The sequence below is a fragment of the Gobio gobio genome (genome assembly GCF_949357685.1).
Source record: "Gobio gobio genome assembly, chromosome: 14".
Lineage (NCBI taxonomy): Eukaryota > Metazoa > Chordata > Actinopteri > Cypriniformes > Gobionidae > Gobio > Gobio gobio.
Window position 1 is genome coordinate 28619788 of NC_137107.1, and position 61980 is coordinate 28681767.

General features: G+C 40.2%; 4 protein-coding genes across 15 annotated transcripts in view; 2 read left to right on the forward strand and 2 right to left on the reverse strand.

The window, feature by feature from the left end:
- Positions 1-15107, reverse strand: part of birc2 (baculoviral IAP repeat containing 2) — a 20231-nt gene extending 5124 nt beyond the window's left edge. The window contains exons 1-2 of one of the 7 annotated variants that reach the window (XM_079835404.1): positions 15008-15107; positions 1-1116 (exon numbers count right to left, since the gene is read on the reverse strand). The exon at positions 1-1116 is cut by the window's left edge and continues 466 nt beyond it. In XM_079835404.1, the coding sequence (XP_079691530.1) occupies positions 1-633 (633 nt within the window). In that variant the 5' untranslated portion in view covers positions 634-1116; positions 15008-15107. Of the gene's footprint in view, positions 1117-5226; positions 5491-15007 lie in introns of those variants that run through there. The other 6 variants (XM_079835406.1, XM_079835407.1, XM_079835405.1 and 3 more) reach the window with 6 other exon arrangements.
- Positions 15108-19421: 4314 nt separating this feature from the next.
- Positions 19422-33405, reverse strand: cfap300 (cilia and flagella associated protein 300). 6 transcript variants are annotated; one of them, XM_079835029.1, is made up of 9 exons: positions 33043-33270; positions 32024-32043; positions 31742-31919; positions 21473-21554; positions 21279-21351; positions 20986-21143; positions 20707-20879; positions 20539-20605; positions 19422-20459 (listed from the first exon to the last, which is right to left on the reverse strand). In XM_079835029.1, the coding sequence occupies exons 3-9, from the start codon at positions 31849-31851 to the stop codon at positions 20325-20327; spliced, it is 798 nt and encodes a 265-aa protein (XP_079691155.1). In that variant the 5' UTR covers positions 31852-31919; positions 32024-32043; positions 33043-33270; the 3' UTR covers positions 19422-20324. The 6 variants fall into 6 exon arrangements, with proteins under 6 accessions (XP_079691155.1, XP_079691151.1, XP_079691154.1 ...); XM_079835025.1 differs by having other exon boundaries at positions 32024-33405; XM_079835028.1 differs by lacking the exon at positions 32024-32043 and having other exon boundaries at positions 32765-33311.
- Positions 33406-34859: 1454 nt separating this feature from the next.
- On the forward strand, positions 34860-39038 carry angptl5 (angiopoietin-like 5). Its single transcript, XM_079835451.1, has 8 exons — positions 34860-35113; positions 35836-36004; positions 36154-36257; positions 36330-36423; positions 36509-36610; positions 36739-36861; positions 36932-37117; positions 38352-39038. Exons 1-8 carry the CDS (start codon positions 35066-35068, stop codon positions 38669-38671), a joined length of 1146 nt encoding a protein of 381 aa, XP_079691577.1. The 5' UTR covers positions 34860-35065; the 3' UTR covers positions 38672-39038.
- Positions 39039-43739: 4701 nt separating this feature from the next.
- trpc6a (transient receptor potential cation channel, subfamily C, member 6a) lies at positions 43740-51597 on the forward strand. The gene is made up of 13 exons (XM_079835215.1): positions 43740-44530; positions 44942-45689; positions 46992-47171; positions 47267-47431; positions 47744-47960; positions 48110-48337; positions 48420-48684; positions 49254-49449; positions 49755-49955; positions 50079-50135; positions 50221-50296; positions 50651-50742; positions 50834-51597. The coding sequence occupies exons 1-13, from the start codon at positions 44388-44390 to the stop codon at positions 50945-50947; spliced, it is 2682 nt and encodes an 893-aa protein (XP_079691341.1). The 5' UTR covers positions 43740-44387; the 3' UTR covers positions 50948-51597.
- Positions 51598-61980: the final 10383 nt, after the last annotated feature.

The window sequence follows — 61980 nt, forward strand, 5'->3', positions numbered from 1 at the left end:
TCCCATGTTTAAGTAACCCACCTGCTCCTCCGTTTGGCCTGAAACAGATGCCGTGGTGGTCGACGTTACTGCGGTCGCAGGGGCGGACAACTGTAGGATGGCTACATTGCGAAGCGGGGAAAAGGCAGAGTGAGAGGACGACAGGAGGTTTGCGGTGGCTGGTAAACTCTGGATGAAGCTGCAGTTGGGAGACAGCTGTTTGTGGCGCTCGGCAGGGCAGTCGCCGGACTGCCAGTTGTCAGCCGTCACATTGCAGCGGAAACACTGGACACGATCGCCCACTCCGGTGTAATAAAACCCTGCTCGCGCAAGACTCCTCTCTGTCACTGCCGCAGTGGTGGGGAACTTGGCATACGTTGATATACGAAAGAGTTCAGAGGAATTATCATACTGTAAATCCGCAGGGGCGCTATTGCGACACAAACCGCGCAGGAAAGCACTATTTTGTAGAATTTCCATTTGAAAAAGAAGAGGAGGAAGGGATGTCCAGCAGAGAGAAAGGCTTGATTGTAATACCCTGTGTGTGTGAACTGTGAAAATGAACTGTGTGAGCAAGACAAACAAGATTGCACAAACATCTAACCCCTTACGAAATATAAAAAATCCAAATTCCCCCTTATCAATCACGTCCATACAAAATGACTGTATTACACCACATGGTCAAAACCTTTTTTTCTTCACAAAACTGGTGACACATGCCTTGAACTAAAGCTCCATGAGCATAACACGATGCATAACACAAGTCAGCGTATCAAACAAACAGCTTGGTTAGATGAACAAGATGAGGTCCCTCCACGACAAGATCCCTCCACGGCAGCTCTTGAAACTCATCCTGGATCACTAGGAAATATACCAAAGCTACACTGAACAAAACACATTTTTAAATGAAAAATTCTGGTTTCTTTGGACCGTAACATATGGTTAATAAAAAATCGAACTTAAAAATGTGACCACAGGGTATGCCCATTCAAGCCTTTCTCTCTGCTGGATATCCCATGACTGGTGTCTAGTCGTCCATGACAGAACACAATCTTATTTAAAAAATGTAATGAACAACTGAACAAATAAAAGGTTGATGTAGAAAGTATGTGCTTCCTCCCTCTATGATGCAGGAACCTGAAAATAACACAGAACAGGTCTAAATTAATGTCTTAAATTTCCCAAAAGGCATGAAAGGTAGAGTCAAACTTTTGTATCAGGGGTTTTCAGCAGGACTCCACAAATCATGAATGAAAATGTAATAATAAACGAGTTCAGTCAGAATGAAACATACAATTAACATTAACATTATTTTAATATTGAACTTATAACGTAAAAAATAATTAACAATTATTATAAATAAACAAACAAACATGACATTGTATTTATTTTATTAATAGCTTGGCAATTAAAGCTTCATAATGTAAATGTAAAAATATATGTAATTGAATGATTATACACATATTAAATGCAATTCTCAGTTTTATACAATGCCAGAGACTCCCTACTCTCTCTCTTTGAATCTATCAAGGTTGAAGTCCCCTGTGGCCAGATGCATAAACTGCTAAGACTAGTCTTACAAGTTAGGCCCGGTCCACACGAAGCCAGAGCTTTCCCTATCCAATCTTTTTTTCCCCTCGTTTCAAGAAATATCATTGTACACACGAGAGCATTGAAAACGGCACAAAACGATGTAGTATACACGCCAGACCAATAGGTGGCGCTGTAATTCTGCCACAGAAATACACTAAAAACTGAGAAGAGTTGTGGCTAGAAGAGGTACAGCAATGGCCAGAAGTGAGGCAAAATGTCACAATAAAATAACAATAAATACATTTGCTACTTACCAGATGTGTTTTATTAACTCCTACACCTACCCCAACCCTAAACCTACCCTTACAATAATGCAAATACAGTAATTAAATGACGAAATATTGATGTGCGCATGCCCAGTGCCTGTAGTTGTATCCCTTCTAGTCTCGCCCCGCGCAGGACGTGGTGTGATGACATCACCGTTTCACAAAATATACGGATCATGCTCCCAAAACGCCGGATCCGTGTGGACGAAACGCTGATACGGTACAAAATTTTAATGTATACAGCTTTAATGTATTTTAATGTATACCGTGTGGACTAAGTCTTTCCTAATTTTTTTACCTTTTTTTTTTTAAAGCTACATAAAAGGTACATTGGTCTAATTTAAATCCTTAAAGTAAGAAGGATTAGCCCTAACTAATTGCTAATTGGCCAGACTATTTCTTAAGACACAGTCTTAGGGTATGTTTACACGAAAACAACAAACTAAAAACAGACAACAACATTGTCAAAACCATCCTCATTTACACTGATCTGCGAAAATGTATTATGCATGCCAGGCCAGTAGTTGGCAATATCACTTTGTCAAGAAACAAAGTACATGTAACACACATGCGCATGTCACCGTTTTCACAAATTCATCTTTTTGTATTTACACGGAGATGGTAAAGGCATTGTTTTCAAAACCTTGCGTTTTCAGGCCCCCAAAACACAAAAACTTTTCAGTTGAATACGGTGTTGTGTAAACATACCCTTTACTTCATGGCTATGTGTATGCAACTGGCCCCTGCTGGATTTATCATTGCAGTAAATGGCAGAGAATCTCCAAGTGTGTCCGACTGCATTCTGCAGTACTACAGACCCCGCCACTACAAGTTACGCCCTCTATAATGAAACAACCATTTGTGGTGTCAGAGCCCCTCCCTCTGAATTCACTGATGTCATCACTAGTACTTCACTATCACCACCTAGTGATAAGGCATACAGATCATATAACATTTCACAAGGTGCCATAAATATAGTGCAAGACGTACAAATCGTCATCGGAGGGTGTACGCAGAGGATCTTTGCATACAGCCGCATGCCTCCCATTTTTTGTGACCGCATGGACAAATACGTGCGGTCACTAGGTTACAAAAGCATGTGCTGGAAAAACTACTCCGATTTCAAATTTGAAGAGAGCCTTTGTGAAGATGTCCGTCACTATCCGCACCTCTACAATCCGTCAGCCAGATGTGCAATAATTTGTGGATCCACTGCACATGTGTGGAACACGTCGTCCGCCGAGCTTACCCCAGCATACACTTTCAGTGGTATAAATACAAGAGGACAGCGTCTGTGCTGTCCGTGTATGCGTCCAGATTGGAGTATAACTGAGGCTTAAAGGAACACTCCACTTTTTTTGAAAATAGGCTCATTTTACAAGTCCCCTAGAGTTAAATAGTTGAGTTTTACCGTTTTTGAATCCATTCAGCCGATCTTTGTATCTGGCGGTAGCACTTTTAGCATAGCTTAGCATACATCATTGATTCTGATCAGTCCAGTAGCATCTCATTCAAAAAATGACCAAAGACTCTTTCAACATTTTCCTATTTAAAACTTGACTCTTCTACAGTTACATCGTGTGCTAAGACCAACTGAAAATGAAAATTTGCGATTTTCTACACCTATATGGCCAGGAACTACTTTCTCATTCCTGCGTAATAGTCGCGGATCTTCGCGGCCGTACCATGGCTGCATTTTATTTTATGGAAGGGTAGGTTTAGGGTAAGGTTTGGGGGTAGGGGTAGGTTTTAAGCTATAGCATTGATGTCACTTTCTTGCCGGAACACGCCCCCTCAGCCGAGACTGAGTGGCAGAAGAGCTGCTGCATGACTGGATTTAATAGGGGGAAACGCAAGTAAAACAAATCGGTTATCAGCTAAAGGTTGGACTCGATATAGTATTCCTTACAACTTACCAAAGATCCAGTGATCAATAGATATCGACATGCATCCAGGAATCGTTTTCCTGACATTTATATGAGCCTGATTTCGACACACAAATATTAATCACTGTCAGTCATCACAATTTCAAAAGGGAAAGTTCAAAAGTTTTTTTTACTTTTTACAAAAGTCTTATTCAAATTCTCCCTTTATAATCACTAAAAGCTGTCACTCATTCAGTGAACGCAATTTCACAAAGTTCCGTTATATTAATCAGTGAAGCTGACAACACAATTAATCTCTTATTTAGATGTCTACACTTTGTTAGAGAGGATTTGTGCGCATGCAGAACTCAGCACTGGACGAAAAAACTGAGAGGTGGGTGGATTCTAACTTTAACACCTGTGATTGGCCATTGCATTCAAAAAAATCAACAAAAATGTCTGTGATTGGCTACATTACTCACCGAAGCGAAAACACGTTGGAAATTAAAACATCTGACGAGCGCAAATAGATACCCATTGGATATTTTGCCAACTCTTTTTCGCTAATAATATGCTATTATTACGAAGAAAACAGATTCTAGACCAGCAGTTATGGGCAGCTTTTCTGTCTAAAAGTAATCAGTAGCAGAAGCAGCAGTGGTCCTTCTCCCTCGGTCCAGAGGGGGGCACAGGGATGCCCCACCTCCCTCTCTATAATTACTATGAGTCAATTAATCTGATTGTATAATTCATTTTATGTTTTGCTAATGGTTGATATTTCATACTTCATTAGATTAATACTTCATTTGATAAAAGCAAAATTAGTTAGTCTTACAAACATTTCATGCATAAAACAAAATAATTTACTTCTAAAAAATTGTTTGTCAATGACGCCACGCTTGTTTCGTCACGTTTCTTCACGTGGAACAAGGCGTGTTTTTTTTTTTTTTTTTTAGAATTTTCTGCAACTGTCACTCCCTGGTTCCTCCAACGAATTATTAACAGATTACAAGTAGACTTTACTCTCAGTAAAGTTGAGTCCTTTACATTTTTCATTCTCTGAATTCAACTTTTAAAACCATCATCATTTCATGAAGACTTTAAGGTTTTATCTTAATGCAAACAAAACAAAACCAGACTTCGTTATGTGAAGCATTTCCATTGGATGATGATGATTCAGACAATCGTCATTTCGTTGGTAATCGAGTTTCCACCCTTTGTTCTGATATTTATGGTCTTTTGACTCAAAACGAACTTGTGACTCGTTGTGATGCGACTCATTCCACCTACAAAAAGATCACTTGTTTCTGACCCATACGTGGTAAACACGGTGAAATCCTGTGCATGCTTTCACGGAAGCAAGTCGTCTCTTTCCGTAACGCAGCCATTTCCCCCCACAGAGTTGGGTTGTAATACCATACCAGTTTTTCTATTTATAGGACAAAAACAACACCTACAACACGACTATGGTAATCCGATCTTGATTTTGGCAAACGGAGAGTTAAAAAAAAATACCGACTCACCTATGCTAAGAACAAAAATGGGATTTTGTTCAACACCACAAAATGTCCTTTCTTCTGTTCTGTACAGCGGGCGAAAGCCGGAAATTACGTCACACGGCAACCGTCACGAATTTAAAGTGTTTACAGATGTCATTATAAATATTTCTTAAACTGGTACTTTATGTTATTGTGGTGTGGAAGTGATCTTCAGGTTTCTACATAATGGGATGTTCTGTTGTAATTTTTGTCAGTAGCAGTGTGTGTGTGTGTGTGTGTATGTGTGTGAGAGAGAGAGCGAGAGAGAGAGAGAGAGAGAGAGAGAGAGAGAGAGAGAGAGAGAGAGAGAGAGAGAGAGAGAGAGAGAGAGAGAGAGAGAGGGGGGGGGGGGCTGTCTCAGTTTGAATGATGCTTGTAAAAAAAAAAGTCAGCTGCATTTGTGTGTTTTATTTCAGAAAGACAGCTATTAGATTCCAATAAAAGAAAGAAATTACAGTAACGTCTCTGGGCACTGCCCCCCAGACCAGAGCCAATGATTTTGTCTGAGCTATGAATAAAAACAATTATATAATTTATATTTTATCATTTTATTTGTCTTATCATTTCAGTGAAGAATGAGTAAAGCTGATTATTTTTAGTAAGACAACACATTTAAAAAATTTAGGCTGATTAAAGGTGCACTGTGTAAAAAAAAAATCAGTAAAATATCCAAAAACCACTAGGCCAGTGTTATACATTCACTTTCGAAAGGGAACTCTCGCTGCGTCTTGCTGACGCTATGGGGAACACCCTCAGCCTGACTGGTGTCTGAAGCTACTATCGAATCACGGCAAAGTCTTTGACCGACGTCAGCCCATGACGTCATCATCATGCGACCCGGAAGTATATAAGGGCGCTGTGCCAACGCAGATACATTTCGTCTTTTTACAACACTTTTTCGTCTTCAGGGACTGTCTGTTTGAAGCGGTATCTGTGGATCTGGTCAAAAAAGAGAAAATAGAGAGAATGAAACGCACAGAGAAGACAAAGCAGTGCTTTAGGAAGTGTGCCGACCCGTGTCAGAGGTTTCTGACACCGGAAGACACACACACGCTCCGTTCTCGTCTGGCCCTTTTCCCGAGGGAAGAGGGCACAACATCTGGGGCTGCCGATGTGAGTCCCGCTTGCGCTGAGGCGGAGCGGCGGCGCACGTCGTGGGGCTCCCAGATGGAACTTGCTGATCGTCTGGAGAAGGGTGTGGTTCTCTCAGACGATCTGGCGGCTGACGAGAGCGACCTGCAGGTCGACGTGGAGAACGAGAGTTCTCCGCCGAGCTCTGCAGCGGGTGCTCTTCGGGACGGGCAGGAGATGGCTGAGGAGGATGGTAACAGCGACCAGGACCAGCCTGGACCCTCTCAGCCACCCTGTCCCGCGTACGCCGAGCTGCTGGACGCTATGGAGCGCGCCACGGACAGGCTGAGGCTGCCCTGGCGGCGCGCTGGGGGAGAAGTCGCTCGTGGAAGGCTCGACGATCGATTTCTCCCCGGTCATAGGCCAGCACCCCAGACGAGCCTTCCATTCCTCCCAGACCTGCATACTGAGGTCCGGGCGGCATGGAAGAACCCGTTGTCTGCCCGCATTCACCGACATCAGCGGGCAAGCTTCGCTGATGTCGAGGGAATGGGTAAGCACGGGTATGAGTCGATGCCTCCCATAGACGAGACGTTCGCGAACTATCTCGTTTCTGGGCAGGCATCGACTCTGAGAGCTCCATCTCTGCCATCCAAACCGCTGAAAACAATCTTGCGGTTAAAAGGCAGTGCGCACGCGGCAGCAGGTCAGGCTGGTGCGACCCTGCACACGATGGCGGTGTTGCAGGCGTACCAGGCGGACCTGCTGGAGGATCTCGACCAGGGGGCCGGGCTGTCCCCTGAGGCGGTTGCTGAGCTGCGCCGCACCACAGACCTGGCTCTCCGGGCCACCAAGCAGACTGCTGCTGCTATCGGCCGCTCAATGGCGGCTATGGTGGTTACGGAGAGGCACCTGTGGCTGAGCCTGGCCGATATTGGGGAGAAAGAGAAGGGCTTTCTCCTCGATTCGCCGTTTTTGCAGACTGAACTTTTCGGCACCTCCGTAGAGGCGGTGGTTGGAAAGTTCAGGGAGGCGAAGGCGCGCTCAGCGGCATTTAGAACGTGCATACCGCTGAGATCCGCGCCCCCACCCAGGCAGACGGGACCTGGTCCTTCATGGTCTGAGGGCCGTAGGCAGGACCAGAGGGTTAGCGTCTCCTCTCGTGCCCCCCCCCACCCCCCCCCCCCCGGTGGAGGAGTAGGGCACAGAGGAGACGGGAGTTCCGCGGGAAAAAGGACCTGAGGGAGGTGATCCAGGACAAACGCACTCTGCGTTGGTGATGGATCACTTCCCTTGAGGGCGGTTATATCCTAGCCCTCTCCTTTTTTCTTTTTAATGTCTTTTAATGACTTTTTCCCAGGCGCTTCTTACATCAGGCCTGAGGCGGGCCCATGATGAGTAGAACTATGTTCTGACGGCCCGCCCGGACTTGCTCAGTGAGAACGCCGCTTTCAGGCATGCAAGGGCGGTAGAACATGGCGGTGAGAACTGCACAGTGAGTCTTCGCTCGACGTGCCGCAGGTGAGAGTGGTCATTTTTTGTGTATAACACTAAAATATGTATTTCTTACAGACCCCCGGTACCTGTATAGAGTTTGGGTATTTATGCCAGAGAGAACTGTAGTTCCCCTGTAGTAAGTGGCTTAGCACAGCGGCAGGCTCTGGGCTGTGTAGGTGAGCGTGTGTTGGCTTTCCCTGGGCGGTCAAGATGGCGCTAGGTAGGCCACCGCGCATGGTTATCAGAGGAGGGCCTCCTCTCATATTGAGAGTGGTGTGTAGGCCGCCGCTCTTTTCTTTGAAATGTCGGTTATCAGCCTTCTGGGAGAATGGAGTGTTTGTCTACCGCTTAGGGTTACTATGTGTCTTTGGTGTCCCTAAGCCACTGCAGGTTGGATTAGTTTGTCTCTGTTAGAGTTTTTAGAGAGACTGAGCGCTGTGGCGTCAGTTGGGATGTGGATGACGGAGGCGCGTTGCTGAGGCACCGTCACCTTTGGCTGTTCACTACGTGAATCTGAGCCTGTTGTACCATCCCTGCATATGTTAGCCTCCTCTCATTGAGAGTCGTTGGTTTAAGTAGCAGCCAGCTTTTCTTTCTGGCAGTTACTTCTCGTCTATTGCAAGACTCGTACAGCTTGTAGGCTTTACATGCCTCCCTGGGAACGGGTCCCCATAGCAGGGCAATGGGTAGCTATTAGTCAGCCTGTGGTCTAACTGTCAAGGTTTTCGTAGCAGTCAGGATGAGCTTGCTACCAGGTGGTAGGCCTCACCAGGCCTCCCTGGAAACGCGTTCCTGAATCAGGTACTCAGGGAGCTAGCGGGGCTTGCTATCAGGTAGTAGGCCTCATTAGGCCTCCTTGAGGGCCAGGGCCGATGGGTGGCATCGGTATGGCTAGCCTGACGGGCTATCAGGTGGTAGGCCTCAGCAGGCCTCCATGGAGACGAGCCCTAGGGTCTAATGTTACTCTCACATTGTGCAAATGTTTGTTCCCAGTTGGCAGGCCTCTAAAGTAAGGGCTCGCTGGAGGAGTGCTCTGAGTCTCAGTCGCTTGACGGTTAGCACAGTTGAGTTAGTGCTAGCAGGTGGTAGGCCTCATTAGGCCTCCCTAGTAGGCTTGCGATCAGATAGAAGGCCTCATCAGGCTTCTTTTTGAGAGTGAGCTTCCGGAGGAGGTTTCCCGGGCAGCTAGCATGACTTGCTATCAGGTAGGCCTCACCAGGCCTCCTGGGAGGGCAAGTTTCGATGCGGGGCATCGGGCAGAAATAGCCCGGCTGGCTATCAGGGTATAGGCCACGAACTAAGCCTCCCTAACGGTCAGCTATCAGGTGGTAGGCCTTATCAGGCCTCCCTGAAGGCAGGTGCCGATGCTTTGGCATCAAGGTAGTGCTAGCCTAGCTGGCTATCAGGTTAAAAAGGGCCATTACGCTCTCCTGAAGGTCGGCTGTCAATTGTAAGGCCTCAGTAGGCCTCTTGAACAAGGCGCATTATCAGTTGGAAGGCCTCGACCAGGCCTCACTGGAGGTAAGTACCGATGTTCACATCGGAACAGCTAGCCTGCCGGCTATCAGGTTGTAGGCCTCATCAGGCCTCCCTGAAGGCCTGCTGTTAGTTGTAAGGCCTTACTAGGCCTCCCTGAGGGTGAGCTCCCAGGTTGTGGTCACTCCCAGAGGCAGGTAGTAGGCCTCATCAGGCCTCCCTAAGGCATTCCTGGGACCCAGTCACTTGAAGAAACAGTTAGCACGAGGCGCAAACAGGTAGCAGGCCTCTCCAGGCCTCCCTAAAGGCTGGTTATCAGGTAGTAGGCCTCAATAGGCCTCCCTTGAGGGCGAGTTCCTGAATCAGGATGCTCGGCTAGCCTGCGTAGCTTGACTGTCAAGTAGTAGGCCTCCATTAGGCCTCCTTGAGAAAACAAGACGTAACCTCAGCAGTTAGCATGCTTCGCTGGCAGGTGGTAGGCCTCTCTAGGCCTCCATCGAGGTGAGCTTGAACGCTCTGAAAATTGGCATATATTGCTGTCAAGTAGTAGGGATCACTAGGCCTCCCTGAGGGTGGATTCCCGAGCCAGGATGCTCGGGTTGCAAGCAGGGCGTGCTGTTAGGTAGTAGGCCTCTATAGGCCTCCCTGGAAAACCCGCTATCAGGTAGTAGGCCCACGGGGCCTCCTTGAAGGCGAAGTTCCCAAGTTAGGCACTTCTTGGTTACCAGTTCTCTGTGTTAGAACTTGTGGTAGTTGGGCCTACAGCTGGAGGTTACCCGCCAGGCAGGTTCAGCTGCTCCCCTCAATGAGGGTCGTCGATGAGCACTCAGCCGCCTGAGCCTGGTCAGATGGTCGTAGGCCTCTCATGAGGCCTCCCTGTTAGATCAGACCGTAGGCCTTTCCGGCCTCCCTACTGCTTTGAAACACAAGCACCTGGTAGATCATTGATTTGAGCAGGCAGACTCCCCTCGCTAGCAAGGGTTGTAAAGCGCTACGCTGAGTATTGCTCTCTAGGATAACCCGTCTCTGAGTTCCGGGCTAAGTAGGACTGCCAGTTTTCAGTCCCTTAGTTTGGATGCCCCCTGGGCACCATCCAGAGGCTCTGTTTCTGAACAGACAGGGTTGGCTAAACCGAAGTGTCCATACACTTAGGGCACCAGGTCAAGCCTCCCTGGTGGCACTCGGGATAATTGATTGGTTCCGTTTAGTTGCATAGCTTGGGCTATGACCGTAGGGAGTGCTGTCGCTGTCAGCCCAGTGTGACCTGAGGGGGAGTCGCTCAGGTTTTTCAGTGGAATTACTTGTGTTGACAGTTGTCACTGACAATAGGCAGACACTCCCCTCAGCATGGCGGCGTTGGTATATCGTTCCCCATAGCGTCAGCTAGACGCAGCGAGAGTTCCCTTTCGAAAGGGAACGTCTCAGGTTACGTATGTAACCTCTGTTCCCTGAGAACAGGGAACGAGCACTGCGTCACGTTGCCATACTTCAGGGCCTATCTGCCATACAGTCCCTTCAGACGAAAGAGATGTATCTGTGTTGGCACAGCGCCCTTATATACTTCCGGGTCGCATGATGATTACGTCATGGGCTGACGTCGGTCAAAGACTTTGCCGTGATTCGATAGTAGCTTCAGACACCAGTCACGCTGAGGGCGTTCCCCATAGCGTCAGCTAGACGCAGCGCTCGTTCCCTGTTCTCATTCCTCGTTCCCTGACAATATCCCAAACAATATCCCAAATATTACAATATCCCAAATGTTTCCAACTATTTGTAAATCGTGAGAAATTGCTATTTTAACCAGGGCTCTGAACCGGTTCAAGGAACGAAACCGAAAACCGGAAACAAACAAAATTTTAAGAGGAACAAAAACGAAAACGAAATCAAAATCAATTTGAATCGTTCTGAACAGAAACGTTAATTTGAAATGACCAATAACCGGTTAATAACGTTATTTTATCGTTCTCTTTAATATTTTTATTTGGCAGTGACCAATCATGAATAGAGTAGCTACAGCATGTGACGTTAACGGATCAAGCGTGAGTGAAATGCCCGCGCACCAGTCATCTATGAATCTACCCTCAGTGCAGAGCGCACATTTTCATGCCTCAAGTACATTTCTTTCCCCGCTGAGGTCTACTATGAATGTGCAGAGTATTGGAGGACATTCTTTTCGAACGTTTAAATAAGCAGTACGGACTTTAAGCTCAAATAGTCGGATTTAGGCTAGTTTGTGGATTTCGTTTAAGCCTATCCAAGTAGGTTACTAGCATCTATCAAACACTTTTCCTATAGTCTTTCAGATTGCCAATACAGGTCAATGTTTTCTATATAGACGGCTGATGCTTCGTATTAAATGGTATATTGCATTAAATGATCAAGCTTTATTAGCTGACTGAATTTGATTATGTGATGCAAGGACGTGTTGCGCAGTGTTTGCTTTGAAATTACCAGTTGACGGTGCATTAATGGTTACCCAGTTTATTTATTCTTTATTTATACATTTTTTAAAACAAGTCGTGTTGAAAAAAAGTTATGTAACCTTACAAAGAATGTTATCACTCTTCTGAAAAGAATTAGGCATAAGAGGGCCACTTTCGATTGTCTAACGCTCCAAAACAGGTCCGCTGTTTATGCTTTGTAATTAATGCATGTATTTCTGTTGTGGTTTTAAAAATGTTATGAAATAAATATTCAAGTTTAATTACCATGCGTTATATTATTATTGAGTGAAAATAAGTCTATAATACATATTTGTTTAAAGTATAGGCTAAATTAAAATAACGTTATTAACCGGTATTTTTTCAAATCAAACCGTTTTCGGAACAGTCATTTTTAATGAGGAACGCAAAAACGGAAACGCTATAATATCGATTCTGCTCGGAGTGAACCGATTGATATTTTTTTCCGTTTTTAAGCCCTGATTTTAACCAAGGAAACGAGACGTGTGAGGGAGTCGCCTGTCAATGGCGTCATATCAGTGTTACCCTCGGTTTCCGGTTTTGTTTTGCAGAAACGCTTTACTCTGAATGCAGTGTGAACAAGTGTCATAGCAGCCGCTGAGAGAACGCATAGAGTAACGTCATAACATCATTTTCAACACACTCAGATGTATCTGATATGATAAACAGAGCTGCGTTACCTCATACTCATGACCGGAAAAGCAGAAATGGCGTCGGCCACTGTGTCATAATAAAGGCCCCGCTGCTCACGAGGCTTGTGTTGCGCTCTTCTATTTAACAATCGCTCCTGCTTCTGCTTCATACTACCGTAACATTAATAATCACATCCATGATTTCTGCCCGAGTCCTATCCCGATTCTTTTCTACTGGCTGTGAGGTGGAGACCACGGCTGCGTCCGAAACCTGGAAAATGCTGCCTTCGGAGGACACATTTCAAGGCAGGAAAGGCACCAAGGCACGTCCGAATCTAATGTTAGCTTCACTTCCTGTGTCCAGAGATACCTTCATCTGATTGATTTTTGAAGGCAGCATATTTGTATCCTTCGCTGCCTTTGATATCCCACAATCCTGTGCTTTCCTTCTGTGACAGTTGAGCTGCAAAAAAGATGGCGTCCGAAAGTTGCGTTTGCTGGTCAGTTTGTGTAAACGTACCTTTTTTACCAACATTTTCTACTTCTGATGTCATTTCTAGCAAGAAATTACTAATGTAGTAATTAAATATTTGTTTAGTTCCTACCAAAGCTCTCTCTATTTGGCTGTAGATCATTAAACTGTTACACTGCCTTAGAAGTCTGTCCGAAATCAGTTTCGTGAGGTGCCTTCATGCACAAACGCTGCCTTACAAGACATTGTCTGATAAGGCAGCGAGGTTACGAGTCACTGCCTAGGTTTTCAGACGCAGCCCACGTCCCAAGATTCTGCGCTCAAACTTGGCGTCATCAAACTATGCCTTTGTTTTGAATAGGCGACCTCTAGTGGACGGAAAAGTTACATAGTGCAGCTTTAATGTTTTAAGGCCTGTTCACACCGGGACGTTTTTCGCGCGCGTTTATCGCCGACGTTTAACGCCTCGTGACTAAACAATGGGTGCCAATGTGGGTGTGCACACCGACGTGTAAAACGCCAGGCGTAAAAGCGTCATTTTAAAAAAAACGCCTCGGGTTCGTTTTTTTATTTTGACGCGGCGCGTTAAAAACTGGCCGACCAATGAGATCAGCGCTTTTGTTCACATGCCTGGAGCTGCTGAAGTGACAGTAAAACACGACTTGGTGGCGCTCAAGCACAAAATCGGTCTTGCCGAGCACACATTGATACGAAGAAGAAGTAGTAAGTAGACAAAGAAGAAGATGGGCTGCTAATGCTGCTTGCCAGTTAGCAACAAGTGTGTGAATGGTTTTGCCATAGACATAATATATCTGTGGTTTTGGCAAGCACGTAAATACTCTCTCTCCTTTTCTTCTGTGTGACAAGCGAGTGTCAGAAGCTTAAAGTGCCACAGCACCATCTTGTGTACCGGGAGCGCATCTACTGAATGTGCACGTTCACTCGGCGCATCGCCAGTGGAAATCGCTTGGGTGTGAACACTCAAGACGCGCCGAAAAACGTCACGAAAAACGCTGGCGATAAGCGTGTGCGATATTCGTCCCGGTGTGTACAGGCCTTTAGGCTGCTATACCTCAGTGGTCTAACAGCACCCGGTCAATATTATCGAGATGGCCAATCAAATCAAAGAAGGCAGATCTTACCGTCATACTGTCACAACAGTGACTTTTTTTTATTTTTTTTAACAGTCTAGGTCACAACGCAATGAGAGTTTGTGAAAAGATTTAAGTAGATACAGAAGTCAGAGAAGTATTAGATAGAAATGTTTCAGCCATAGAATGTAATAGACTAGATTCGATCTAGAGATGCAAATACTCTAATACTCTAAAAATTAATGAATGTGATGAGGCAAAAAAAGTTGCATTTTCTACATATTAGACATACGAATAAGAGTGAATTTGTGCACATTTTTAAAATAAAATATTATTTGCAATTAGTTTAAATTGATTAGGCCTACTTCTACACAATTGATTACACCTACTACAATTAGACCTATAACTTATTTTACCATTCTTATTTATTTATTCCTTTTTAATCCTTTAATTATTCAATTCCTTTCAATTTCCAGCACAAAAGTGAAACTCCGCCTATACCCAAGAGACCTGCTTTCTTCAGTGGAACAAAAAAGTTTTGCAGAATGGCTGATGGTGCTATTTTTCTTTCATATGACGCATAAAATGCGTTCTAAGGGTCAAATGAAAGTACTAAAGCACCAAAAATATGTGGTCCCTATACCATTTGTGTGCTATGTTTCAAGTGTGAATAACAGACCAATGTATAAGCTTCTGTGGTGGAGGAGAACATTTTGAACAACTTGAAATGTTTTGTTCTTTTGGAGCTTAAAATTTGATCACTATAATGTAGTAAATCTAATGTCAACTCAATGTCAAACTAAATTATTTTTTAAAATAATCACAACCCAGTTTCATAAAGAATCAGAAAGAAATAAGAACATTTACTTCAATAAGATTGACAATAAATGAATAAAACATAAAATGTGAAATATTTTCCCCTAACTGTGATATTTCTTGCTTAATTTGTAATAGACTCATTCCATACGATCCTATTTCCAACTGCAATAACCATAATCAGAATGGTCTGTCTTTTGAGCGCATAACATCACTAAACAGTGCCTCAGTCAGTAGTACCGTACTTACCGGAAAACGAAGGCAGAAGAATCAACAGCGAAGTCTTGCTCTAAGTTAGTCAGAAGTCATGAATTGAGGATTCAACAAGTAGGCCTATAGAAGTTGAAGCGAACAAAAAGGAAGTGAGTGTGGTTATGAGTGTGGGTGGGCGTGGTACCAATGAAATGCTCGGAAAATATGGTACTTTCCAAAGGCAACCCACGGTCTTTCTTGAAACCTGAAACCGCCAGAAACCTTGAAATGCCTTGCCTGTCATTTTTTTTTGTAAGTTTTTTTTTTCTTATGCTGTTGTCTCCACGAGAGGTTGTAATAAAAAATTTTTTTAAAAAAGAAACCAACACGGAAGTGACTTAAACTGGCTGCAAGAGACAGACTATAAAATGGACTCCAGGGAGTCAAATCTGTATCTAGCCCATGTTAAAATAACCTACTTTACAGCAGAAAAAATATGTTTACAGCCTGGTACAAAAAATGGTTTTGGTCAATACAGCTAATTTTTCGGTAACACTTACAATAACAGTACATGAATAATCATGTATTAATACATGAATTAATGATTAATTCAACATGAACTCATGATTAGTGAAGATATGAACTAATCATGAACAAATGAGGAGCTATCATGAACTAAAACAGGAGTCATGATTCATGCATGAATAACAGCAGCATTAATACATGTTAGTACATGTTTAATTAATGCATTAATTAACATGTATGGGTAAACTAAATCAAACAGGCTTTCTAAGAATGAATAACAAATATTTTGACTTTGAAATACATTTTAAAATGTATTATTGTAATAATTTAAACAATTTTTATCAGAAGCTTCATCATAAATATTACTGAAAGCCACAGGAATAGTTTTTCATTACTTTCACTGATCACCCTTATCAAACATAGAAAATACTAAATCTGCTATATTTTATCTCAAAAGGTCTCTGTTTTGTGATATTCTCTTTCCCATCAAACTAAACCTGCCGTGACTTATAACAGTTTCTGAGAAAATCAGTTCCCAAAAAAACAAAAACAAACAGGAAACATGCAGTAAAGTCAGGAAGTGAGGAATCGTCTGCTGGGATCCGTACAGTTCTCTCTCCACCCTGACACAGGCCGTGATGATACTGTTCCTCCATTCTCTTAACTGGGCTGAATACTATAGGGGGTGCAGAATTATTAGGCACGTTGATTTTCTGATCATATTTTTTTTCCAGGCACGTTTTACCAATTCCAAACCACAGTAATCCTAATAACTACTATTGATTTAGTATTTAATAATGTATAAGTGATATATAATTCTTCATGAAGGGCGGAAATGAAAATCACCTTATATTCAGGTGTGCAGAATTATTAGGCATGTTTTCTTTTACAGATAAATTGAGCCAAAAAAGAGATTTAACTCAGACTGAAAAGTCAAAAAGTATTAAATGCCCATGAGAAGGATGCAATACTAATGCAATACTAGACATTGCAGTTAAGGCGTGACCATTGGACAGTGAAATGCTCGTTGGGTCAGCAGGGTCAGACAAAAACATGTGGCGGAGAAATGACACCTGTTAACTGCAAAAGAATTAAGAATTAAGGTGAAGAATTAAGGGTGAAACCATCAGGAACCCTTTAGTCTCCAGCACCACCATTTTCCAAAGCTGCAACCTACCTGGAGTCTCCAGAAGTGCAAGGTGTCAGGATCTCAGAGACTTCAGTTAGGTAAAGAATCCTAAAAAATTACCCCCACTAGATAAGAATCACAAGCTGAAGTGTTGTAAAATACATGAAGAAGGTTTTTTTATAGGCTTTATGGACAGATAGGTTGAGAGTGACTCTTGAAGGACCAGCACCACATCCTCTAGTACCACTGTTTGAAGAATTCATCTTCCAGAATCTGGCAGTACGTTTTGGGAGTTCATTTTAGTCCATCTCTGCAAAACGGACTTCAGGATGGACTAAAATGAACTCCCAAAACGTACTGCCAGATTCTGGAAGATGAATTCTTCAAACAGTGGTACTAGAGGGTGTGGTGCTGGTCCTTCAAGAGTCACTCTCAACCTATCTGTCCATAAAGCCTATAAAAAAACCTTCTTCATGTATTTTACAACACTTCAGCTTGTGATTCTTATCTAGTGGGGGTCATTTTTTAGGATTCTTTACCTAACTGAAGTCTCTGAGATCCTGACACCTTGCACTTCTGGAGACTCCAGGTAGGTTGCAGCTTTGGAAAATGGTGGTGCTGGAGACTAAAGGGTTCCTGATGGTTTCACCCTTAATTCTTCACCTTAATTCTTAATTCTTTTGCAGTTAACAGGTGTCTTTTCTTCACCACCTGTTTTTGTCTGACCCTGCTGACCCAACGAGCATTTCACTGTCCAATGGTCACGCCTTAACTGCAATGTCTAGTATTGCATTAGTATTGCATCCTTCTCATGGGCATTTAATACTTTTTGACTTTTCAGTCTGAGTTAAATCTCTTTTTTGGCTCAATTTATCTGTAAAAGAAAACATGCCTAATAATTCTGCACACCTGAATATAAGGTGATTTTCATTTCCAGCCTTCATGAACAATTATATATCACTTATACATTATTAAATACTAAATCAATAGTAGTTATTAGGATTACTGTGGTTTGGAATTGGTCAAATGTGCCTGGAAAAAAAATATGATCAGAAAATCAACGTGCCTAATAATTCTGCACTCCCTGTAGTTACATGTGTATTTGATAGTAAGTTTATGATAAAGCATGAGCTGAATTTGGTAAGTAGTTAACAGTGAATTAATCATGATGTGCCCCCTCAAGTAAAGTCATGACACAATGATGCATTAACAAGCCATGAGTTGATGTTAGTGTATGGTTAGTTAATAATGAATTAATCATGATGTGCCCCCTCAAGTAAAGTCATGACATAGTCATACATTAACAAGCCATTAGTTGATGTTAGTGTACGGTTAGTTAATAATGAATTAATCATGATGTGCCCCCTCAAGTAAAGTCATGACACAATGATGCATTAACAAGCCATGAGTTGATGTTAGTGTATGGTTAGTTAATAATGAATTAATCATGATGTGCCCCCTCAAGTAAAGTCATGACATAGTCATACATTAACAAGCCATTAGTTGATGTTAGTGTACGGTTAGTTAATAATGAATTAATCATGATGTGCCCCCTCAAGTAAAGTCATGACATAGTCATACATTAACAAGCCATTAGTTGATGTTAGTGTATGGTTAGTTAACCATGAGATAGTAATGCCGAGCCCCCTGAAGTAAAGTCATGACACAATGATGGACTAACAATTCATTCATTACAAAATGAATAAACATATACACTAAGAATCCTTATTCCTTTACACCCTTGGTACAAAAAAAAACAAAGATAAAAAGTATTTGTAGGCTAGTTATTTTATTTATATTTATATAATTAAACATATATGGACTTGAAAGCCCAAACATACCTGTAAAGACACACATAAGGCATGTTTACATGTAAAACAGGGCGCATCCACCGGCTAATGCTAACCGAAGCATATACGTTACATTTAAACAATTAAAAGATACAGTTAATTAAAGTACACACCTCCAGAAATATCCCAATACAACAATCATACAAACATGTCTTAAATTATTATTTCGGGTAACCAAAGCAGTCGACATTATTTGATGAAAATGCCAGCAATACCAAAGGAACACAACTAACGCGTTAGGAGCACCGAGAGCGCCACTAATGAGTATTCCACCAGAAACAAACCCTACATACTGTAGTTCCGGGAAGAAAACTAGCTGTGACTAAACGTAGCCTAATTGAACTATAAAAATCTAAAAACGGTTTATATCAAATTAAAATGATTAGTGATTGTTATTAGTCTATTTTCCACGTTTGATTAGACAAATTTGTGTAATTAATGGCTCACAAAAATGGCTAAAAATCACAAAGCTGCAGATGGCAGATTATAATAGGCTATTACAGTTTAAATTATGACAGTATTAAATCACATGTTTAATTCAAAGTCAGAGTACTTCTTATTTATTCTTAAGGAGCCTGTTTGATTTAGTTTACCCATACATGTTAATTAATGCATTAATTATCAAACATGTATTAATGCTGCTGTTATTCATGCATGAATCCTTATGACTCCTGTCTTAGTTCATGATAGCTCCTCATTTGTTCATGATTAGTTCATATCTTCACTAATCATAAGTTAATGTTTAATTAACTATTAATTCATGTATTAATACATGATTATTCATGTACTGTTATTGTAAAGTGTTACCAATTTTTCCCTTCATTGACAACTGTGAGGGGAGTATTTTTTTTAAATAGCTCATCCGTTTAAATTACATTTCTGCATAATTAAAGGTGTGCTAACAAACAATAATAAAAAAAAAAAAATTATGAAGTAACCCTTATATTGAAAACAATTTTTTTTTTTTACTTGATGGGGCGTTCCAGTTAAAAGTTTCTACCATAAACTAGAAATTTGCCAGTTCCAAGGGCAACTGGAATTTACACAGTTGCAAATTGTGGGTAATGTATTTGGTCACCCAAGTGTGTCTTCTCATGAACCAGGATAAAATGAGTAGTGACTAGTCTCTGGCCACACTTTAATCATCGTTTTCTATCATGTGTCCTCAAAATGTGTACAAGCAAACATCAGCATTCACAATTACAACTTATTATGACAATAACAATTTGCTTCAGTTATAAATCTGTAAGGATTAACACACAGACTAGGAATAACTTGGATGTTGGTGTTCTAATGACTAAAATAAACCAGTGAAAGAACCAGCCTAATGCCTAAATACATATTATATAGGCAGGGAGAACGAGTACGGTGACACTTTTAATGTTGCTTTTGGTGAAATAAGAATATGAAATGATAAGAAATCATTTTACTTATAACTCAAATACCACATAGATATGCCTCAACGATGCATCACATCTGTTTTTTTTGTTTTTTTTCTGCTGATAAGGAAATTCCAGGGTAAATGTATCGTGTAGGGTGGGGACAACACCATTACTCAGAGTTAAACATATAAAGGAAAGAGGAGTTTTTATGCCGTATATATCACGGCAGCCTTTAAAAAAAATAAAATTAAAAAAAATCACTTAAAATAAATTCAACACTTCCCATGTTTCAAACTAAAAACTGCACTCAAAATGTCTTTACATATATGCTGAATTATTTTCTTGCTTTTGGAACAATATGAGAGTTATGGCAAAATGTTAATTTAATTAATGTTCATACACCCCTAATAAAATAAGGGCTATAGATGAAAAGGTGTATTTGTTAAAAAATAATATCTTGTTTTTATGTAGACCTAGATGGAGAGCACTTAGTGTCCTGTAAAGTCCCCTATACCAAATGAATGATATAGAACATACAAATGTCTTTTAAATGGATCAATACAGAGGTAAGCAAATGTCTGCTCATTTTCGGTTGCAGATGGGTAGTATAGTCCACCATGATCCTAATAAAAAAATAGCAATGTTAACATTAATAAGGAATTTAAAGATAATGGTGCACAAGAAATAAGTTAATGTACATACATGAGCAGAAACTTTCAAGATTGTTGAGACCACACTGATCTCTTTTGTATCTGGATCCTTCTGAACGCTGTAGAAGACACATGAATCAGGTGTTTATCATATGACTACCTTACAATTGCATGGTGAAATAGTGTAATGTTAAGATATATATATATATATAATTCTCACCTGACCAAGTCTTTGTACATCATTTTTGCTGTTTCAGTGTAAGGATCAATGACATCCTCATATTGGCAAAGTTCCCCACCTACGACCATATGCTTGAACAGTCTGAACAAAAACTCCTGCCGATCACTTGGACTGATTATATGATAATTGTCAGAGTCTTCTTCAAGCAAAAGCTGTCAGAAAGCATGTCAAACAACAGAGTGATCAAAGTTCAAACAAACATTTACATATACAATTCAGCTATGTTTCAGAGCATCTAAATGATAAAATAATCCATACCATCCTTAACTCATCAAAGTCAGGAAATATTTCATGGTAACATTTGACAATGTGGCCAGTGGAACGCAACATTCCATTTGAGTAAATTGGATCAAATATGTCCACTGACACTTTTGTGCAAGGAACAACTTCAACATTTACATGTGTGATGTCTCTACCTGTAAATGGGTTAAAAAAAAAAAAAAAAAAAAAAAAAAAAAAAATTCCATTATCAGCCTATATGAAAGGAGATAATATAAAACATTTGAATGTAATACAATTGCAAAATGCCTTATCTTTGGACATTAACATACCCAGTACTGTCCATGATCCAGAGGAATCAAGTACCTTTAAATTGTTCTTCACACAGGGATCTTGAAAGAAATTCTGGGGGGAATTATATATATTATATATATAATGTATTTATTTATTTATATTTATATATTAGCATACACTATTTAATTTTGCTGTGACATTAAAAGATTACATTTTGTGTGAATATATTTACCCAGGCAAAATCATTGCTCCTATAAGACTGGAAGGATTGGTCAAAATTGAAGGCCTGGGTGGTAATTCGACCCAACATGGACCTAAAAGGCAAATGGAAACATAATTAACAAACATAGGAAATATTGCACAGCTCAAGTGGACTAAAATTCTTCTTTTAGAATGGGTAACTGACCAATTTCTGACAAAGGATACAATTCTGTAAATTTCACTGTTATTTTTTGTATTATTGCATTTCCTAAAAGATATATTCTAAAAGAAGCTTATTAAATTAATACTTTTGCCATTGCCATCTTTACAATAATACCAGCATCATCAGATGTTTAATTGTAATGGACTAGGGATTTTAATGATTAATCGATGATCGATTTATTGTCGATAATACATTTAATCGATAAAACCTATCGATCATCGATTAATCAGGGTCATGCACGCGCGTACGTGCTGCTCAACCGCGAAACATGTTAATCAGACACGAGGAATAATGATGCGAGCGCTCCGGAGCTCTGTTTTGGACCATTTTACACCTTCATCATGACTACAAGTTTGCATGTGCATTCGCAGCCTTTTGCTTTATGCAAATGTAAGTTGTAATATTGTGTTTATTTTGTGTGGGCCTTTCTCTAGCTGATTTTTTTATCTCATATAGGATGCATCTGGTTAAGAATTAATGCAGTTGTGAAGTGTGCCGGTGATCAACTTCAGCGCATGCAGCTCCAACAGCAATGCACAACTTATAATGACTATGATTGGGACTGTCATGTAACATATCATTATAAAGAGAACAATATAGTAATACATCGTGGTGAATTTACTGGGAGTGGATGGATTTTTACCATTATAGGCTGGTTGTGTACACACACATCTGTGTTCAAACACCTTATAAATGTGAATCTTGCATAATAGGTCCCCTTTAAACTTTGTAAGTTTCCGTACCATATAACTTTGGTAAACAATGAACTTCACAGGAAACTACCTAGAAATATCTGTTGACATTTTAGTAAAAACACAACGCTTGTAAGAAGGTCAAATGCAAACTGCTTTACAGCTACATCTGACCTTTTGATTTTATGAGGGTTGATTTTGGAGCATCTTTTGAGTCTTTTAAAAATATTATACAGACTAAAAAGTGAATAATGCTTAAAAAATGCAGTCATGTGAAAAATAAAGTAGACCCTTTTGAATTATATACTTTTGAATACTGTACTTTCTTTTTCACATGACTGTATCATTATTTGAATCTAAATACAGCTCTTATAGTACAGTATAGTATAATAGCTGCAGCGAGATATATCCATTTGCTCAAGGGGTTGCATTTGATGTGATTCTAAGTGCTGATCACAGAGAGAAAGAAAATCCCTCTCCAGAACATTTACATTCACCGTGCCCTGCTGTGGAATGATCTTCCCACCTCCATCCGAATTGCAGAATCACTGACAAATTCAAAATATAGAATATATATATATATATATATATATATATATATATATATATATATATATATATATATATATATATATATATATATATATATTTTTTTTTTTTATTTTTTTTTTATTTATTTATTTATTTATTTTTTTTAAATCCTTTTCCTTATTTTCCTTCTATTTTCCTCTACTTCTTCCCTGCCCTAGCATATGATGCTCTGTGTAATGTCCAAAACTGTCTCTTCACTTTCGCTGCCTCTTCATGATGGTACGCTTCCTGTACTCCTCAGTTGTAAGTCGCTTTGGATAAAAATGTCTGCTAAATGCATAAATATAAAAGTAAATTATTTAATTTTAGGTACCTCTCCTTGAACTGTCACCTTAACATGGTGGAGAGGTTTGAGTACCCGAATGATCCTGGGAGCTATGTTGTCTGGGGCTATATGCCCCTGTTAGGGTCTCCCAAGGCAAACAGGTCATTGGTGACGGGCCAGACTAAGAACAGTTCACAACCCCGTTATGACAATTACAACAAGGACCGAGACGTCGCCCAACATGGCGCAGCCAGGGCCCCATCCTGGAGCCAGGCCCGGGGTTGGGGCTTGTATGCGAGTGCCTGGTGGCCGGGCCTCCCCTCATGGGGCCCGGCCAGGCTCAGCCCGAAGGAGTGACGTGGGGCCGCCCTCCTGTAGGCTCACCACCTGCAGGAGGGAGCGTAAGGGGCTGGGGCATAGTGGATCGGGAGACAGTCGAAGGCGAGGCCCCCGACGACCCGATCTCTGGACACGGATTCTGGCTTTAGGGATGTCGAATGTCACCTCGTTTGCGGGGAAGGAGCCTGAGCTTGTGCGGGAGGTCGAGAGGTACCGACTAGAGATAGTCGGGCTCACCTCCATGCACAGCTTGGGCTCTGGAACCACACTTCTTGAGAGAGGCTGGACTCTCTACCACTCTGGAGTTGCCCATGGTGAGAGGCGGAGAGCTGGAGTGGGTTTGATTATAGCCCCCCAGCTTAGCCGCCATGTGTTGGAGTTCACCCCGGTGAATGAGAGGGTCGCTTCCCTGTGCCTTCGAGTCGGGGATAGGTCTCTCACTGTCGTGTGTGCCTACGGGCCGAACGGCAGTGTGGAGTACCCGGCCCTCTTGGAGTCTCTGGGAGGAGTGCTGCTGAAAGTGCTCCGACTGGAGACTCCGTCGTTCTACTGGGGGACTTCAACGCCCACGTGGGCAGTGACAGTGACACCTGGAGGGGCGTGATTGGGAGGAACGGCCCCCCTGATCTGAACCCGGTTTGTCCATAACGAACACCATGTTCAAGCATCCATCAGTGCACGTGGCACCAGGACACCCTAGACCGGAGGTCGATGATTGACTTTGTGGTCGTCTCATCAGACCTTCGGCCATATGTCTTGGACACTCGGGTGAAGAGAGGGGCGGAGCTGTCAACTGATCACCACCTTGTGGTGAGTTGGATCCGATGGCGGGGGAGGAAGCTGGACAGACTCGGCAGACCCAACGTACTGTGAAGGTCTGTTGGGAACGTTTGGCCGAGCCCCCTGTCAGAGAGATCTTCAACTCCCACCTGCGGCGGAGCTTCGACCGGATCCCGAGGGAGTCTGGAGATATTGAGTCCGAGTGGACCATGTTCTCCACCTCCATTGTCAATGCGACCGCTCGGAGCTGTGGCCGTAAGGTCTCCGGTGCCTTTCGAGGCGGCAATCCCAGAACCCGGTCGTGGACACCGGAAGTAAGGTATGCCGTCAAGCTGAAGAAGGAGTCCTATCGGGCCTGGCTGACTTGTAGGACTCCGGAGGCAGCTGACAGGTACCGGCAGGCCAAGCGGACTGCAGCCCGGGTAGTCGTGGAGGCAAAAACTCGGGCCTGGGAGGAGTTCAGTGAGGCCATGGAGAAAGACTATCGGTTGGCCTCTAAGAGATTCTGACAAACCGTTCGACGCCTCAGGAGGGGGAAGCAGTGCCCTACCAAAACTGTTTGCAGTGGAGATGGGCACCTGTTGACCTCAACTGGGGATATCATCGGGCGGTGGAAGGAATACTTCGAGGATCTCCTCAATCCCACCGACATGTCTTCCATTGAGGAAGCAGTGGCTGAGGACTCGGAGGTGGACTCGTCCATCACCCGGGCTGAAGTCATCGAGGTAGTTAAAAAGCTCCTCGGTGGCAAGGCACCGGGGGTGGATGAGATCCGCCCTGAGTACCTCAAGTCTCCGGATGTTGTGGGGCTGTCTTGGCTGACACGACTCTGCAACATTGCATGGCAGTTGGGGACAGTACCTCTGGACTGGCAGACCGGGGTGGTGGTCCCTCTTTGCAAGACTGCAGTAATGCAGTCGATGTACCGGATCTGTCGTGGTAAAGAAGAAGCTGAGCTGTAAGGCAAAGCTCTCGATTTACCAATCGATTTGCGTTTCTACTCTCACCTATGGTCATGAGCTGTGGGTCATGACTGAAAGGACAAGATCCCGGATACAGGCGGCCGAAATGAGCTTTCTCCGTAGGGTGGCTGGGCGCTCCCTTAGAGATAGGGTGAGAAGCTCGGTCACTCGGGAGGAGCTCAGAGTAGAGCCGTTGCTCCTCCACATCGAGAGGAGCCAGCTGAGGTGGCTCGGGCATCTATTTCGGATACCTCCTGGACGCCTTCCCAGGAAGGTGTTCCAGGCACGTCCCACCGGGAGGAGGCCCCGGGGAAGACCTAGGACACGCTGGAGGGATTATGTCTCCCGGCTGGCCTGGGAACGCCTCGGGGTTCCCCCGGAAGAGCTGGAGGAAGTGGCTAGGGAGAGGGAAGTCTGGGCGTCTCTGCTTAGACTGTTGCCCCCGTGACCCGGCCCTGGATAAGCGGAAGATGATGGATGGATGGATGGATAATTTTAGGTATTTAATGTGTCTATTTATATCTTTGCTTTTTATTGTTTTTTTTGTTTTGTTGAATGATTTTCCATGGCATTTTATTTAGCCTAATGCTCAGCTCTGATTTATTTGTGATTGATTTGTTGGAGAGCAATGTTTTGCTCCATGTTTTAAATGTACTGTCACGAGTCAAGTTTAAATTGAGTTTCAGTTCATGCTAATCTGAAATGGGGGGGGTCCCTAGGGTTAGATACAAATCTCCATTGTATTTTGTCCACAAAAACACGTTGCTCTGCTGGACATTCGTGCAACAGTTCAAATAGGACGAGGATCACAATTATCCAGTTTAAAACATCATATTCTTAATACAAATAACAAAAACAAGTGCAGATTTCTTGATAAGCATCTGATGTTATCATGAAACTACACTTGCGGTTTAATAAATAACATCCCCCTGTTGAGTACATGATTGAGTCACTTAGAGGAAATATATTCAATGTGTATATATTTATAAAACTGACTTAAAAATGATTAAGTATATCTGTAAACGCCAACTGGCCCATTTGTTAAAGCTAATTCGTAACTATTTGCTGTATATCCATCCGTTCCGATGCAGATGAAGCTTTTCTGGTCAATAACACTTCTTCAGCTCTGATCCTAGAAGCATATGAAGCTTCTGAGATTTCAGGTTCTTAAGCGCTTAAAGTCAATCTTTAAAAAACAAGGACAATAATAAGTGGCCCTCAGGCCCATTTTATAGCCCCTATTCTTCTGTTACATTTCTTTAAAGAATAAAAGAAGATCATGTATGTGTGTTTCTCGCTCTCGAAGGAGAGAAATTGCTGTATCTCTGTTTTAGTATTATGTGTTCTTTTGATAAAGGTCAGGATCCACTGACACTGACTAGAGTGCGATACCCTAGTGCTTTTGTGTGTGTGTTGCATGATCTGTGCAGGCCCAATACTGAAGATGGACATTTTCGGCAGACGATGCCAGACCTGAAGACGCCTTTCTATGACCTCCTGGGTCATTGTGATCTAAATCTAGTGATGGGGCGACAACTAGTCTACCTAGTTTAGTGATATGCTCTGCTATCTATACTTGTGTGGAGATTTACCATGACTCTGCATTTTCTCTGCCAATCAGAATCATTCCACATGGCAATAATGACGTGGTTAGACCTTGAAAACAGTATAACTGTTCAGAAATTGTATGTACGATAGGTGGAGGCAGGGAGACTGTTAGAGGGAGCGCAGCCAACAATCTCCTTGTGAGACTTGAAGCTGGCTTCTGCTGATGAAACTGCAAACTATTCTTCAGTAAATTTTCTTTAATTAATCTAACTCCTGACTCTTGGTCTTCATTTTCCACAACTGGTCCTGGGTCCTAAGCTGTTACCCTAACACTAGTGACGCTTAGCGCCGCCTTTAGAAATACGTCATGTATGCTTATATGCATGCGCTAGGCATCATATCGTCAGATGAAGGAAGCTACTAGTCGAAGAAAGGGATGACCGGAATCACAGTGTCTCGTTCCCTACTCAGGGAACCAAGGTTACATACGTAACCGAGACATTCCCTTCCATAGGTTCTCTCGACACTGCGAGACCATCGCTATGGGGACGATATACAATAACCCCTTCACGTACCTGAGAGTAGCTGGGAGGCCGTGGAAAGCGTCCACTCAAGCAGATAAAACCTGGGAGCCAGGAGCAGTCTTCGCGCATTTAACCAAGTTTTAAGGGAGGACCAGTCTGCCGCAACAAACTTCCTTCAAAATAAAAGCCTCTTTAAAAAGAGCCTTATGACGACACCATTCCTCTAGTTGAGTAAGCATGACATCTAGAGGCGAAGTGAGCCAGCCTCATAGACCACAGAATAGCCTCAATCACTCAATGAGACATGCCAAATGCAAATAATTGTGCCAATCTATGCCACTGAGATGTACGGTTGACATAGATCTTCAACGCCCGCACCGGGCAAGACAAAGGGGTCGTACGCTCCCAATCTATGCTCCAGGAGAGAAAAAACCCTCTAAGACCACTGGCTGGGGCTCAAAGAGTCACCTGTTAATCCCTCTAGGATGACAGAAGATCCCATGAAGGAACTTGGGCAGGGCAGAAAACCTAAGCGGCCCTGTCCCTTGCAGAAAACCAGGAGACTAGGAGGTAACGTCAAAGAAGCACCCTCCATCTGTACATGCTCTGAAGATACAGCTGCCAAATATAGACCTACAGAATGGTCAGAGCGATCCCTGCCAAAAAAACAAACAAAAAACATCAACTTTGTAAAAACTCCAGTATTGAACCAATCGGGCAATGAGCTGGATCTAGGTTACGTTATCTACATAGGAGTAAAACGACTTCCACTTAAAAGCATAAAACGCCTCGTGGAGGAGGCTCTAGAGTTAATCTTTAATCTCTTAGCCGAGAGAGGAGAACACCTTAACACACCCCGCTCAGGGTCAAGTAACAGACTGACCAGGTCTGAAACCCAAATGTGAGAGGGCCAGCGAGAGGTGACATGACAATACGGGACAACGTTTAAGAACCGTTTGAGCACCAGGAACACTGCTAGCAACTCCAAACGATGTATGTGCCAACCACGATGCATTTTGCTTATACACCAAAGGTCAGGCGTCCCTGATAAACTGACCCTGTAAAGGATGCGTCCGTCGTGATTGTCCTGAGACGACAAAATGCCCCTAACTGGACTCCTCTGCGGCGCAGCGGGAGCTTCGTCCATGGATGCAGACCATGAAGCCCCTGCGTGTAATGCATAAACCTAAGCTTCTCAAATGGTAAAAACTCAGTCTTGATGAACTACTGCCAATTCCTGGGTTTGAGCTAATATCAGCCAATTGTCCAGGTAGTTCAAAATCCGGACACTCTGGAGTGTGGCAAGGACCTCTAATACAGGAAACTGTTTGACTGTCTGGCCGGGCTGACCCCTAGCATTGGGGTTTCTGAACAGCATCATAAACGGGCCACGCAACGTGACCCCAGGGCTTTCGTCTGAACTCCGAAGTCTAGGACGCGGAGTATCTGAGATGGTGCTCGTCCATGGGGCCAAACCTTAAACCGCATGATTTACTTATCGGCAGAACAGGGTCGAACTGGTGGGCGAGTCCTAGGACAAAGTCTCTGCGAGGGGGTTCCATAGGTGATAGCTTGCCTCGCTGTATCTCACAGGAGCACTGAGAGGATGAGTGCGAATGAGCTGGAGGTGGTTATCTGTCCAACCTCTCTGGACCTATGTGGGATGAGTTAGCAAAACACAGCAGACTCTTTTACCACAGTAGTCACATACCCTCCAGATAGAAATGGGGCGCTCTAACAATGAAGACTCGTCTTTCTCTGTGATGTCAGTGAGAGTAATCTCTACTGACACCATTCCCGACATGGCCTGCCTAATGCGCGGGTGGTGTGCTTAGTAGCTCTCAGCGCCAAGTTAGTAGCCCGTCTGAGCTTCTTACAGCCTCAAGAGTCATGCCTTTTAATGATCCTTTACGATTTGGAAGGCAGCAGGGGGCCTGGCTTCCACGATGAAGCCGAAGTAGGCATGAGATGGGCCGCGAGAGTCCCTTCAAAAGTTGTTGTTGTAATCTCTCCGGGTTGTACATCACGCTCCAATCGGGGCGCGAACCCCGGTATTTCTGCATGGGAGTCGAACGCTCTAACAAGGAGGCTAAATGCCTGATCCGCCATTTTAGAAACAGTGGCGAAATCCGCGCCACTTTATGTAACGATAAATCCCAGAAAATGGCTGCTTGCAAGACCTCGAAACCTTGTGGTGGATGTCTTGAAAGAAGAATGAAGCCTACGGGACTGGGTGGGGCACGACTGGTGAATAAATCAATCGTCCAGCTTCAGCTGGGACGGGTTTTGCGCGGCCTCGCAGTCCCATTCCAGCTCAACCTTATCTACAGCGCGAGTGCATATCGTCATGGACGAATTAAACAGGGTTGTTGCTGTCACGGTTTCGAACGCGTGGAAGCGACCGGAGGAGAGAGAGAGAGAAAGGGGGAATCCGTCTGCTCACTCTCCATGTGCTCGCCAATGTCACCCTAAGCGTCTATCTCGTGCGGTGCCTCTGCAACCGAATAAGCAGAGAGGAGAGGGGTTAGACGAGCGCCCTCTTAATCATATCAAAAAGGGCCACGGCCCAAAAAATCGGATACGGGCTTCTGGGTAGACCGCGTTTCGTCATGGACGTATAGACAGTTGTCGCTATCGCAGTTTCAATGCGCGGGTGCGACCGGGGAAGAGAGTGAGAAAGGAGATATCCGTCTGCTCACTCTCCATGTGCATGGCTCGCTGACGTCAACCCAAACATCCATCTCGTGCGGTCCCTTGGCACGAGAGGCGGGGGTTAGATGCGGCCTATCTACGATCTCAAAAAAACACGGACAAAGAATCGAATCACGAGCTTCTGGTGTGGGCAGCGTTTCATCATGGACAAATAAACACTTGTCGCTGTTGCATTTTCAACGTGCGGGCGCGACCGGGGAAGAGAGAAAGAAAGGGGGATATCCGTCTGCTCACTCTCCATGTGCTCGGCTCGCCAACGTCACTCCAAGCGTCCATCTCGTGCGGTGCCTCGGCAGCCACAGAAACGGAGAGGTGGGGGTTAGGCGAGCAGCCTATCTCACAATATCAAAAGGCCACGGCCAGAGAATCGAACCACAAGCTTCTGGGGTAGGTCGCGTTTCGTCATGGACGAATATACAGTAGTCGCTGTTGCGGTTTAAAATGCGCGGACGCGACCGGGGGAGAGAGAGAGAAAGGAGATATCTGTCTGCTCACTCTCCATGTGCTCCGGATCGCCGACATCACCCCAAGCGTCCATCTCATGCGGTGCCTCGGCAGCCGCAGAAACGGAGAGGAGGGGGTTAGACTAGAACGGCGAGTCGAACATACACTTTCAGTACAGGCGATCGCAGTGTCAACAGAGATACAGTAAGTGTGGTCTAAGCATGCTTAAGCATAGTACACACCTGTACTGTGTTTCCTCCTGCGATGAACCTATCGATACATCTCTTGCAGCTCATCGTGTCTGCTTCAGAGAAGTAAAACTGCTCTGAAAAGGGTAGCTGTGAACACGAAAAATCCGCTTTCCAACAGGCAACAGAAAATTAGCTTCCTGAAGGAATGAAATCTGACGATATGACACCTATTTCTAAAGGCGGCGCTAAGCATCACTAGCCAATCAATTGGCGTAATTGTATAAGGGCTTCAGACATTGGTCACACCGAAGGCATTCCCATAGTGACATTTGCCACAGTTGTGAGTCAGTTGGGGAATTGTGATTCCTTGATGGTATGAAATAATCAGTTTATGTGCTTTTGGTGGTGTTATGAAATTGTTCCTGCTTGTTACTACATTTGGGCCTACATCATTTTTTGTTGGATTTTGTTTTTAAATAAACTTGTTTTTAACTTTAATAAATTAACTCAATGAACTCTGGTCTCAAATAAACAAAAAAAATGATGCCGAAGTATGAGTTTTATTACATCTAAATGACTGTTGCAACAGTCCCCAGCGTCTATATGGGGACAGTTGCAACATTTTTCAGGGTCCATATAAGTACAAATTATTCTCATATTATCATATGTACACATGTTGCAACAGTATGGGCAGGTAGGTGACATATATGGGTTTAATATATATATATATATATATATATATATATATATATATATATATATATATATATATATATATATATATATATAGTCTTTCTAATACAAACAGTCGCTGAGAAACGTATGTTGAAAAATGTATAAAGTGTTGCAACCGCCCCCACTCTCCCCCTACGTTTATGCATCATCTTTTCATAATTTCATCAGTTTATTTTCTGTGCATTTAAACCATCTTGAACACTATTCAGTGACCGATCTGCCCTTTGTTCCTCACCGGTAACTCATAATTGTCAGTGAATTCAGTGAAATTATACCTACAGAGCATATTCTTACCATTTCATCAGGAGTCTTGATATCTTAGGATCTTGCTGAAACGTAAACGTTTTGGTGGAAAGCAGATTGAAGGTGAACGCTTGTTCAAACGAAAGTTTCTCTTCCGCCATGCTGCCTGTTGTTGTTGTCCACGATGTACCATGACAACCAAAAAGTCGAACTCAGTACCAAATGACGCCTGAAGGAGGGAAAAAGAGAAATAGACAAGTTTTGCAGAAGTCTCAACAATATTTTTTTTTAATATCGTAAAATGTCTAGTAATTTACACGAATGCAAACTTACAAACTGTAAACTTGTCTTCTCTATTAAAAAAAAAAAAAGAATTGGAAAATTACTTGAACGTGTTTTAACATCGCTCGTCAACATGCCCAAACAGTGCTCAAAAAGTTGCCCATGTGTATCACAGACATAGCCTGGTTTTACCAGACTCTCGTACATTTCATTTGTACATAGAGTCTGGCCACTCTCCATTGACAAGCGTTTACTTCCTTGAAGGCGGGTTCTCTGTTGAAGTTTAAAACTATTGGATCTGCCAAGAGTCACTCTGGATCTGCCTAACCAATCACTAACGTTTGGTCGTGACGTATGTCACGCGCCGTTCGCCTTTGATTCTCACATTAACGGAGCACACCACCTCAGTGTCAGTGATAAAACCTCGTGCATTCGGATTGTTATTTATTCACGGTGGAGAGGAGAGTTTTGTGATCGGAACGCGCTGCTCTCGTGGTGCATATCTCGTGCAATCAATAACATGATTGTATGCTGTCAATAAAATGTCATATATGATAAGAATAAATGCTGCCTTGAATAACAGCCCAATTCAAATGTTTACGTGCTTTTCTTCTTTTATTTTTTGAGCGGTGGTGAAATATTTTGCTCTTGTAAACACTTGCCAGAAATACAAGTCTAGAAATGCAAATTACAGCTCACGCAACCGCACAGAGGGTCTATAAAGGATATAAACAGTGAGTTTTGAAGTGATATATTCTTGAAAACTCAGATGTGAATTCGGACAGCAATTACATTACTACACGACCTTGGTGTTTGTCAAAAGTCGATAATTCAGCAACTCCTTCACCACTAACGGAGCGAGCTGGAAAAGACTTTTCCCGGACCACAACATCAGCAGTACAGCAGTGATTGTTCTTGCTCCGTGTACGGGAGTTCGTTTGTTCAGGGAAGAAGGAGGCGGGAACCGGCGAACGTTTAACAACTTTTAATCAAATAATAAACACAAAATGAAAGTAAAAGCGGCAGCCCCTCACGGAGGACTGCCGCGCACAAACATAACAAAACCCAACTTAAAATCCAGGCCTAGTCCTCTCTCGTCCTTCACCGGTGTCGCTCGTCCTTATGCCTCCGTGCTCCCTCATGAGAGGACTCGAGACCGGTGTGTCTCAATCACGCACACCGGTCTCGCTCGCTCGTCCACCTCGCCACACTTTTAACTTCTGGACATTCGTCAGTGCTACCACACACTCGCATCTTTCACCGCCGCCATTACTGAACTACAACTCAAACTAGCGCATGACATCAACGTCATCGCTCTCAGCCACTCCCTCTGTTCGCTGATTGGACCGGTAAAAAATTGTTCGGGGGAAAACCTAAGCATACACCGCAGTCCCAGACGTAGTACTGAAGGAAAATGAAAATTGAGCGGAAGTACGTAGGAGGGCGGAGCCAGGCTATCACAGACATCCCAAACAGGAAAAAGTCATTTCAGGGAGGTAGCCTATCTCTCCAACCCCCCACCCCCCCAAAAAAAACCATGAAAGGAGGAAAGGTATCCCGAATTTCACCACAGAATATGACTTAGGCTACTTGTATAGTATAATATATCATTATAATTTCTATAGGCCGATGCAATTATTTCTACAAAATTATGTAAAATTATGTAGATCGCTTTTACTATTTACATAAGCTGCTTATACTATTTATGTAAACTGCTTTTATATTTCATTGCAACTTTAAACAGGTCTAAGGAGTTTTTTGTTTTCATGTTTGGCAACTAGCCGACCTGAAAAAATATGTACATGAAATTAAACTTGTTTAACTCAACCATAACATGTCAGTTACAAACTGTACAACGTGCAAGATTGTCATTATGTTTATACTTTATACTTTCGTTTTTTGGGGGCACTCTCCCTCTGCCATGGCGCTCCAGTTTCTAGATACACTGAATTGATTAATTCGGTTCGGGAGAAGAGATAAAAGCCCGCCCACACTGACAATTGATTGGTTGATTTACCGAAACAGGCCAATCAGGATGCTCTCCGTCTTACATGCGCTTCATTAGGTGCACACCATAGACCGTAAAAAAATACACTAGCACACTAGCACACACACGCAAGGTCTCACAGTTTGTGTCTCGCATGCGCGCTCTTGCTCGCTCGCTCTAGATTGCGGGAGAATTTAACTAATTTGCGGGCATCAGGGAGCCGCTATCATCACCTTTAGGAGCTTCACTTATCTGCACACATGCATTTTCTGTAAAGCTGCTTTGAAACTATATGTATTGTGAAAAGCACTATACAAACAAATGTGAATTGAATTATCTATGCAATACACAAAGTTAACTAAACTTATTCTAAATGACTTTCAGTCACAGGCAGCATATGGGTTTTAGTCATCAAGTGCTTAATATAGGCCTGTGTACAGTATATTGCATACTCAACAGAACTGTCTAATGCCCAACAGATGTGTTCCTTGAAGGGCACTGACTGAAGGACAATGAAACCCTTCGGACCATGACCAAGAATTTCTGCATATGCCAAGTGAAAATCACATGTGCATTTATTACCGGATTATGGTATAAACTGATGGGAATCAAACCCATTGCTTTGACTTTGCTAGTACCATCATTGCCAGTTGAGCTACAGGAGTCAGCACAAATTGCAACAAATGCCCCATTATAAAGAAAAATATATTTTGCCAATCCAAGTGTTTTCATTCTGTCATTTCCAGGATCTCACAGTGTTTCTGGAAGGAATGCATGTGCGTATGCTGCTCTGGGTCCTGCTGATTCCCTCAGCAGAAACAAGTGTCACATTTCAGCATCTGGTTTTCATAGTAAATACAGGATGTTGTCAAAGTGCAATAAAGCAACAGTACTTTAGAAATGAAATAGAATTGGTCCGGACACTTTTTGTTGAGGTGAGAACAGCTGTTTGTCTTTTTTGTGAGTTTTTTTTCTTCCTTTCTTTCTTTTTTTGTGTGTCTGAAGTAAAGAGGCAGTCCAGCCCATGCACAGGACAATACTTGAGACAACTGCCGTCTCATTGGAAGGTGCACATCTTCACATCTGGGACTGCCACAAAGACCAAAATGATCTGCGTTATTTTATTTCTGAATCTTATTGCATCATCAATTGTGGTGAGTCAGTGTAAGAAACCTTTCCATTCTGTCAGCAGTAAATAATGTATATTATCTTTAAATCTTAAAGTGTTTATTTAACTTGTCATTAAATGGGATACATATTTTCTAGAATGCGTAGTATTTCAGTTTTATTATAATAAAATGCATGAACATAAAACAACACATGGTACTTACATAACTGGTAATTAATTTCTTGTTCCATGTATAATACAAATAATACTTAATATTTTAACAAATATATGTGACCCTGGATCACCCTGGTCATAAGAGTCAATTTTATTTTTATTTTTATGTTTTATTTTTATTTTTAGAATTTGTTAGGATAGGACAATATTTGGCCTAGATACAACTATTTGAAAATCTGGAATCTGAGGGTGCAAACAAATCTAAATATTGAGAAAATCGCCTTTAAAGTTGTCCAGATGAAGTCCTTAGGAAAACATATTACTGCTAATAATACATTTTTATACATATTTACGGTATGAAATTTACGACATATCTTCATGGAACATGATATTTACTTAATATCCTAATGATGTTTGGCATAAAAGAAAAATCGATAATTTTGACCCATTCAATGTATTGTTGAGTATTGCCGTGCTTATGACGGTCCAGGGTCACATATTGTACAAATTATTAGTATTGCAAATTAATATTTTGTATGATGCACATCTTGTTAATATGTAAGAATGTGTGGTATATTTTGTTTGTCTTAACAGAATACCAGCGGAACTCATCGCAATGAACCTGCTATATTATCTGAGTCTGAGTACGTCTCTCTTCAAGGTCAAAATGAATATTATCACAGAGATGGAGGCAAAGACAAGTGCACTATGCCATGTGAAATGACTGCAAAGCTAATGCGTGATGAAAAACATTCCTTGTGCAGTAGGTGTTTCATTTTTAAATATTTTTTGTGCATACATTGTGATATATTTCATAGTTTTTACATTTAATCTTGCTTTGTAAGCCCTTCGATTTCTCACTTTCTATTCACTCATTGCGGAACAGAGTTTTATGCAGTTTGTGTATCTTAGGTAACCTCCAGCATACCATGGTATCATATACAAGAAACACCAGGAAGCTGATCAGAGATCTCATTGATGAACAGCAGAAGGCTTTGGAATTTCTCTCAAGCCAGGTATTCTAAAATCTCCAAACTGCATATCCTCTTCTGCGTTCTTAAACATATTGCTTTGATTTCTTTTCTTAGATAATGGAGCTTATGGCCAAAGTAAACACGCTCAGTTCAGATGTGCAGAGAAGCAACAGTGACATATTTTCCTTGAAGCCCATGGAGTCCCACGGTAAGATGATTGACATCCTGTCAAACTTTCTGCTAAATATTTATCATTTGCACATCCTCATAATTAATTCCTTTTCATTCCACAGGGAAAGACTGTAGTGATATCAAAGAGACGCTAGGTGTCGTGTCTCCAAAAATCCCTAGTGGAATTTATATTATTCAGCCAGAAAACACAGATGTTTCATTTGAGGAAAGTACCTCCTTTTAGTTTTGTTAAAAAAATGTCCAACCACAGGGATTTTAATCTAAAAGCAAATCAAAAATGTTTTTTTGGTTTGCATGTGAAGAATTAATGGTCTTTAACTGTCCATCTAACAGGTGTTCTGTGAGATGGATTACATGGAAGGTGGATGGACAGTAATCCAGAGACGGACCGATGGTCTCACTGACTTCAAACGGATGTGGTCACAATACTTGGATGGATTTGGACACTTACCAGGTACAGTAAGTCAGTTAATTTGTAAATCAATGAATGAATTAACAAGCATTGACTTTATATGTCTCTGAAGGTGAACACTGGTTGGGCTTGAGGAAGATCTTCAATATTGTGAGTCAGAGGAACACACGTTTCCAGCTGCATGTGTCCCTGGTCTCGCAAGATGATTCCACAGCCTATGCTTCATACGACAATTTCTGGCTCGATGATGAAACCAAATTCTTCCAAATACACCTTGGCAGATATGCTGGTAGTGCAGGTCAGCCACTTGCAAATATTATTCCCAAATTTAGCACAGGAAATGCAAATAATGTATACAAAATCCTGCAGAAGACAATTGCGCAATCTGGAAACCATACTGAAATCCAGTTAAACCTTTTGTGTTAACCTGGATTTCTTTTTCCTGAAAATGTTAGTTAATGTGGTTGCATTGGACTAAAACTTACAGACACAGTAAAAAAATATTACAAATATATCTATGTTATTGTCACATTGGATTACAATTTTTTTATCAACTTGTTTTCTTTCAATTCGGACAGGGTTTTCTATTCCTTTGTGGAAAAGAATGATCTTAGGTATCAGGTAAATGTTCTGTTTTCCTTTTTTTGATTTTAACTTAGTTCTATAACTGCATTTAAAGGGATAGTTCTCCCAAAAATCAAAATTCTGTCATCATTTACTATTTTTTTTGCAACTATGAGTTGCTGTTGTGACGTCACATTGTATGTATAGACTCACTCCCTTGGTCAAAATCGAGGGGTTGAGTATCTGTATGAATAAACTTCCCTTGATGAAGTTGAACGCACTTCACAATGGCGTCAGGGATTCCGCCGAGGGGAAGTGCTTAGGGAAGTTTGCGAGTGTATGGCTGTGTCCGAAATCGCACACTCTCTTTCCCCAGAAGGTACTTTTTTTTTAACAAGTATTAGGCTTCTTCACAACCGCTATAGAAGTGTGTTCTATATGAATGTGTGTAGTATGAATATAATCTGGACGTACTACATTCCCCATGTTGTCATGTGTCCAACCAACATCAGTTGTGTCGCTTCTCTGCCATTTATAAATCCTCTCCTGTGGCCTGTACTGTTTTTCGCCTACTGTATAAGTATGTGATTTCGGATGCAGCCAGTCTAAAAGTGGAGTTAAATTCACCTTTAGTTCTCTTTGTTCCTGTTTCCTGTCTATATTTGACCTACACTATTAAAGATAAAGGTTCTTTATTGGCATTGATGGTTTCATGAAAAACATCCATGGAACTTTTCCATTCCACAAAAGGTTCTTTACACTGGGAAACTATTGTTCCAAAAAGAAATTCAAAACCAGTGATAATTGAAAGAAAACAAGTTGACAAAAAGATTTAATCTAATATATGGCGATAATACATCAATTATTTACAAGTAATTTAAAAGTCCGGTCATTTTTGACCAGGAACAGCAAATTAGGTAAAGCTCAAGGATTAAATATTTAATGTGTTTCTCTTTCTCTCTCTTAAGGTGATGCTTTTCGAGGGTATGACCAAGAGCAGAATCAAGATACGGCCCCTTTCAGTACCTCTGACGTTGACAACGATGGTTGTTCTCCATTCTGCACGTTTGCTGATAAAGCTGTTGAGAGCTGCAGTGAGAACCAGAACAACACTGGATGGTGGTTTAACCAGTGTGGCAAGGCAAACTTGAATGGCTCACCACTGGACCAAGACCTCTCCACCCAGTCACATATCCACTGGGATACCTGGACCAAAAACGGCACGCTTGTCCAAATCAAATCAGTGACTATGAAGATCAGGAGAGTAGAGATCCCCAATTCAAAATAAATCCATGAAGATGATGTATTAAAATGGAACTAAATATAATTTGGAGGAAGAACTTGCACTTCTGACCTGTGGGGAATTTTTTTTTTAATGGGAATAAACCTTTTGGCATTCTGATTTAGTCCACCATGCCTTTTAATCCTGGGTCACTGCCCAACATATTCATACTAATCTTTTCATTGTTATGAATAAAGGGATTTGTGTTATTACTAAAATGTTTTATTTACATGGAACACTGCTAGATTAAACCAAATAATTCAGTCTGAAAGAAACTGTCAAACTATCAGCACTTGAAATTCCCAGAAGCACTTTTTTTAATTGACTGTTACTTGGTTTCCACAAGACTTTATTAAAAAACTATGAAAATATGAACTCATTTTATTTAGCATTTATTTAAAAACAATATATAATAAACTGAGCAATTCCAATTCCTCACACCATCAGTGCTCGGGCCCTAATGATATGAAGTGACACTGTCGTGAGAGTTATTAAGTCACGATTATATAGTCACCTTGCAAGATTTAAGTTATAAATTCACATGATTGGATATACAGAAACAAGATTCCAAACAAATCATAAGGTGAATTCCGGTTGATTGGGGCACTTCAATTATAGCTGTGATGAAAAACACTCAATCAGTATATAGCCCAAAGAACAGGTAATGTGTTCCTAAAGGTATTGACTGTCATGAGCTCTTCAGATGACCAATCACTTTGAAATAAAGGCAAATAGCTCTGTCGCAATTGACGTGGGTGGCCTGTTGTTTGTCCCGATTCATTGGCAGGACAAAGATAATTAACACCCTTAAAATAAGCTGCGTAGTGTGTGGGCCGCTATTAGCATCACTGTCCTTAGGTAAATATGTCAGTCGTTATGTGTGTATATGTTAAACCATCTGTACTATGTCTATTTAGAGCAAAGAATCCTGCCAAATTTTGTCCTGCCAAAGACTAAACAAAAAATCCAGCTCTGCTGAAGCGTTACGTGCAGCAGGACCTTGCCCTGGACCTATGTGGGAGTCACTGTGAGAGAGTGGAGGGAACCAGATAACACCATGATATGAACATGAGAAGTTAGTATTTTTTGGTATTGCACAAAAAAGGATTATTATTTTAAAGGAGACATGTCCTGTATTTTAAAGGAGTATTATCCTTGATCAGACATGAAGTTCTCCATTGTTTAGAACGCAAAGGTTCCTTCTTACTCACAGAACCACCCAACTAATTTATGGAAAATTAGATGCAAAAATGTCTTACTCAAATCATCATTCTTATGACGTCACAACACCTTTTCTTTTTGTGTGGACAGGGCACCCTTTAGTTTTGGCTCACTTCTATCCTTGATATGAGCATGAAACGTTTAAAAAAATAACTTTGTAAGTGTATGGTACGTTAGACAAGTGATCAGCTTTTTTTCATTTACACATATAACATGAAGACAGAAATCTAATTTTAAAGTCAAGTCAAGTCAACTTTATTTATATAGCGCTTTTTACATTGCAGATTGTTTCAAAGCAGCTTCACAGTGTTAAACAGGAAAATAATGCAACAGAATTTGATTCGGCTGTACAGCCGCTCTGGAAAAAACGGTGATGTCATCTAGCTCATTTCAATTATCATACAGTGACAATGTAGTGTCCCCCAACTGAGCAAGCCAAGCCAAAGGCGACAGTGGCAAGGAACCAAAACTCAATCAGGGCATAATGGAGAAAAATAAACCTTGGGAGAAACCAGGCTCAGTCGGGGTGCCAGTTCTCCTCTGGCCAATTAACAAACAGTTTATGATTATTATTCAGTCATCACGCCGGAGACGGGTTTATTGAGGATGCTGTATCGATGAGGCAATTTCAGGGGGAGTCTAATTGACACGGCCTCTGCAGACACTTCAGGGATGGGTTGGTCATGTGCAGGTCCACCACCTGATCTGGATACGGCCCGGATATGGCTGACTGCAGTAAACCTCAGGATAAACAGAGAGACTAACATTAGCGTAGATGCAATTCTTTTTATGATGCAACGAGTACATCAGGTGTTATGGGAAGTGTTCCCGGTTCCGGCTGACTTAGTTAATGCAGCCTAACAATCATTTAATTGAAAAAATTTTTTTTTTATGTGTATGCCATAGTAAAGAGATGTGTTTTTAGTCTAGATTTAAAAAGACAGAGTGTGTCTGCTTCCCGAACAATGCTAGAAAGACTGTTCCAGAGTTTAGTTGCTAAATAAAGCAAATGATCTACAGAATGTCATTAGAAAGGAAATACTGCAATGAAAACAGTAAAATCATAAAATATATCAGTAAAATATAATATATATAAATTATTCCTGTGATGGTAAATCTGAAGCAGCCATTGCAGTCTTCAGTTAAATTGCATTTAAAAATCCACTTGATTTAGTTTTGAATATAGGCATGATTGTATCAACATATGACTACATTAATACATGAATGCTTATAGTACTCAGTCACTGATGGAGGACTCTGATGGAGGAGAGTGTGAACAATGCTGGTAAATGGAGGTTTGCCAATCATAACAGAGATCATTTACAAAAGTTACAGTAAAAACAGCTTGCATAACTTTCAGGATCATAGAGAGGGTGGGAAATGGTCATGTAAAAAGAAATGACAAGAAACCGTGTTAAAAGTTGACTTTAGTGTGGAAAAATGCTACAAAAGTCTATAATATAGCCCCTTTAAGATGATTTACAGACTTTATGTTTTAGACTTTAAAAATATGTTTTAATGATAATAACAAAAAATGTGATCCAACCATTTATTAGAGAAAAAAAGTTGTTAACACTTTACAACAAGGTTTCATTTATTAACATTAGTACGTAAACTAAGAATGAACAATACTTGAACAATACTACAGCATTTATTAATCATAGTTAATCTTAACTGCAACATTTACTAATACATTATTAAGACCAAAAATATGTTAACATTATAATTAATGCACTGTGCACTAACAGTCATTTTTTAGGATTCTTTACCTAACTGAAGTCTCTGAGATCCTGACACCTTGCACTTCTGGAGACTCCAGGTAGGTTGCAGCTTTGGAAAATGGTGGCGCTGGAGACTAAAGGGTTCCTGATGGTTTCACCCTTAATTCTTCACCTTAATTCTTAATTCTTTTGCAGTTAACAGGTGTCTTTTCTTCACCACCTGTTTTTGTCAGATCCTGCTGACCCAACGAGCATTTCACTGTCCAATGGTCATGCCTTAACTGCAATGTCTAGTATTGCATTAGTATTGCATCCTTCTCATGGGCATTTAATACTTTTTGACTTTTCAGTCTGAGTTAAATCTCTTTTTTGGCTCAATTTATCTGTAAAAGAAAACATGCCTAATAATTCTGCACACCTGAATATAAGGTGATTTTCATTTCCAGCCTTCATGAACAATTATATATCACTTATACATTATTAAATACTAAATCAATAGTAGTTATTAGGATTACTGTGGTTTGGAATTGGTCAAATGTGCCTGGAAAAAAAATATGATCAGAAAATCAACGTGCCTAATAATTCTGCACTCCCTGTAGTTTACACTTTAGTCTAATTCTCACTATAACTAACGTTTATTGATCAATAAACTCCTAATAACTGCTTATTAATAGTGAGTATGGTAGTTGTTAAGTTTAGGTATTAAGGGATGTAGAATATGATCATGCAGAATAAGGCATTAATACGCTCTAAAAAAAAAAGGTTGGATTAAAAACAACCCAAATTGGGTTTAAAATGGACAAACCTAGCAATTGGGTTGCTTTAACCCAGTGAATGGGTTGTTTTATCCCAGCGGTTGGGTTAAATGTTTGCCCAACCTGCTGGGTAGTTTTATTTAACTCAACTATTGTTTAAAAATTAACTATATTGCTTGCTTAAAATGAACCCAATATATGTTGGAAATTAACATGAATGTTTAATAAATAAAAATTATTAATACGTTTAATGAATAACAATTAAACAATACACATTTATTAAATTGCTTATTAATAAATGTTCACCTTTTGATTATTATTATTGCCTCTAGTAATTACTGTATGTCTGATTTTTAATTTCCAACTTATTTTAGGTTCATTTTAAGCCAGCCATATAGTAATTTTTAAACAATAATTGGGTTAAATAAAACTGCCCAGCATGTTGGGCAAACATTTAACCCAATCGCTGGGTTAAAACAACTCAATTGCTGGGTTTGTCCATTTTCAACGCAGCTTGGGTTGTTTTTAACCCAGCATTTTTAAGAGAGTATGTGCTGATTACTATGTGCTAAGTACTATAAACAGCCAATATCAGTAATATGCATGCTAATAATAAGCAACTAGTTAATAGTGAGAGTTGGACCCTAAACTAAAGTGTTACTGAAAATATAACCTAACATGAGCAAAGATTAATAAATGCAGTAAAATATTTTGTTCATTGTTAGTTAATGCAAAACCTATAATAACAAATGAAAACATTGTAAAGCGTTACCAATGTTTCATTTCTGGCATAGAAAATATCTACAAAATCGTATTGCAGTAAGCCTTGGGCCGATTAACATTTAGTTAGCATGTCCTTAGAAATAATACAAATAGTCTAAAAATAGTCACACTGATGGTCATCCGTATCAGGGCCTATCAACATCAGAATAGAAACAAGACAGTGGCTTCCCATGACCCACTGTGTGGGTTACCTTTTGACCCATCGGTTTGGCTCACATACTCAGTTAGATTTTTGTGGGCAGTATACTGACCACTGCAGCACGTACACATTTAGTCTGTACACACACGTACACACACACACATACACACACACACACACACACACACACACACACACACACACACACACACACACACACACACACACACACACACACACACACACACACACACACACACACACACACACACACACACACACACACACACACACACACACACACACACACACACACACACACACACACACACACACACACACACAGATGTGAGACTGTGGGAGAAAGAATGCCAGAGAGAGGCAAAATAAAGAGAATCAAAAGTGTGATGTCGCCACTGAATGTTCATGATGATTGGTCAGTCTGGAATTCCATTGAAGGCATTTCCCACAGTTTACAGAGAGCTGGATGTTCGTAATGAACACACAGGATGTAGAGGTTTATTGGGAACGCTGAAATAGACCCAAAGGGATTCTACATCTGCACTCCGTCACTTGAGTTTTGATTTTGGAAGCTGGAAGCAGATTTTAATCATGATTCCTAATACAAACAGAGAGGAATATACAGTGACAGTGTTATTTTGAAAGGTGAGGGACTTGCATATGGCATTTCTGCGATTTCTTATTTGATTCTTCAAACTAAAAATGTTACTAATCAAGAAAATGAATGGATAATGTTAACTGTCTAATGTTGAAATTAGGACTAAATGCTTTCAATTTCATTTAGTTTGACCAAATAAACCGAGCAAGGAAGAAGAAAAAAAATAATTTATACGTTTTGTAAACCAGCATGAAGATTGTTACATTCTTCATTAATAGCCAATGTGTGGAAAACAACAGTTAGAATTCCTCTGTGCTCTGCACTATCTCAAGAGTTTAAACGGGAACATAACAAAGGCTGTAGAGGATGGTGACTTGCCAGTGTGTAGCGCACACTCAATCACTCACAGCTGGATGTTTGGATAACAGGATGTGTTAGCTTTGGTGTATTCACATTTAAGACGTGAACTGCCTCAGTTGAAAGTATGAATAAAAGGAGACCAGGTCTGGAGGACAAAAATCAATCAAAGTATCACACAATTGAAAAGAGGAACAGAAGTAAAGACAATCTACTGATGAACGAAGACTTTGGTGAGGACTCTTTTGGCAGTTATGGACACTACCATGGGTGAGTTGGTCAAGGTTCTGTGTATTTAGTGAATGTTTAGTTGGCATTGCCTTCTGAGATAACATGTAGTTCAATGTCCTAACCGGAAACTCTCACGCAGTTCAATGTAATATTTGTGCACTGGTTTGCTCATTTAAAATGTCAGTTTTCATTAAACAAGCTCATTACAAGCTAGTAGCGCCAGTTTAAAAGTTTATCATGCAAGTCAATGGCATGGATGAATGTAAATAACATGTTTAGCACAGCTATGACTATCAAACAATGTTTGCAAATATTTGTATAATAGTTGATAGCCTAACACTGTAAACAATAGCGAACATACTTTTACATAGAACCAATGTGCGCTTGAATAATAGATTAATAAATAAAATTATACTATATATACGTTTTTGATATGTTTTTTCATTGTAGAGAGAACCTGGCCCGACAGGCGCTACCCAAGAGCCGAAGGCAGGCGGTGCGGGGGGCAGCTTACATGTTCAATGCACATCCAAACAGCCTAACGCCTTTGGAGGAACGTTTTCTTGATGCCGCCGAGTATGGAAACATACCTGTCGTGCGCAGGATGCTTGAGGAGATCCCTGGGCTGGATTTTAACTGTGTGGACTACATGGGCCAGAATGCATTGCAGTTGGCAGTGGCAAACGAACACTTAGAGGTGACAGAGCTACTGTTGAATAAAGACAACCTGTCGCGCATTGGGGATGCACTATTGTTAGCCATCAGCAAAGGTTACACCAGGATTGTCGAGGCCATTTTGAGCCACAAAGCTTTCGCCGACTACAACAGACTTACAGCGAGCCCCAGTCAGGCTCCAATGCACGATGACTTTTTTGCGTATGACGAAGATGGCACGCGCTTTTCTCATGACGTCACTCCAATCATTCTAGCATCTCACTGTCACGAATACGAGGTCGTGCACATTCTTCTGGGAAAGGGTGCTCGCATTGAGCAGCCACATGACTACTTTTGTGCCTGCGACACCTGCAATTACCATCAAAAGTACGATTCTTTTTGCCACTCCCGCTCGCGTATCAATGCCTACAGGGGATTGGCCAGTCCAGCGTACCTCTCTCTGTCCAATGAGGATCCTGTGCTGGCTGCTCTGGAGCTCAGCAATGAGCTCGCCTCTTTGGCGAATATTGAAAAAGAATTTAAGGTATAGCAATACAATCCTATTGACACAACCCAAAACTGTTCGTCATCTAAAGAGTTAGTTCTCTCAAAAATGAAAAATCCAGTGATTACTTACTCTATTTTGTTCCAACCCTGAAGATTATAGCCTACTGGCAATTGTTTTTCATGTAAATCAAAAAAGTGAGCATTTGTGTGATGAGCTCTTTGTATAAAAGAAGAGTGCTTAATTGTATGTTCACTTGTAGAGTAGCCTACTTAAAGTATATTTTCTTTTTTTTTTTAAAGCTGTACATGCAGATAATTTAATAATAATGAAAGAAAGGACCACTCAAGAGTGATTACAGAGAGTACACTTTCTTTAAAGTGCACTTTGTAATGCTATCAAATTATCAAAGTTTTAAAGTACAATTTAAATAATTATGTTTTGAAAATATTTTGTCATGCTTTAAAGAAGTAGAGTTATTTTTATGTGTTGACTAACATACTAAAGTCAATGTAGAGTAGGCCTACTTAATTATAACTTAACTGTAGTGTTATTTGGTTTTACTCGATATTTACATTTTAAATATACTAAATTGCAATTTCATCATTACAAATGTTCAATAACAAACATATTTAAAGACATACATTGTTCAATAGAAATTACATTAAAGCATATTTTAGCTGACCATAAATGCTTGTACATTCAGCAGTAAACTTTAACCATATTTCCGACAATAGAAGTAATTGTAAAATGACATATAAAGATGTAATCAAGTCTTAATTAAGTGGGTCAAAAAAGCAGCCATTATTTCAGATAATTGCATTTAATATAAATGTTAATTGCAATTAACATGCAGTTAAGTGTCTGAAAACGATTCACACTTAAGTATATTCTTTTAAAGTAGTATCGTAAAATGTACTTCTTTACTTTTCGCAAAGGCGGGCTGAAATTTAAGTCATTATTCACTGAAAATCTCAAATGTGGAAGCAGGTTTGACAACAGTGAGATGTGACCAATCAACATTGACAATTGTGTGTCACATGACCAATCGCTATGCTGCATCTTAGAATATCTAAAAGTGCACATGACATATGACAATTACAGTGGAGGGAAAGATAACCAATTAGATTTGTTCATCACATAAATCAAACAAATAGAATCATAAGACTTGGATTTTATGCTGGTTTGTTGTCATTTTGGAGCTTGACGGCCATTACTTTCTTCGGCGTTTCTCTTTTTTGTTTTCCACAGAAGAACTCTCATAGAATTTTCATTTTGGGTGAACTATTATTCTATTATTCTTTGTAATGATGTATCTTCATCTTCATTTATCTTCCTCAGAATGAATATAGGAAACTTTCTATGCAATGCAAAGACTTTGTTGTGGGGCTTCTGGACCTGTGTCGGAGCACAGAGGAAGTGGAAGCCATTTTGAATGGTGAAGAGGACGACACTTTAGAACTGCCTGGCCGACCAAGTCTCTTTCGCTTAAAACTCGCAATAAAGTATGAACTGAAAAAGGTAAATATATATATATAAAAATCAGAAATCGTATAATCTTTTAGCCTTCTAATTCTATCATAAACACTTCTTTTTAATGAATTTGTCCCAAACAGTTTGTTGCCCATCCTAACTGTCAACAACAGCTCTTATCAATATGGTACGAAAACCTGCCTGGACTCAGGCAGCAGACCACAGCCATTAAGTTCCTAGTGGTTTTAGGTGTTGCAATGGGACTCCCCTTTCTTGCTATGGTGTATTGGGTGGCACCATGCAGCAAGGTAAGTTGTTCACAAAAAAAGGTGTGCTGGTTAAAAACCAGATGTATTGCATAGCAAACATACAGTACATGTCTAAAGAAGCAAAGGCTTGACTCATCCACTGAAATCATTACTCTGTAAGACTGTTCCCATGGTTGTAAATTATAGCAATGCTTAAAATATCCACCGTATCCTATGAGTCATGATATTGTTGATAAGCATATCAGGCTGATAGTGATAAGCAGTAATGTACACAATAGAAGAATGCATCCATAGCACTTGAAGTCTTTTGTTTATCACACCACGATCAGTAAAAAATGCTGTTACCAACAGATGGGAAAGATCATGCGTGGCCCTTTCCTTAAGTTTGTGGCACACGCGGCCTCCTTCACTATTTTCCTTGGCCTTTTGGTCATGAACGCTGCAGATCGCTTTGATGGGACAAAGCTGCTTCCAAATATGACCATTCATGACTATCCGACGCAGCTGTTTCGTATGAAAACAACTCCCTTTACGTGGATGGAAATGCTCATCATTTTCTGGGTCATAGGTTTGTTTCTGACTGATTTTTAACTAGTCAAAGGTTACTACTCTACTACAGTCTGTATTTAGAGAACGAAATGTACAGTTCATTTCCATGTCCTAGGACAAACGACTTGTTGCAACATTAATTTCTCTGTTTTTATGTCCTTCTCTCAGGGATGATTTGGGCAGAGTGTAAGGAGATCTGGTCCCAAGGTCCAAGAGAATACCTGCTTGAGCCTTGGAATTTGCTAGACTTTGGAATGTTGGCCATTTTTGTGGCATCCTTCATCTCAAGGATAATGGCTTTCTGGCATGCATCTGTAGCACAACGCTATGTCGATGAGCACTACACCGATTTAACCAATGTAGCTTTGCCTTTTGAGGTGGGATACTTCCAGTTGGGTGAGTGACTGTCCTTTCAAGTCAGGCAAAATGACAATCTAATACAACAAGCGATCTGCATAAATTATCTTTTTTATTCCAGCTCGGATCGACTGGCTCCCGTCTGATCCTCAGTTAGTTTCAGAGGGCTTGTACGCCATTGCAGTGGTCCTGAGCTTTTCTCGAATTGCGTACATCCTGCCAGCGAATGAGAGCTTTGGACCACTGCAGATATCTCTGGGACGAACTGTGAAGGACATCTTCAAGTTCATGGTTATCTTCATCCTAGTCTTTCTGGCTTTCATGATTGGAATGTTCAACCTCTACTCATATTATCGGGGTGCTAAACAGAATGAAGCTTTCACAACGTGAGTAAAAATAAGTATATTCAGTATATTAAAAAAAATATTTTAAATTGTAATTGTTTCACAATATTTCGATTTTTATAGTATTTTTAATCAAGTAAATGCAGCCTTGGAGAGTCTTATAATGTAATATATTAATTAGTGCTTGGCAATCGATTAATCGTGATTAATCGTGATTAACCACATCCAAAATAAAAGTTTGTGTTTACATAATATATGTGTGTGTACTGTGTATAATTATTATATAAATACACACATATGCATGTATATATTTAAGAAATATTTGCTTGTATATACTGTATATATATTTATATAATTTATCTTATATATAAATATAAATATTTTATATATACATGTATATACAATATATACATGCATGTGTGTATATTTATATATACATAATAATTATGCACAGTACACACACATATATTATGTAAACACAAAAGTTTATTTTGGATGCGATTAATCGTGATTAATCGATTATATTATTATAATAAACGCATCTCTTATGAAAAAAGGAAATGTTCCTTAGTTTGAACGTCCATCAATACATGTCTTCTTTGTCTTTTTAGTGTAGAAGAAAGCTTCAAAACACTGTTTTGGGCGATATTTGGCCTTTCTGAGGTCAGATCAGTAATCGTGAACAATGGACACAAGTTCATCGAGAACATTGGCTATGTTCTCTATGGAGTTTACAATGTCACAGTGGTCATCGTCCTACTCAACATGCTCATTGCCATGATCAACAGTTCCTTTCAGGAGATTGAGGTACTTTGTCTTCTTAGTTATTTATTTTTAAGAGCTGATGACATTATAAATCTTTGTGCAGCACACCAAATGGGATCTGTAATTCTGCGTTTAAGACTTTGTGCTGATGAAGCACTCCAACGAAGAGGTTTTTGCTTACTATGGAAAAAACAACCTTATCTCTATTCTCTTCAGAATAGGATAATTATTCTGACTGCTTAGTTTTAATTGAATTAAACAATTTTCTTCTTACCTCTGCATATCTGAATTGATTCATTTGTCGCTTTAAGTATTCAAAATATTAGTGTTATCCTAACGTCTTGCAGGATGATGCAGATGTGGAGTGGAAGTTTGCCCGGGCCAAGCTCTGGTTCACCTACTTTGAGGAGGGCAGGACTCTCCCTGTGCCTTTTAACTTGGTTCCCAGTCCCAAGTCTGTTCTGGGTCTGGTGATGGGGACTAAGAGTCTCCTGCGGGAGCTTTTTGACAGACACAAAGCCATTATGAAGGGGTCTGAGCTCAGTGAGGTGAGGCAAATCCCCTTTGATTCTGCAGTAGAGTAAGCAAAGTAGTTAAGTCAATTTGTATCATTCATTTACAATCACTAATCCATTTATGTTGCTCTTGTGATTTGTTGGATCATAATTAAGTTGGGACAGAGCAAAACTTGCAGGGACAAGAATCTTCCTAGTTCCAGTCGATATCAGGCATGTTTACTTGTTGTTGTTTTTATACACTGAATATTTATAATAGATCTGAATATGGTTCATATTTGCTCTTTGATGTGTACAGAAAATTATGAAGCGTCTTGTTAAGCGATACATCATCAAAGCTCAAAATGACAAAGAATGTGATGAAGTCAATGAGGGTGAGTGTGTATTTAAGCTTTCATTAAAGGAATTATAATTTTGTTTACAACTTGTTACACATGGCCACTATTAACTCATTAATAGCAAAACAAGTATGTATCTCAATTGTTTTTTAAAGATTCCTACTTTTGTGTCCCACTGAAAAAAACTAAACAAAGGGGTCTGGAATAACATGAGTGAGAAGGAATAATGTTGTGTGTGTGTGTGTGTGTGTGTGTGTGTGCGTGTGTGTGTGTGTGTGTGTGTGTGTGTGTGTGTGTGTGTGTGTGTGTGTGTGTGTGAAATAGGTTTGAATATACTCAGAGTTTTATGATTCATATATTTCATAATTCAGACTGAACACTGTGTTACAGGTGAACTGAAGGAGATTAAGCAGGACATTTCAAGCCTTCGCTATGAGCTGCTGGAAGAAAAGTCACACAACATGGAGGAGCTGGCGAAGCTCGTGAGGACACTTAAAAAAAATCTCTCTCAGGACTGCTTGATATTAAAGTCTAACTGAGGAAGTCAGACAACAGTGTTTTTTTATTTTACAGAAGCATATAATCAACTATTTATCAAGCAAGACAATTTGCACAAGGACTACATGTGGTTTCACATGCTTCTCTGCCTTTGCCTGCTGCTTTAACAGTACAAAGAAAAGCTATTGATCTTTCCATGACTGTGAAAAAAGTGATATTCTGTGTTTCTGTTTTGGTGATACATGATACATGTATCATACATATGCATTTACTGTTAAGATGATTTCTGTTAGTAAGTACCCTTCAAAACTCGAATTCACATTCAACAAAAAAGTTTAGTTTGTTAGTTGTTTAGTTTATTCTTTTTTACTCTGTTAAATTTTTTTATATATAAGGGCTGTCAGTCGATAAAAATATTTAATCGCACGATTGTCCTGAGTTAACTTGTGTTTAATTGCACATTTTTATCAGTTCTACATGTACCTTAAATTTATACTTTTCAAGTTTTTAATACTGTAATCAACATGGGTATGGACAAATATGGATGCTTTATGCAAATGTATGTTTATTAGTGAAACCATACTCAACAGAGCTTGAAGACAAGACATGTATCAAATGTCATAGTCTATTAGACACATGAAAAAGAACAGAAATAACAGATTCCCATTACTTTTCTTTCTTTGCAATTTACTTACACAAGCCTGTTTACATTTTCGCAAGACAGCTCACTTCTTCTGAACATGCAAAATGTACATGTATTATTACTGAAACAACCCTAAACATAGAGCATTAAGAACATAGACATGTTTTTCAAAGAACTTTGTCTATTAAAAGCATGGAAAAAGACTTCTCTTTCTTTGCACTGAGCCAGTTGCTCAAACAGCTCCTGTTTACATTTTCAGATGACAGGGCAGCTCGCTTTTTCTGAACATGTCCTGACCTATGGTCCTGACAGTGAAACAGCTCTCTGCATCATATATGCTTCGCCATATAAACTCGAGTGCTGCATTGATAACTTAATTCATGTTGACAATAAATGCAGACAACTTTTGTCTTGTCGACAGAACCATCAGACATCTTTTTGTATATGAATTTTCCGTTCAGAAGACCCCTTTCTTTCTCCACTTCTGTTTGCTGCTGAATCCTATCCGTCTATGGCATAGGTCTACATACATCTCTCCAAGACGGGCTAGGCCACGGGTCAAACAGAAAATGCGCACTGCATTAATCACGCTAAAATGAATTTGCGTTAATGCGTCATCTACGCGTTAATTTTGACAGCTCTAATTAAAATATATATATATATATATATATATACACACAGTATATATATATATATATATATATATATATATATATATATATATATATATATATATATATATATATATATATATATATATATATATATATATATATATATATATATTAGTGGTGGGCCGTTATCAGCGTTAACGTGCTGCGTTGAAATGAATTTGCGTTAATGCGTCATCTACGCGTTAATTTTGACAGCTCTAATTAAAATATATATATATATATATATATATATACACACAGTATATATATATATATATATATATATATATATATATATATATATATATATATATATATTAGTGGTGGGCCGTTATCAGCGTTAACGTGCTGCGTTAACGTGAGACTCTTATCGGGCGATAAAAAAAATATTGCCGTTAATCTATTCTCAAAGTTGGGTTGGGAGCTGGGTCTATACTACGCAAGCTATGATGACTTTCACCTTGATATTTTAGCGCGGATGTATACCTAGCCTAATTGCACTGTAGGGGGCGAGAGAACGAGTCTTTGAACCTGTGTGTATGCCTACTAGTGTTGTCAAAAATATCAATATTTCTATATGTATCGATACGATACGATACTCATTTTCTACAGTATCGACATATCAGCTGCACTCTCCTCTCCGACCGACAGTGAGTTGACATGCACCCGCCTCCTCTCATTCAGTCCGGTTAAACATGGCGAACACGTGTTTTTTTTTTTTTTTTTGCGAACACGTGTTCTGCTGGATTTTTCCTCATGACAGCGTGTTAGTATTGGTGTGACCGGTCTGAATTTCGTGCGGGGTTGCACATAACGTTAATTCTACTAATTCCCGCAGATTTCGCGCTCGCATCTGAAGCGCACACACATACCGTAATAAAGCCGCCTGTGACTTACAAGTGCAGAAATTAGCTCCTTTTTCCATCTTATTAATGGTCAAATACACTCAAAAATGTCTCAATGCTCATCTTGGTGAGTTTTAACGTAAACACAGTCGTAACCATAGATATCCATAATAAAGGCTAGATGTCTCGTGCGCGCTGCTGGCCAATAAAGGTAGTTGTCCGCACATGGCGGCCATCTTGTCACAGGCAGCTCGCTCACTCGTAACATTGTTTTTATGGGTGCTTGCACTTTTTAAATAACCATAACTTGCAAAATTTTCTACCGATTTTCAAACTGTTTGGTTTGTTATAAACTAGGGATGCCACAATTCTCAATATAATATTGAACCGTTCGGTACGGCATTCACGGTTCAATACGCGCTTGTGAATTGCGTTTTTTTTCGGTTTCACATTTAATTAATTCTTTTTCTACAAATTCTATAATTTGCCTCCATCCCAATACTGAACAACGGGACATACATTCACATCACACGTTAGTGGTAGAGTTATACTCACGGAACACTATAGTTATTCACAATCACGAAAGTTCATTATTTGCATGCGTTTTAAAGCCTTGCCGGTTTCATTCGCGTACGCGGTTTTAACATGCGCTTTTCAGAGCGCGTGCACTAAAAGCCTGTCAAACACGTGATTACAGGACTAAGTAGTCGTCTTACTGCGCTAATACTGTCAAATACACACAAGGTTAACATAAACACAGTCGGTTATGTCTAAAGTGAAAGTAAAACCGCAATCGTGTCTGTATATTAGATGCACGCAGGTCTTAAATTGACAACAGGGCAGTAGTGAACACGCGGTCCTTAAAGGGACAGTTCACCTCTAAAATTATGTCATTATTTACTCACTCTAATATTGTTCCAAACCTGTATTCATTTCTCGATGACAGAATTTTCATTTTTGAGTGAAATATCCCTTTAATGTTAATACAACAACAAAAGACAAAGAGAAAATCCCTCACTGCTCTTGACTGAAAAACTAATACAGTAGCTAAGAATCAATGTATATTTTATAGTGAAGTCTATGTATTGTTTTATTTTTACATTCATTCATTCAATTTCATACTTAAATGCTGCTGTACTGCTCTGAGCTGCCAGTGTAAATCTTTATATATATTTATTTTATATTATACAATACACTAGGAATGTGTACAAGGGTTTTTTAAGTAAAGCTTTAAGTTTAAGTAAGGTTTTTCAATTCTTTTAAGTAAAATAAAGAAAGAGTATTGCAATAAAAAAATAGTCTTTTCTCTCTTTAACCTCTTGCTGTTCCTGTATAGAATAGCAAAAAATGTATGTGACAAGCCATCAGAACCGAAACGAAAACCGTGGTTAAAAACCGAGGTATGTATTGAACCGTGGACTAACTGTATTGTTGCATCCCTATTATAAACGTCAGAGATGTAGTTATGACAATGCATACTTATGAAAAATTATTCATAATTTGTTCAAGCATTCATAATTATAGCCACGTTAATAACGTTTGTAAGAAACCAAACCATTTGTAAATCCGTCAAGATTTCAGTGAGATAAGAGTATTTGTGTTCATGCAGATCACCCGCCTTATCAGGTACCACAGAGCCCTGCCTGTGACAAGATGGCCGCCGGTGATGACGTTAGAGGCTCCGCCGTAAGACATCTAGGCCTGGTTTCACAGACAGGGCTTAGACTAAGCCAGGATTAGGCCTTAGTTCAATTAGGACATTTAAGTAACTTTTATAAACGTGCCCAAGAAAAAAACATTACTGGTGTGCATCTTGAGATAAAACAATGCCACTGACATATTTTAAGATTTGTCCGTGCAAGATTCTTTCAGTTAAAACAGCTCAAACATGCATTTTAGTCTAGGATTAGCTTAAGCATTGTCTGTGAAACCGGGGGCTAGCCTTTATTATGGATATGGTCGTAACCAGCTCACGGGAACAGTGTTTGGGATCCATGCGTGCGTCAGGTCTTAAAGGGACAGAAATTATTTATTATTCAAACTACAAAATGACAAACGATCACTTGCGAGCACACATATTCTGAATGCCTTCGGCAGAATTCAAATGAGCCATTTTAATCTAGATTAATTCCAAGATTACAGTGAGATTAATCTAGATTAAAAAAATGTCTCTATGCCCACCACTAATTATATATATATATATATATATATATATATATATATATATATATTTGTGTGTAATTTATGCCTATAAAAACTGCTCAACCTACGCAGTGATTGTAGCTAGGCGAACAATTTTCTGTTGCTGGAAATGACCTCCAATCACAAATGTGATCACATTATCTAATATATCAACATAATTTCCCCTCAATTACATAGGCCTGGATTCACAGACAGGACTTAGATTAGTTCAGTTAGGATATTTAATTAGCTTTCATACGTGCCTTAGAAGAAAAAAAAAACATTAGGGCTACTGGTGTGAATCTTGAGGCAAAACAATAGCGCTGAGCCAGTGCAAGTCGTTCAATTAAAACAGTTCAAACATGCTTTTTTTTTTTGTCAGGGACTAGCTTAAGCCTTGTCTGTGAAACCGCCTGGGAGATAAAGTTCTGTTCAAACATAAAAAAATTTTGTTGTTGTATCAAGATAAACTATAATGGGACAGCCCACTTTTTCAATGTCATATCCCTTTTCTCCACAGGGACTCTTAATATAACTCTTTAATGCTTTTCTGTTTTCTCCTTTTTGTGTAACGAGAATTTCTGTTAAAAAAAGCATGAGAGGAACTCATGAACATTTACATGTTAAATATCAACCACAGTGTGTCAATTGCTGTTCACATGTTGTAATGTCAATTGCAATCTTGTAATTGCATTTCCATTCTGGAAATCCCTTGACTTTCAGATATTTGGACATTGATGATGTCAGATAGAAAACCTCATATCCATCCAAAGTGCAGGAAAAATCCACTTTACAAGCCAATGATACCACAGGGGAAGTTTATTTACACACTTGGGTGTATTAGTCTGATATTTTTTTGTAATATTGTGTCATACTGATGTACTGTTCAGTACAAAGGTAAAGTGAAGTAATGTTTTCAAATGTCTAAATGTGGAATTTTTTGTCACTTTTCATGTTCTCTCAACAGTATATAGAATACAAAGCAGGCTTAAACTAAGAATGCCTTTTAGATTTAAACTGAGGTGGCAAACACCAATGGATGGAGACAGACTGACATGAACAGGTTGATACACAACAAAAAGAAACCAATCATGTTTTCAGTAAATACATGTTATGGGAAAATTTAATCATAGCTAAACATTGCGCATGAAATGTTTATTGATTTGCATATATTCATACAGAACCAGCTTACTGGGTTAAAGGTCATATACAGAATATAGAGAACACGTTCTACGCTCAGAGGTCAGGATGGCCTAAACGTAGGGATCAGAGTTAAAATGAACAGCACACTTGGGATTTGAGCAAGTGCTGCTTTTCTTGTCATGTGTGGAAATTTACAGGAGGAGTGACTTTGTTTGGTAAACTGATAAAAAGCTGAGTGCTGTTATGTCTAGTTAGTGCAATCTGCAGACATTGAAGATGGCTGTATGACTGTGACTCATTTCTTGCAAGAAATTAAATCTTTATAAAGACAATTGGGCAATGTTTTGTCTCTTATTCAGTAATGCGGCGATAGTAGAAATTTTGCCACGACAGGTGTCAGAAGCGGAGATTCCATGGATGTGCCTTCTGGACCCCGGGAGCGGATGGTGACTGATCATCCTGGACTTTAGAGTCACAGCTCTACCCCGACATATTGAGGGAGAGAGGCCAACCGCTCAGGGGGTCCGGAGGGTCCGACCACTGGAACAAACAAACCCAAGGTGGCAACGGGACGCTTCTGGTAAGAGACAAACTTAAAATTCGGGGAATAATTTTGATGAATAGAATTTGTTTAAATTGAAAATTGAGTTAAGTTGAAAATTTAAATTGGGGTGGATAAACCATAGTGGGGTCTGACTCTGTGGCGAATGCAACGTGATTGAGTTGTTTATGGGATAGAAACTGAAACCATGTGGGCGAATAAAATGAGAATGCAACGTGATTAAAATTTTGAGAATTTTGAGATATCACGTGGGCGAGGAGACCATGCTGTGAGCCGGTTTTGGGCTATTGGGAGCCAATAAGAGAGGACACTATTGGGAGTGTCCGCCCGTCTGGTCTTGGGTGAAGAGATCAGATCTGAACGGAGACGTCCCACAGATTCATTAGCGTACGCTAGAGGGGAAAAAGCCACAGAGACAGACAGCCAGTATGGGGAAGTCCCAAAGCAAGCTAGCTGAATATGATACACCGGTATTTTGTCAAATGAGAAAATTATATGGGAAAATGCATGCAAGACAGAGAAGCAAATTAAATATCATGATTTCCCAAACAAGGGAACACCAGACTGAAAGTGGTGAATGAGTATCATGATTTCCCAAATAAGGGAACACCAGACTGAAAGTGGTGAATGAGTCAGTTGAAGAGGGGAGATAAACTGAAGGCCTTTGTGGGAAATGTATGTGAGAAATGCGAACAAACAGAAAATTATATGGGGAAAATGCATGCAAGGCAGAGAAGCTAATTAAATATCAAGATTTCCCAAACAAGGGAACACCAGACTGAAAGTGGTGAATGAGTCAGTTGAAGAGGGTAGATAAACTGAAGGGCTGATTATGAACATTGACTAAATTCTGGCTAACATTTTGAGGGATACGATCGGTAATTTGATTAGCCGGTATAAAGATTTTGAGATGAACAAGAGCAAACGCTGTAAGCAGCTCCGCTCTGAAGCCCTAACTTCAAAGGAAATTGGTGGACCAGTGAAGGAAATGGGCAGAAATGTTTTTATTGTAATTGGAAAGTTGATCAGCAACTTGACTGGCTACAAACAAAGAGAGAACAAGAAAATTCCAATTTCTAGATTTTTGTGTTTATTCATTAATTTGTAAAATGGGTTAGGTGCAGTACACCCGAAGGGAAAATCCCAGAAGTGACTGAGATATACAATTGAGTAACTAAAAGTGATGTTGGTGAAAAAGCAGATAGCACCCTAAATTGCAAGCCATTGTCTGTTTTATTGGACCCCGAGCGAGCTCTGTTGTCAGACAGACTGCCACTTTTGGAGCACACAGGTTGCTGAACGTTGCTCCATAAGCTAAAAATGAGAGTGTTTTAATTGTGGTCAGCAGGGCTATCGTGGACGTAAATGTCTTCGAACACCCATAAGGCGTAGAAAGTGTGGCAGATCAGGCCACCAGACTAAATTCTGTAAACGAAACGCAGTAAAAAGAAAGAAACAGAGATTTACACTCTAAGAAAATGAGATAACAATAAGGCTTATAAAGTCTTTGGTGATTATTTTTGAAGGAAGGATTTGAGATAATTTTAATATGAGGTTAAAATTAAAAATAAAGATGATAAAACGTGCTGCAAAGATATATAAATCCTGATTAACCAAGTTTTAAATGAAACCTATACAATAAATATGTTCTTGCTCTTCTCACTTTTGCAAAACTCTGATAATGATGATTTGATAGAATATTGGGTTGTTGAAGTAACTATAGGCAAGTTAAAATGTTGAAACCCTAGAAGTTGATGTTTTGGTTTCAAAAGATGAGCTTGTGCTGAGCTGAAATAAACAATTTGTTATCTGAATCTGGAGAGATTATGATCATTTGAAAATGTCATTTCTGGCAAAGGATAGAGTTAAAAGGAAAATGTCTGATGTTTATTTGAAAACAATTTTAATTTCTAGTCAGATCTTACACTGAGCTAGTGTGAAGAGTGAAAAGTTTATGAAAACGCAGTGTACCAGCCCTGAAGGCCTCAGAGTCTTTCTCTCATCCCAGACCAGCTCAAAGCTGATATCTGAGCCTGTGCCAGAAAGATATTGATGAGTAAAAGCACAGGGCATTATGTGAACATAATAGACAGTTATTTGTTAAGATATAAAAAAAGGTGCCATCAAGAGGGCAATAAGACATGTATTAAAAATACAGACTTTTAATGAACTGAAAATAACTTCTGTCTGCTCTTAGCCTTCACCATGTACAGAACTGATGGCCTTAGTCACAGATGTAGAAGAACATTAAAATGAATGGACAATTGTTTTGGCTAAATTCACTGAAAATAATCTAAGCACTGCTATGGGGCAGCTTTGAAGAAGTGATTAAGTTGTGTTAACTTGTCTCCATGTTTTTACTAATTTGAAAGCAGACATGATGTGATCATGATCTGGTGACTTTTGAATGCACTTTCCAAGAGGCTCCAGAAAATATCTGATCCTGTTGAGGGTCAAAGATCTCAAACGATGACGAGGTGGGCACGATGTGGTTTTTCCCGATGACGGGTAAGACTTCCTATGGCCTGACGGGGGGCAACCCAAGCCAGGGAAATCACGATAAGTCATCTCGGACCCCCCCGGGAAAAAAAAAGAAAAAAAATGGAGGGGGTTTTATGTGAGGTGTGTATGAGAGGTGAGGCAGATGTCTGTGAGGCCAGCAGCGTCACTAGTGTTGGGAGGAGAAGCTGTGTTTCGTAGGGGCCAAGGTCAACACTGGACACAGCAGCCCCTGCCCTAATATTGGCCCCTCTATACCGCTCACCAAATACAGCATAAATTGAGAGCCAGGAAACACCCTGAAGAAAAGAGCTAAGATTGGCATTTAAGAGCCAGCTGAGACCAGCTGTGATTGTGATTGAAAACTTTGTGGAACAGAACAAAATTTATTTGAATCAGTAAAACTGTATGATATTGAACTAATATGTCTCTATCATAGTCTTAATCCTGCAGGTCATTAGGATGGCAGAGGATCATTTGGAGACATGGTGATGTCTTTAAGAGGACGGCTTTTGAAGTTTAAAGAGAAGTTCTGGATAACAGAGGTATCTAAACTAAAGATAACTTGAAACAATTTCACAGTATAACTTATTGCATGTTCCAATTTGAAAGTTAAACAGTTAAATTTCTAAACTTTGTGAAGGATTAATGAATTAAGGGTTAGTGAATTTAACATTATAGTAAAAGTCTTAGAAGACTGTTGAAAAGATAAATGTGGGTGAGAGAAGGAGAGAGAGACTGCTTCAGTGGAACAAGGGATTGTACTCTGTCTGCGATCTGAGACAAAACAAAAACAATGATATCAGAACAAAACAACCGAGCAGACTTTTCGAAAAACAGATTCGTAATGAACAGATTTGAAACAGGTTAAGAAACCATGTAAAAGCACATTTTGAGAATGAGCAGTTCATATTTATGTGTCCTGCTTGAGTGTAGTGTGCCATTAACCTCTGGAATGAGTGTTTTTATCATTACAGATGGGTTAGTTATAAGTGAGACGACAAACGCTAAAGAAGCTGATTATTCTGAACGAATCTGGTGAAAAGATGATCCAGAACATGGACGAGCTTTAAATGGATTGGTATCCAGCTCAGTCTGTTAATGGTAATTATGACTACTTTGTCATTTATGATGTTGTTTTTGAATAATCTATGGATTAGTGCATATGTTAAAGCGGAATAGTTAAAGATTGCCGCCCATCATGGGTTTAACACCCTTGTATAAATTCAACAGAGGGTCGGAGGTTAAATAATGTCAATTGATTAAGAAAGGCAAATGTAAATTTTATAGACTGGACGGCAGAGACAAGGAGACAAATTAACTGAAGTCACACTATCTAAATTATCCAGAGACTCCCTAATATTTATGAAAGTTTAGAGGGCGAACAAAGGGAAAACTTATAAAAAAGAAAGAGTTTTATTTTATGTTTCCTCTGAACGGAGGCATGACATTAGATGTCTAAGAGAGCTTCTATTTGTGTATTAAGGGCTGAAGGAGCAGGCAGAGAAGTCTTTCTGTGTGACTGGGATTGAGATAAGAGGAATATAATATTTATGTTTCTGCAAAGCAGTAAAGATAAGAAACAATAATGATCACATGGTGCATCTGCAGACGAGCTCTTTAATAGAGGAATGTGACAAGTTAAAACAGAAGAGAAATAGCCCAAAAAAGATGGATTTTTTGGTGGAAAATTGATTTTCGGACAGAATATGAACAATTTATGAACACCTGTAAAGTTAAATGGAGTTTATATACATATATGGAATTGAAAAATCATTTCGAAACGGCATTAAAGAAATTGATGGTGACTTATAGTACAAATTTGAATACTCTATACAGTGATATGGGAGATTATGAAAATTTGCAAGTTCTAGGTAAAGTTATAACAATTTTGGGTTTAAGTGGCAAGATGAGGATTTGATGATAAGTACCGCTGCCAAATGACATGAATTAAGAGGTTTAAGATTTTGGGCCAATTGGAGCATACGTCTAAAGAGTTTTAATGGACAGGGCATGGAGAAAAGGGTACTTTAAAAGAAAGCCCTGATGAATTGATTTTGGATGGTTTACTGATAACAGGAACTGAAAAGACTTTAATAAAAATTGGATATTGATTATGATTAAGTATGATGTCATGAGATAAAGATGAGTGAACAAGCTGATTGAATGTAATACGAATTGATAACTATGGCATTTAGATAAGAATGTAGCATGAAATCGAGGTAGAGAGCGAAGTGACCCCATTGACACACACACAAAAGAGAATCGGTGCATGACAGACATTTGTGCTTTGGAACTGTGCCCTGGATGGGCAGAGGTGTCCTCTGAACTGTGAGCAAAGCACAAAATGTAAACTGAAGGATGTTTTATGAAGAGACTTAAAGTGCTAAGATGGATTATTATCTATCTTACTTATTTTTATCGTTTAGTTTGAGTTGGACCACTATTGTGTTTTGGACCCCAAAAAGGTCTGTTATGATTTTGATTAATTAAGAGAACCACTGATTGTTTGTTTCTTCATATGTGTTTTCTAAAGTGTGTATTGGGTCTCTGAGGAGTGACTGTGGGTCTGGCCTAGGGATGTGTGATGTGTTACTAAACGCTTGATAGCAACAAGGTGTCGTGTGTTTGGATTTTGTAGGTATCACACACCCCTAACATGTCGGGAGTGCAGTTACAGTGAGTACTCACTTAGC

Bases quoted from the DNA above. Each gene is read 5' to 3' on its own strand.
- angptl5 (XM_079835451.1), top strand. From the start codon at position 35,066: ATGATCTGCGTTATTTTATTTCTGAATCTTATTGCATCATCAATTGTG. The intron at 35,114-35,835 runs GTGAGTCAGTGT...TTGTCTTAACAG, and splicing joins TTATTGCATCATCAATTGTG to AATACCAGCGGAACTCATCG. The intron at 36,424-36,508 runs GTAAGATGATTG...TTCATTCCACAG, and splicing joins GAAGCCCATGGAGTCCCACG to GGAAAGACTGTAGTGATATC.
- cfap300 (XM_079835025.1), bottom strand. From the start codon at position 31,851: ATGGCGGAAGAGAAACTTTCGTTTGAACAAGCGTTCACCTTCAATCTG. The intron at 21,555-31,741 runs GTAAGAATATGC...TTTGCCTTTTAG, and splicing joins TCAAGACTCCTGATGAAATG to GTCCATGTTGGGTCGAATTA. The intron at 20,460-20,538 runs GTATGTACATTA...TTTTTTTATTAG, and splicing joins TCTTGAAAGTTTCTGCTCAT to GATCATGGTGGACTATACTA.
- trpc6a (XM_079835215.1), top strand. From the start codon at position 44,388: ATGAATAAAAGGAGACCAGGTCTGGAGGACAAAAATCAATCAAAGTAT. The intron at 45,690-46,991 runs GTATAGCAATAC...TATCTTCCTCAG, and splicing joins ATATTGAAAAAGAATTTAAG to AATGAATATAGGAAACTTTC. The intron at 50,297-50,650 runs GTGAGTGTGTAT...ACTGTGTTACAG, and splicing joins ATGTGATGAAGTCAATGAGG to GTGAACTGAAGGAGATTAAG.